This window comes from Gossypium hirsutum, chromosome A07 (assembly GCF_007990345.1).
Source record: "Gossypium hirsutum isolate 1008001.06 chromosome A07, Gossypium_hirsutum_v2.1, whole genome shotgun sequence".
NCBI classification, from domain to species: domain Eukaryota; kingdom Viridiplantae; phylum Streptophyta; class Magnoliopsida; order Malvales; family Malvaceae; genus Gossypium; species Gossypium hirsutum.
In genome coordinates, this window is record NC_053430.1 from 91486324 (window position 1) to 91558412 (window position 72089).

At 32.1% G+C, this 72089-nt stretch overlaps 5 protein-coding genes and 1 non-coding gene across 6 annotated transcripts; 3 read left to right on the plus strand and 3 right to left on the minus strand.

Annotated features, from left to right (window-relative positions):
* Nucleotides 1–16975: 16975 nt before the first annotated feature.
* Nucleotides 16976–17655, minus strand: LOC107902688 (plasma membrane ATPase 2-like). The gene is made up of 3 exons (XM_016828826.2): nucleotides 17554–17655; nucleotides 17336–17455; nucleotides 16976–17236 (listed from the first exon to the last, which is right to left on the minus strand). Exons 1-3 carry the CDS (start codon nucleotides 17653–17655, stop codon nucleotides 16976–16978), a joined length of 483 nt encoding a protein of 160 aa, XP_016684315.2.
* LOC107902687 (ATPase 11, plasma membrane-type) lies at nucleotides 17146–18867 on the minus strand. Its single transcript, XM_016828825.2, has 8 exons — nucleotides 18813–18867; nucleotides 18654–18760; nucleotides 18358–18456; nucleotides 18138–18275; nucleotides 17803–18053; nucleotides 17554–17673; nucleotides 17336–17455; nucleotides 17146–17236 (listed from the first exon to the last, which is right to left on the minus strand). Exons 1-5 carry the CDS (start codon nucleotides 18865–18867, stop codon nucleotides 17874–17876), a joined length of 579 nt encoding a protein of 192 aa, XP_016684314.2. The 3' UTR covers nucleotides 17146–17236; nucleotides 17336–17455; nucleotides 17554–17673; nucleotides 17803–17873.
* A 3461-nt stretch (nucleotides 18868–22328) lies between these two features.
* LOC107889975 (fasciclin-like arabinogalactan protein 2) lies at nucleotides 22329–24163 on the plus strand. The gene is made up of 2 exons (XM_041116606.1): nucleotides 22329–23084; nucleotides 23154–24163. The coding sequence occupies exons 1-2, from the start codon at nucleotides 22491–22493 to the stop codon at nucleotides 23847–23849; spliced, it is 1290 nt and encodes a 429-aa protein (XP_040972540.1). The 5' UTR covers nucleotides 22329–22490; the 3' UTR covers nucleotides 23850–24163.
* Nucleotides 24164–24335: 172 nt separating this feature from the next.
* LOC107888820 (nudix hydrolase 7) lies at nucleotides 24336–27139 on the minus strand. Its single transcript, XM_016813049.2, has 9 exons — nucleotides 26872–27139; nucleotides 26090–26319; nucleotides 25930–25995; nucleotides 25699–25836; nucleotides 25499–25576; nucleotides 25375–25425; nucleotides 25248–25282; nucleotides 25016–25124; nucleotides 24336–24726 (listed from the first exon to the last, which is right to left on the minus strand). Exons 1-9 carry the CDS (start codon nucleotides 27014–27016, stop codon nucleotides 24538–24540), a joined length of 1041 nt encoding a protein of 346 aa, XP_016668538.1. The 5' UTR covers nucleotides 27017–27139; the 3' UTR covers nucleotides 24336–24537.
* A 10537-nt stretch (nucleotides 27140–37676) lies between these two features.
* On the plus strand, nucleotides 37677–39522 carry LOC107889976 (isoleucine N-monooxygenase 2). The gene is made up of 2 exons (XM_016814509.2): nucleotides 37677–38663; nucleotides 38881–39522. The coding sequence occupies exons 1-2, from the start codon at nucleotides 37677–37679 to the stop codon at nucleotides 39520–39522; spliced, it is 1629 nt and encodes a 542-aa protein (XP_016669998.2).
* A 25286-nt stretch (nucleotides 39523–64808) lies between these two features.
* Nucleotides 64809–64915, plus strand: LOC121204183 (small nucleolar RNA R71). The gene has a single exon (XR_005899112.1). It is a non-coding gene; the product is annotated as a small nucleolar RNA R71 (small nucleolar RNA).
* Nucleotides 64916–72089: the final 7174 nt, after the last annotated feature.

Genomic DNA, 72089 nt, shown 5'->3' on the forward strand with positions numbered 1-72089 from the left:
TAAGGTATGCCACACTATGAATGTCACAAGTGAATAAATCCATAAATAGATTCAGGGTCTATTCTACTTGGGTCATATTCGATGTATTTCCAGTCCAATCAATCACATCTTTATTTCTATCTTCTAAAAGTCATTTGCTCTGATACTCAAGAAAAAGCATCACTTCAATTGGACTTGATAGATGACATATTAGTTTTTCAATCGATTTGCTCATTTCTAATTAGACTAAGGACACATTTAGGTTCATTTACTAATACAAGTTTTCTTTCTGCATTACGATCCTACCATGTAATACCACTTAGTATGAATTAAATATTAGATAAACAATGAGTTAATTTTTTTTTCCATTTTGTTTTGCATGCAAAAACCAATAAGGATAATATACAAAGGGTATTAATGTAATTAATGAATAATTGTATTAAACCAATCTGTTTGAAAAAATATATGTGTACATAGACGAAAATACTACACTTAAGACATCAGATCCAACAAAAACTAGGGTTAATATAGCATACAAAAGGTAATTCATTTGGCTCTAGCTGATGCCTTTAGGTCATCTCTAGATGTTTCAACACATATAAATCTAAAACATGCCTCAATTTATAGTTCCACGAATGATGTAAAATTCCAAACATGAGTATATACATCCACCCACACATCTATTCATAATATGATATAAAATTCAAGTATTTCAACTTAAAGTGACAACCTCTACTCTATTACATAATGTAACTAAATGAACTAACTAATCTAAACTCAAAAAAGAATAAAATTGCACTATCATTATGTTTAAAAAAAATCAAATACATCATCATACCAATACCAATAATCTTATAATCACCATGCTCAAGAACCATGCAACAATTCAAAATAGAAAAAAAAAGATTTTTAAAAATATATTTATTTGGCATTTTTTATAAATTTTTTTTAAATAGAAAAATAAACACACAAACATACCAAAGTAAAGAAAATAACAAATCAAAGCAAGTAAAATAGAAATTTCTATGTATACCCCCCACACTTAAATTACACACTGTCCCTAATGTGTTCCCAACTAAAATTAAGAGTTTATGACTCCCTTATTTTTTCGTGAAATGTTGTGAGGTAAAGTGAAGTAGTCCTCTTATCCGTTAAAGCTCAAATATGTAGTGCAATTCTCAAGTGGGTAGCCTACATAGAAAAAGAAAAGAAACACACGAAAACAAACATATGTAAAATAATTAAAACTAAAATAAATAAATAAATCAAGTTCAAAAGATAACGGAATCGATGAATTTAAAATCCAACCATATCCAAACATAATTCTTCAACATTATCGTCCTATTCAATAGCATGAACTTTAGTGTCAACTTTGTAAACAGTGCAATCCAAATATCAACTTTCTTGGAATGTATCGATAATTACCCCAATATAAGTTTATTTTCTTTGTTCGTTTACTAAAAATAGTTCTCTATCTTTTACTATAAGCTCAATAGCCCTATTAGCTAGCACAAGGTTAATTGTATATGGACTAAACCATTGCGATTTAAGTTTTCTCGGAAACAATTGAAGTTAAAAATTAAACAGTACACTTATCCTGATACAAAGCTTTTCTTCTCAATAATGGCATCATGATGCAGATTGCTTTTCTCTTTGTATAGTTTAGGATTCTCATAAGCCAAAAATCAAAAATCATCTACTTCATGTTGTTGAAACAACCTAACGTCTTTAGCCAAATTAGGATCAAGATTTAATTCCTTAATGCCTAATATGCTTGTTTCTCTAACATTATGGTAGATGATAGTTCTTCTTGTAAACAATGGAATATAAAGACATCCCTAACGGAATTTTGTAAGTTGTCCTATAGGCCTACAAGGCATCATTTAGTTAAACTGACTAGTCATTCTGATATGGGTTCACTGTCTTCTCAAGAATTTTTTTAATCTCACATTTGATACATTTGCTTAATCAGTAGCTTGTGGATGGTAAGCAGTTATGATTCGATGCTTAAAAATGTACTTTGATAAATTTCACATTTTATGTTATGTCTTTTGTATTTATGTCTTTCATATTTTGTATGCATAATGATATTGTGACAAACAAATATTAGCTCATTGATTGTCTAAGTTCAAAATGTTGATAAGTGGTACTTTAAGAACGTTTACATTACGAGAAAGACAACTTACTCCAATAGATAATCTAAATGAGTCTATAATCCCGTAAAAGAATCAAAGTGAGCATTTGATTCAAATACTTAAAAGGATTATTATGTTGTCTACAATCTAATTGAAGAGATAACTAGTCTTGGCTATCGAAGTAGTTGACTTGATGGGTAGAGACATAGATGTATCCATTGGCAGAATGATACATTGGACTGGACCCAAGATGAATTAATTCTTAAGCCATTTGTGAATTAATTCACTTGTGACATTCATGGTGTGATTTATCTAAATCCTGAGTTAGTCACTAACTATGCGTATGTAACTCATGTGCTTTGATATAAGTGGAGGCTTATGCTCTAAAGATAATCGAACCGATAGTCGGTATGTTGGGTACATAACTTGTGTATGGCATGAATTACTAGCAATAGTAGCTCAATTAAAGAGTTAACAATATCTTTTCATTGGTATTGTGTGGATTGATAAATATGGAACGTGGCCACGAGTTGCTTGATCTCGAACGAGAAACTTATCATAGTCATTTGTTGATAGTGATCAATGAGATAAAATAGGATTGTATTGAGTGAAAAAAATTTAACTGAAAGGAATCAAGGATATTATATGAAGGTAACACACACATGATGAAGTCATTGGACAAAACAGTTAGATGAATTGCTTTCGTAAAGAGTATCCAATAAGGAGTTTTCAACCATGATACTTCTTATGAATTGACTCTATGGTTAAGTAATGGCGAATTATTCGAACGATGCTTCTAGGCATAATTGCAATTATTGAAACCTAATTGTATATGGTCGATCTCAAAAAAAGCTCGATCATATTGCATTTGAATTAATAGTAAATTCTACAACTTTGGAAATAATTTAATTGAGTTGATTTATTCTATATGGAATTAAATTGTGCAGCCGTAAGAATTGTTCAACTAGAAAATTTGATTAAAGAATTTTCTTGAAAAAATAATTTGAAAAATCTAAGTGTTTTTTGAGAAAAATTAATTTTGATCGAGTAAAATTAAATTAATTAAATTAATTTAAATTAAAATAATATTTTTGAAAATTAATTTTCAAGTTAAACAATTGGTCCAATAGGTAATTGAACTTGAAAATTGGACCTGACATCGTAAATTAGGCCTGGGAGCCCAAAACCGAAACTTAGGCCCAAAAACTAGTCGAACTGTCAAACCGGGCCTAGTTTGTGAAATCGGACCTGGTATGTGAAACTGGGTCGATAGTCCAACTGGTGGCAAGATCAAATCGATCGAGCTATCACTGGCTCGCTCGGGTTGAACAGGCAAAAGTCGAACTAGCTCAGGGTGCCGAGAACTGTGACGGTGACATTTAATGGCTGGAAAATGGTTGGCGGCGCAGGTCTTCGGTGGTTGAGTAGTGGAAGAATTACATTCCTACTAGGACTTTACCAGAGAATTTGATTTCAAATTAACTATTCCAAAAATGATATTATTTTAGTAGATTTAATATTAAATTTAATTTAATATTTATCTTGTAGATAAATATTCTATTAGTTTAATAAGATTTAATATTAAATTTAATCTAATATTTTTCTTGATAAATATTATATTAATTTAATATTGAAATAATTAAGTTTAATTATAGTTGAACTTTCTAAACTCTCTCCCTATATAAAGAGAGACTTGGGCCATTATTTACACACACTTGAATTCAAGACAAAGTTGTAGAGAGAAAATTCTTTAAAGAAATTATTTCAGAAAATTTCTAGAAATATTTTTCTTATTTACAACATGGCCTAAAAGTTTGGAGAAATTACGAAATTATCTTACTAGTATTTTTGTGAATTTTTTTTATTCGAAGCGAGCTCATACTCAGCAGACGTGAGCTTAAGGACAGTGGAGAAGACTACTCGGTCGAAGCGTTCATCCTAGACAAATCGAAAATGTACAATTTTGATTAAGTATTTATTACTTTAGAAAACACAACTAAGTTCTTATTTTGGATTTTTTTAAACTCTGATTTTTTCCTAAATTTATTTTCCACTGCGTTTTCCAAACTCGGTTTTCCAACAGGCATAACATAGGACTGATATCTTTGATCTTAGCAATATTCCACCTAATGGCTTTCTTATGCTCTTCAACACACTAAGCAAAGTCGATTATCATTCTGAAGTGATGATCGATAAGGTATTTTTTGCTCCCAAATACTCATATTTTAAATTTTCTGGTAAAGGTTTCAATTCCAGACTCAGAGGCTTAACAACTAACGGGATCATCTTCTTCGATGTATCTTCCAATAGTCCCAACGGCTCTTTATAGTGTCTTCATCAATCCAATTGGATTACATGTGCTTACTCAACTATAATGTTTGAGTCATCCTTACTTTCGAAACCAACACCTTTTGAACAATGCATACCATCGTCTAGGAAAGCAATATTACTATGCTCAAACCCAAATGCATTTCCAACTGATTTCATGCTCTCTAAATTTGAGAAATGATTCATATCATGCTCATTCGGTTCCTTTACTAAATCATTCTTCATTGTTTCATACAACACTATACTTTTATTCAATTCACTAACAATACTCCTGGCATTAACCTTTTACATCGCTTTTCCTACCTATTGCGAAGCACTAATATGCCTATTCTTTCAAGCCATACCATTACTACTAGTGTTTTCAAGTAGTATAATTATCTGAGTAATCTTAGTCTAGATGTTCCTCTAGATATGACATCAAACTAAACCTTACTATAAACATCTAGCCTTTCATAAAAATTATGAAGTTGTATAGCTATATCAACACCAATTCCAATTAATCCTTGGAGTATGATATTGAACCTGCCCTAAGCTTGACCTAACATTCTAGTATATTTTTTTTGAACTCAAATAATCTATTAGATGTCGTGAGTTCAATCGTCATTAGAATATTTCTCCAAATAATAACTTGAGAAATTCTTCCTAAGTGGTAATAGTATCCAAAAGCAACATCTAGCCATTCTTTCACTTTTCCTCCTGAATAAAACGAAATTAGTAATAGATGTATTGCCTAATTTGAAACTCCTACATAGAATATAGTACTACATATATGTTCAAACTGATGAAGAAATTCTTCTAGGTCTTTTGCTTAAACATTACAAAATTACAGATTAGATGATACCCACATTATCAAAGCAATGTTTAATTATCAGAAGACTGTTGGCACTTCTTGGTCCACTAAAACGTAACTTTTAGAGCTTTGAAGAACATGAATCATCTGTTTGCCATCTCCAAGATGAAGTAGTTGAGTGTCAAAATACGACCGGTCAACTATTGAATTTCCTTATGTTTCTATAGAGGGTTCATCTCTAGAATGGTTTTATCTTTTCTAGATTAACTTTTATTCCTCTGTTGAAAATCATGAATCTAAGAATTTGTTGGCTCTAACCCCAAAAGTTCATTTGCTTAGATTGAGTTACATATTGTACTTTTGGAGAACTATGAACATCTATCAGAGATTATTGATGCGCTACTCTATTTATGGCAAAAAAGACCATTTTTAGTGATAAATATTGTCTTCTCCTGATCTTCTTCAGCCATGAAAATCTTATTATAATCTGGTAACGCATCCATTAAGCTCATAAATGGATGACTTATCGAGGCGTCTACTAGTTGATCGATAGAAGGCACAAGCAAGCTACTCTTAGGGTAAGCTTTATTTAAGTTTGTAAAATCCACACACATTCACCACCTGTTTTTGGATTTGGGTACTATAACCACATTGAAGACCTATTTAGGATAAGTAACTTATTGGATGAAATCCGTTGCTAGTAGCTTATTTACTTTTTCCTTAGTTGATGTTACCTTCTTATTAGAAAATTTTCTTTTCTTTTGATTAGCTGAGTGAGCACTGAATCTACTCGCAAAGAATGTTGAATAACGGACGAATAGATCTTAGGCATGCTGCAGCTGTCCACGTGAAGACATCTCAAAATTCTATTAACAAAGAACTTACTTTTTTTTCCTCAAGTGATAGGGTGGAAGCAACTTAGTGGTTTTCTCGGGGTCTTTTTGATACAGTCGAATGGGTTTTGTGGTTTCCTCTAGCTTTCTCTTTTAGAGGTGGGTATCTGGTCTTTCTTTCAAGCTTTTTACAGTTGTAATAGCCTAGTTTAGACCCTATTCGGAACAGTAGTTTTGGGACCACAAATTCGAGTCAAAAAAATATTTTAATATTATTTTTGGTGTCTCTAGCATGTTAATTTATATGTGTGAAATTTTCGTGATTTAATTTTATCGTTGAGTGTTTGATTTAATAAAAAAGACTTAATCGCGTAAAATGTATAAGTGACTTGCTATTTGTTAAAGTGCCACATTGCTATTGTTTTTATAATATGGAGTCCTTAAGATGTAATTTCACCCTTGGAAACATGCATGGACTGTAATGGGCTTATATTAATAGGTTTTATCATTATATTAATAAGGTTAAATTTGTAAATGTATAATATTATGTAATAAAAAATAAACAAAACAAATGGCCATGCACTTTCATTCATCTTTGGCCGAAATTTCAAAGGAAAAAGAAAGAAAAGAGAAAGTTAGGTTCGGCCCTTGTGTTCATCAATTTAGGCATGTGTTTAGCTCGATTTTTGATAATTTTTTCGTTTTTGATATCGTTGCTTCGTGTTTTAGCTAGCCCATGCTTGAATTTTTGAATTTGATGATGAATTTGAGATTTGCCATTGTTGATAGCTTGATGATTTTTGTGTTTGATGATGAAAAATAAATATATGTTGTTAGATTGTTAAGTTTAATTAAGTGATTTTTAGTAGAAATGCCTATTTAGGATTAAATTGTGAATTTTGTAAATTGAGGGGTAAAAATGTAAAATAAATGAAAGAAATAGGCTGTTAGGGGCCTTAGTGAAATTCGGCCGAGCATGGGTGTGGTGAAATTTTGAATATTTTGTGTTTTGTGAAATAGAGACTAAATTGTAAAAAATGTGAAATGTTAAGGAAAAAGTGTAATTGCCCATTTATGTGTTTTTGGATGAATTTGAATGAATTTATGAATAAACAAGTTAAATTTATATTGAATTAGATCAAGAAAAGAGGAAATCAGAATTGGATCGGGGGAAATCTAAAGTTGTCGAATAGTTGTCCCGGTTCGTTCGTCTTCATCTTAGGTAAGTTCATAAGTAAATAAATGTCGTTAAATTTGAATGTATATATATTATAAGTGTCAAATTTAATAATTAAAAATGTATGTTTATATGCTGAATTGAATTAAGCATGGGAGCATTACATACGAGCTTGAATTGATCGAATTACTACGAACCTTAGGAATAGTTAGGATACATATGTCATGACATAGGATTCCGATATATGATTTCGTGTAAGACCATGTCTGGGACGTTGACATCAATTTTTGATTTCGTGTAAGACCTCGTTTGGGACATTGGCATCGATTTGTGATTTACGGGTAAGACCTTGTCTAGGACAGTGGCATCAATAGTTGATTACATGTAAGACCACGTCTAAGACATTGGCATTGTACACGCTTTTTGAGTTATTCGAGTATCCTTATTGATTTCGAATGGTTCAACGGTCAATATTAAGCTTGAATTTTATAACATATGGAATGTATAGGCTAGTCTTTGATATGGTTGGTTTTGAAATTGTATATATGTAGCCATACGAAAATGGCGTGAAATGATGTTCATGTTTGTGTATTTTCGGTCGTGGTATAAGCTCATTTTGGGAAGTATGTATCATGGTGTATCTTGCGTGATGTATGGTTTTATGAAATCGGTTTGAGTGATACTAATGTGGTTGATGGATGTGTTTTTGGGTGCGGTCTTATTGTATTAGTTGGTTACATAAAATGAATTTATATTGTGAATTGATAAATGGTAAGCATGAGGTATAATTCGATTTTATGGTTAGTTCATTTTGGAAGTATGAAATGTAGTATAATTCGGGTGGTGGATGATTATATATTTTGGTTTGGTAATGAGGTAAAATGATGATTATTTATTGATTGTATATTGGCTTTATAGGTTCGGTTGTTAAATGACAATCAATGAATGTGTTATAGGTAAATTTTGTTAATCACACGTGTAGTTACAAAGTGACATGTAGATGTTGCATTAGGTTATGAATTGATATATATATTTAGCTTAATATTAAATGTTGGTAATGGTATAAATTTTGAGGTTAATATGCTAGCTAAATATATGAGAAACAAATTGGTTTTGTGTGTGACATTTTGGTATGATGCATAATATGTGAAAATAGCATGTCTTATTTTGGCATTTGTACTTATGAAATGACTATTATTAATCAAGTGAATAGTATTTAAATTAGCTATTTTTTTTACAATTGAAATTTGGTCATTTGGTAATGCTTATTTGTGCTTATATAATTTTGTCTATTAAGCCATATGGAATAGTACAACTTAAGCTGATATGCATATATATAATATGTAAATTAGTTAATGAATTGGGTTAGCCATGATTTGGTAATTGTATTTAGAAATGACTTTGTTTTTGGGTATTATGAGCATAAAATATTATGTTTGGCCATGTTGTAATATTATTAAGGTCTCATATGTGATTGTATATTAATTAGTGTAATATGGTTCGGATGGTTTTAATTATGCACTTGCGCAGAAGTTATGAAATGATAAGTTTGATATTCTGCTAATGATATAGATATATTGACATATATTTGATGACTAAAATGTAATGATAGATGTTGGAATATGTTTTAGGTATACAAGTGCCATTAATATTAGAGTCAAGTGGTTCGAACGTTATATTTGTTAAGTACATGTAATATGACTTTGGGTCATGTTAATTGGATTGAATATATGATTAAATTGATGTTGTTGGAATGGTCAAATTTTGAAGCATGACTTGTATACGAATTATAAATAATAAAGCATGTATGATTTTATTTGGTTTAATGTTTCTTATATGCAAATTTGACTACTTTGTATTAAGTGAATGATTGCTATTTGATTTTAATGTTTATTATAAATGAAAAGAAAATATATAATTGTGTTGAGCTGTATTATGACTAGCAATGCCTCGTAACTCTATTCCGGCGACGGATACAGGTTAGGGATGTTTCATCTAATGTGGTCCTTTCCATAACATTTACTCCTAGTGCAGAATGAAAATGTACAATAGGCCGAAGAGAAAGGCAAATAAGGTGAGCTCTTTTACATAAGCTATAAGGAAAAAAATATGATATTTCATATTGTCTTCTGATCCGAGTTCATATACCATTTTCCAAGTGAGGTGGGGAATTTGACTATCATACAAAATGTGGCCACCGCCATTTTTACCATTCTCATGATTAGCTTTCCAAAAATAGGGTTGTAGGCTATTGGATGGTCAACCATTAGGAACTTTGCTTGATGGTATGATTGTCATCACCTAGAATGACCGAGAGGACGATGGACCCTTTAACCATAATAGGTTGGTTGGAAAACCTATAGACTAAGCTTGTTGGATTTAGCTGTGAGTTTTTTAGGCCCATTTGATGGAATGATTTTACTGTCAGAATGTCCACTAAACTTCCTATATCTATCAAAGTTATTTTTACTTAGAATAAGGAAATGGTAGCAGAAACTATAAGAGGACCATCTCACTCGACATCAATGACATCTCGTTCATTGGACTCTAAAATTAAAGTTGCAACGAGGAGGTCTTGGGTTTTTTTCACTATAAGTGATACAAAAATGATGCTCCTCAGATGTGCCTTTTGCTTGAAGTTAGAAGCTACCCAATCTACATGTTTACCTCTAATCAGAACATCGATGATACCCTTGACAAGCTATTTGCCCTTATCGTCTTGATGTGGTTTGGATGGCTTTGCTTCTTTTTTATGATATCTGTTCAATTGATAATGTTCTTAGGCTAGATACTAATTTAAGTTCCCTTTCCAGTTTGTTGATTTTATATCATTCTTCAGATGCGCACATTGTTCAACATGGTGGCCCGGGGCATTGTGGTATCTATAGTGATGGTTTGAGTTGTTATGGTGTTGGTTGGGTGGTAGTTGGAGTGTCGCTTCCATGATCCCTTGGTATTCAAATTGGTTAAATATTTAGGTCGAGGAGAAGTTAAGTTTGTGGTATGTTTTTTATTAATTATAGGTGCGTTGGGCCTTTGATCCTAGCCTCCCCTATCTCCTCGGATGGGTCATGGACAGTTAGAGGCATATACGTTATTAACCCACACCTAGTCTCTTTAATTTGAAAGGTTGTATTGTGTAAGGCCCTATCTACCCCATAATTGGTCATTGGCTATTGACAACCTTGAAAACACCATAAAGAATGCCACAGGGGATTGGGTTATCAGTGGTGGTTGTAGAATAGTTGGTACGAGCTTTTTCTACTTCATTTCCTTTTGAAAACTTGTGCATCATTTCATATAGGGTGGATAGCTTGTTTTGTGGTTTCACGATTATGATGTACCTCAGATTCTAATGGGTGGTCTTAGCAATTAAGGTTTGGATAGCCCATTCATTCGTAACCCTTTCAATTATCATGGTGCTCATATTAAATGACAGAAATAATCTCAAAAGGATTCATTTACTCCTAGGTGGATAGTCATCAAGTAATCGAAGATTGTTGGAGTGTCCTTTTAGTTAAGAAGCGACTCATGAACTACCTTGCTAATTGCTTGAAGGAATGATTAGATTCTCGAGGTAATGATAAATACCACTGTAGGTCTGTTTGAAAGAGAGAGTCATGGAGAATATCCTACATTTAATAGCATCGAAGGCTTCAAGAATATTCATATGGTTGTTGCAGTTATCTAGGTAGTCTTTTGGATCTCTTGATTTATTGTACATGAATTTTAGGAACCTGAAAGAAGCTGAAATATGATTGGCTAATACTTCAGGAGCGGCTTATTAGAGTGGTTCCAAATAGATTTGTTTGCTTTTTTTCCCTTCAATTCTTGTAATATCTCATTTGAAAGCTGAGTTGCTCCTCCAAAGAAACATTATTATTGCCATAGGTATTTTAAGGCATATCGACTAGATATTGTTTCTAGGTGGATCATTCAAGTTGTGACGTTCATGATCTTTGCAGACCATGAATTAAGCTTAATCATTTGGGTGGATAGGATCTTCCTACCTAGGTACCTCTCAAGCTGCTCGTAATTCAACTATTAGTTGTTCATTTTGAGCGTTTCATTGGTCAATGAGATGTTGTTCTTGTTGTTTCTTAAAATGATGCTCCTATTGAAAAAGCTACTCTTTCAAGTGTCGCAGCTTTTCTTGTGCTTCAACATTATAGGGTTTGGACCTTGAATGCTATTGGTAGGAGCCTTGGTCTAATGGAATGAAAATGACAACTGATAGATATGGTATTGCAATAAGGTAGGGAATGGCCTGCTGCAAATAGAGAGTCACTTGTTCCATACGGCTTTTAGGAGATGTACCTGGGGAGAAATGAGCCTCTGCACTGGCCGGTTGGGTTAAAACTATAGGGAGAATGGATATAGTTGGTAGGGTTGAGATAATTGGACAAGAATTCAATGAGATATTGAGGGCTTTCATAAGCTGCACAAGAAGTGGTAAAAGAATAGATGCATACTAAAAGGGTTGGTTCATTAATTGAGAAGGTGGATTTAGGGTGACATTCAAGCTAGAAGAAGATCCAAGATTAACTGGGATGATAGTGTCGGTCGGAGCAAAAAAGCTAATTGGATTGGCAAAGTTGACTAGGATGGCATGAGCATCGATTTGAAACTGAGAAGTCATGTTGTCCACGCTCACTGCACCAATTGTTGATGTGTAGGATCAATAAGGAGGAGATACAGAAAAGAGACTAGAGGTGCTGACAGAGATCAGTTCACCTTGTATGGGAAAGAAGCCAGAGAGTGTCAAGAGTGGAAGCTAGGCAGTGAAAATTGAGACTAAAATGGTAGAGTTTATGCAAGAGTGCTAGAAAGTCTGATACAACCACCCCTCCTGAGTTGTCGGCTGCCAATGAAGATCCTCTCGAACTGCCCGTAGGACCGATCACCCGAGCTCGAGCAAAGAGATTCAAAGATGCAACAACAGCTTTAGTTGATAGAGTTTGGGGTGAAACCGTTGCTGGACTTCTTGAAAGCTCTTGGACCAGCAAGCCAAGCAAACCATGCATACTTCTTCAAGCTCAAATCAGCTCAAATCAGCTCAACTTCAACTCAACTTAGCTGAACGAGCTCGTTTCAGCTCATTTCATTATTGCATTTATTATGCTGGAATAAATCATTTAAGTTGCTGTTAGTTTTATTAGTTATTTGTTTTAATAATTAATTTGTCATAATCTGGACATGTTTTAATTATGTTCTAAATTAAGTACTTAATTAATTAGAACCAATTAAATATGTCTTAACTATTACAAAGATTAATTATGTCCAGCCTAATTTATGGTGCAAGATTTATTTGTCTATGTTGCCAAATTTAATGTGTCTAAAAGGGATTTATTTTGCTGAATTAAATGTTGTAGGTACATTACCCTTTGGACGGCATAGGTGCATGGATGACTTAAAATTGGTGTGCTGCTCTTTGGTGTTCCCTAAGTGACCATTCAGCCAAACCTTACAACTCTTCAAGAAGACCGATTGGCTGCCTAAGACAAATTAAGGCTGTTCACACCCACCCGATTATTCCTTTCACACCAAGGGCTGTTCGGTTTTGTTTGTTCACACATGTGTGGCTGTTCAAATCGGTTTGTTCACATTCTAAGACTATTGAAGTGCTCTAGACAGCTCCTTAATCACATGAACATTCGGCTGAATCAAGTAGCAGCATTAATTCCAAATTCAAGCATTTGGCCGAACCTATTGATGGCATTTCAGCTCCCAAACAATTCATTCAATTTTTCTATTGAATCAAGGCATCTAGAAGCTGCCCCTTACCGTTCTCCATGCACAAGAAACTTCAAGGAAGCTTCATAAAAAATTCTGGAATTTTCAGAAACCATTTAGCTACCTCAAAAGCCTATTTGGCTATCCCTTGCATTCACTATTTGTGGCTTGTGTTACTTTGTAAAGAACTTTTGAAACTTTTGTTAATGTTATGCTGCCAAAATCGTGAGGCAAACTTTTCTTATATTTCGTTCAAAGATTCGTTTGGCGTTCCTAGCGTTCTAGTTGTGTCAACCGTGTTCTTTGTCGTACCCGAACTTATCACTATTCGTAGTGTGGCGTTCAACATACCGAGGTTCCTATCTTGTTAGATAGTGGGTCGAGGTTTCCCTTACCAAACCTATAACCGAACTCAAAAGGCTAACTCAACGGGTCGATACCATTTCGGTAATTGGTTCTTGAAAGTCCCTTTAGTAGTTCAAACCCGTTCTTTCTTCTTTACCTAATCGAACCTAAACCGACCAATTTGTTCATACCATTTTTGATCCTTCCCTTTCGTTCCTACCATTCCATTCGTACCCCTCTTTCTACTCGACTATACCTATAACTCAACTAATCCTAACGTAACTTCTCGTAAACGATCGGGTAATCTACATACGACTCGACTCTTCCCGAGACGGTTCGTATCAAAGTCGATCTCTTATTCATTGTGTTGGAGACTATTTATAGGTGAGGTCACGTGTTAAATGGCATTAACGTGGCAAATTTGCTATCAAACCATAATTGTGGGACGCATAGGGCATATGCCCACGATAAGACGAGAATGTTTGTGATGGGACATATTTTGTCATTCTTTTCTAATTCATGGTATGGGGTTGTTGAACCCACGTGAGAATTTGGTGATAAAAAAAATCACATTTTTAATAGAAGATTTAGTGCTTCAAGGAACGAATAGTGGTATCCTTCCAGAGGAAATGGGTGGCTAACTTCCTTAAGATTAGAAGGCTGAAACTTTTGAAGTAATTGAGTTTTAGCTTGTGCACGATGTGTTTAAAAGAATAAAAAAGTTTAAAAAGAATACATCACCGATATAGCCAAAAATCGATCCATAAAATAAAATAATTGTCCTAGTATTAAACTAATGAGAAAAATGTGGACAAGTAAGTGGAAAGCTTGTGCACGATCAACATGGCATGAAAATTATAAACGACGTCGGTGGAGTCTACAACTTAGCTAGATGTATGAAAAGAAACCAAATATCAACAAAAAAGTTGAACATTAATTACCAATAATTGAAGGCAAAGAGGACCCACGTCGACTGCAATGTGCCGCCTGCTCCCTGGAAAATAAATATTTACTCAAAAGATTCCAAATATTTCATCAAAACATGCTACATGGGAATTTGGAATGAATTTCTTACGAAAACGTTTAATCGAAATTGAGAAGTGTTTTTCTTGGGTGTAACTCAAGCTATTGATTGCTAATTTGCAATAATAGATGTAACAGATAACCAAATGTTCACAGAATATGTATGTTTTTCTCCCTTTAACAAGAAATAAAGAGAAATATTGAACTTCACTCCCCATTTGCTCACTCTGGAATGTGTTGCCTTTTTTTTATATATGCTTTCATTCCATTTTTATACTAAACTTATGGTTAAAAAATATATGAATATATTTAATTTTTATATGATATAGAAATAAAATATTATAAACTCATGTGATGATCTGATGAGTTAAGAGTGTTCACCGTCTTAGGTATGTTTGAGTTCAAATCACGTTAATCGTGTTGGTTGTTCGAGTTTTACTTTATTAATATAATTCATTAAAAATAATATTCTCAAAAAATATAATATTATAAATTTTTAGGCTTGGGCCTTCAATTTTAAAGCTTAGGCGGTTTCCATAATTTAAAATATTGGTATAATTATTTTTATTAAAACTTATTTTTTTGTTAAATTTTCTTATAAAACTCATCTAAATTTTAATCGAACTTTTTGATTTGGACAAATAACTTTAATGATATAAATACTAGAACATGTTTTATTGCTTCTCACCTTTTAAAAAAATGAAATATTATAAATTTTAATATGTTTTATATGAGCTTTTTCTTAAATGATAAAAAAAAATCTTAAAATAAAAAAAAAGAAGCGCCTAATCAAAATAGCACTCAATTGATATCTTAATCGAAATTTCGCAATTAATTAAGCTTTTGAAATTGATTTCTCCATTCAAACCCTTGATGGTCCATTAAATAATTATGTCGCAATTAACATAGAAAATGACTATAAGTCAAATAAGTGTAGTTTTGGATTTGGGGCTGAATTTAATTTTTAAAATTATTTTATGAGAGCATTTCAGTATTTAAGTCAAAATATTTTCAAAATTTTAAAAAATTTTAAAATAACTTTAAAAGCGTTTTTGGAAGGAGAATTTTAAAATTTTTGAGATTTTTAAAATATTAAGATCACGTTTGGTTCGCTGTAGTGGATTAGAGATGTATTGGAATAGAGGTGTAATGGAATAGAGGTGTAATAGCAAATCAACTGTTTGGTTGAATGTAATGGAATAGAGGCGTAATAGTAATCTTGTGTTTGGTTGAATGGAATAGAGGTGTAATAGCATAATGGAAAAAACTAAAATGACTAGAATACCCTTAGCATAAATTTGTTTTGGTAAATGATTATTGTTATTGTTATTTAAATTTTAATAAGATTATTATTATCAATAATAAATAATTTAATCATATTTAAATATAATTATTATTAAATATATTTTAATTAAAATATATAATTTAATAAAATTCTTAATAATTAATATTCTGATATGAATTTACTCAAATAATAATATATGATACTATAAAATATAAATTAACATAATTATTATTAAATATATTAGAATTAAAATATATAATTTAATAAAATTCTTAATAATTAATATTCTTATATGAATTTACTCAAATCATAATATATGATACTATAAAAGATAATTTAACATAATTATTATTAAATATATCTTAATTAAAATATATAATTTAATAAAATTCTTAATAATTAATATTCTTATATGAATTTACTCAAATCATAATATATTATACTATAAAAGATAATTTGAAATAATTAATATTAAATATATTTTAATTAAAATATATGATTTAATAAAATTTAAAATAATTATAACTAATAAAATTTAATAAGTGAGTAAGAATTGAACTCTAAAAAAAAACATAACCATATAGAATTGAACTCTAAAAATAAAAAAAAACATAACCATATTGAATTATCATCAACAACTCGATTGAATTTACAACAATTCTGAATTAAATGGAAGTACTGCCTCAATATCTCACTTCAACTAAAAATATAAAGTAAGAATTCAATAGAAGAAATTCAAGCCAATACAATATCTCTTTCACCCTGCTCTCAACTCCAATTGGCCTTCCATGAAACCAATTCTTCACTTCAAACAAAATAGCTCATCAATCTAGCAGGAAAACGAATACTGTCCAAAGTTACCATTGAAAATAACCTCCAACTTCATGTGTCCATTCCACAAGTTAAGGGAAAAAGCAATCTCTGCCAATTTTGGATTTATATGATGCATTGATAAATCAGGAAAAACAATCTTTCTGACTCCTAATCACACCAAAAGGAGAAGGGGAGAGTAGCTACTTGAAATGGTACATTTTAAAGTTGCAGTAACAAGGAAATAAGATTTGTCACTTTAACTTACAAGGAAATTAACAAGTATGACAGATAATATTCCCAAGTAAACACATATAAAAGTGAACATGCTAGTGTGGCATAGGCAAACACGAAAAACCAGAGAGGAAGTCAATGATTATATACTTACAGTAGATAAAGATTGATTCAATCAATTCAGGAGAGAAAAAGAGTGCAGTGGCTTATGTATTAAGAGTTTTTCAAGCAACCAGATGAACCTGAAATTAGCATTTCTTTCAGGATACAGAGTGAAAAAATGAAGAGATGGTTAAGAAAATGTCAACCACATAGATTTGCATAAGCAAGCCGCAGTGTGCAATCCTCCCAATGGAGGACTGAGCTCCCCTTTGAAATTTCTTCCCGTGGGTTCTGATTGCAATTTAAAATGACAACAAAATCATCATCAATCACTATCCTAAATATCCTGGGACACAAAAATAAACCTTTGCAATTACCATCAGAGTCAATGTATGTAATTGCGGTACGTTTTTCGACTGGGTTGAATGGAAGAAAGTGAACCTCTTTGATGTTTGCACGAGCCTGAATATGCAAGGTTTCTTTCATTATTTGACATGAACATCTAAAAGAATCAAATGAAAAAGAGAACCTTGAAATTGAACATTTTTGTTGTTGTATTACCTCCTTCGGGTCTGCAAGCATGTTAATGATGGCTGCATCAATAGCATCCTGATTTTCTAGTCTGGAGGCTCTTGCTGCTAGCAGAACAACCAAGTCTTTGTCCATATTTTTGCTAAAAACCTTAAGAAAAAGGTGAACATGGCTATTTAACCTTTATCTGAAAATTGAGTCATTGCAAGAACTAGGAGTTTCAAATTTTTGAAGTCCAGCTATTGTACCTCAACAAGGTTCCGATCAACGGTTAGACGATTCAAGGTCAGAGTTCCAGTTTTGTCACTGCATAGAACATCCATTCCAGCCATTTCTTCAATTGCAGTCATCCTTTTAGTAATGGCACCCTAAAAAAACAAACCAAACAATAGATTTGTAAACAACGTAGAATAAGTATTTCAGTTTGTCATTGTGCTGTTTTGGATGTTTTAGCTTATTTTTACTGGAAAATGATGTGCATTGAATAAGAGTTGTACCTGTTGAGACAGTTGATGAGAACCGATTGCAAGAGTAACAGATAATACAGGAATTTTTACATGATATATCTTCAGTTATTTAATTGACTTTTATCACTATCAAGTAGAGCACTTGCCTGATCAATTTTAAGTGGATCGCCTTCAAGAAGGCGAGCATCTGCAGGGATGATATCTCCAAGTTTTATGCTAATTATATCTCCTGGTACTAAAATAGCAGCATCTGTCTCTTGCCACTGACCATCTCTGAGAACCTGCATAAAAGAAAAATGATTATGAAAATTTAGACATTATTGTATTTGCAAAGGCATTAAAGAAACTTGAAGAGAGTTGCAGACCTTTGTTTTAGGAGCCAGACGAGCCATGAGTGCGGCTGCAGCATTTCCAGCATTGTTTTCCTCAATGAAACTGATTGTTGAATTGATAATCAGAAGGCATATAATCCCTACAAAGTCCTGCCAGTCAGGACCCTCACCCTGAAACAAAACAAACCGCAGAAAGCTATCAGGGTGACCATTCAAGCTTTGAAAAGTATATGGGGAAAGATATATAACTTACTCCACCATTGGCAAGGACAATGGCCATCACTGTTGCAGCTTCCATAACCCATGATAATGGGTTCCACATAAAACTTAGAAACTTCAAAAACTTGTTTTCCTGGAGTATGATAAAAAAGCTAGCATTGTCACAGTGCTTCAAACCAAACCAGATAAACTACAGCTAGCTTAGCTAATAGGCTGCAAGGTCTTACTCTATTGCAATTTTATAACTAGAACTACAGATAAATAATGATGATTTAACTGAAAATTTGAAACTCTCTCTATATATATATATCCGAAATTACGGGTGCTTACGGGCTTCTCCTCGAGCTTATTCTGACCAAAAATATGGACTCGAACTTCAGCATCTTCAGATGTAAGTCCTGCACGGGATGTTCTCAGTAAAATAAATGATCGTAAAACTGAATTTAAATCACCAAAAACGTTAAATAAAATAATCGACATTTTTTTTACCTTCTGAATTTCCATTGAGCAGCAGAAGGAACTTCAACAGGAGGCAAACCTTCATGCTTCCAATCGGAAAAAGCATCTAATGCATTGAAACGAATATCGTTGCCGCTTGCGACGTCTTTAAGAGAATCAAACAACTTTCACCGAATATCATTTCCGGTAAAGTGGCGAAGTTTGGAGTCTTTGTTCCCATTGTTGGAGAGCCAATAAGTTGAGAATCAAGCGGTTACCACCATGAAACAGCAACAGGGTCGAGCGGATGAAGAAGAAGAAGCAGTCTGCTAATGAGTGATGAAGAAGAAGCAGATGTGGCGGCAGAAAGGAAAGAAAAAGTTATGGAATCAGAAAAATCAGAAGAAGCAATTAGGAGGGTAAAACAGGGTAGAAAAATGGGGAGAACTTAATACGCAGCAAAACAGAGCTTTTCATCCGGAATAGAAATCGGTGGATTTTGGGGATTAGGTCTGTAATGGATTAGACCTGTAATAACAATACACTGAACCAAACAATGGATTAAAGGAGTATTAAGTGGGGCCCACTGATTAGGGGTGCCAACCAAACATGCTCTAAGATTTGCAATTGCTTTTTTTGGATAAACAACTGATTCAGAAAAAAATAGGTTAACGAAATTATAAAAATTAAAAACTAATTATAAAAGAATAATAATTATATTAAAAATAAATAATATAAAAAAATTCAATATGGCTATCACTATATTTGTAAAAAATTATAAATAGTTTAATAAAATAAAATTTTAAAAATATATTATAATTAAATAAAAATGATTTTTGAAGCTTAAGTTTTTATCTTATAGTAGGATAATGTGTATTAAATTAAATAAAATTAAGAGAAATTTAAAAAAACCACCTATTTAGGTGAAATCTGAAAAAAAAGAATTTAAGCTATTAAAATTCCTTCTTGAAATTAACTAAAAATTTAACAAATTCTCTAATATATTTACCTAGGCAAGTAAATTCAATTTTAAAATTTTGGAAACTTTGATAAAATTAAAACCCCTTCTACAAATTCCTCACCAAAAACATCCTAAAAAAAGTATAAATTTCTAAAATAATTTGAAAAAATCTAAAACTCTTTTAAAGTTCATAAAAAATTATAAATGATATGAAAAATAATAAAAATTTTAAAATAAAAATAAAAATTTTAAAATTTTAAAATTTTAAAAATTAAAAATTAAAAATTAAAAATTAAAAATTAATAAAAAAATTAGTCCAAGTATATGATTGGCCTTGATTGATGCATTTAAGCTTTTTAAAAGCATAAATATTCAATAGATGTTGTCTTGTGTACTAAATTGATCCTAAATTATCTTCTTAAAGCTGCAACCAAACAAATTACTGCAGTGTTATGAAAACATGTTTTATGTTTGGATCTTAATTATATACATTAAAAAAATTACATTATTTTATGTAATAGTTAAATGACTGTTTTCTTTGATCAAATAATAGTTGAATGAATGAGTAAATGTAAGTTCAATTTTTTTTCTTAATATTTTTAAAAAATATTATTGATCTTGAATTTTTTTAATTCCTTCAAAAAATTTTAAAAATTTTCAATTTTTTTAGTTTTTTTTATAATTTGTTGGGCTTAATATTAAAAAAATTTACACTCATCTGTCATGTTATTATTTTTATGTCAATTGTCATGCGATTTGTTACATCTACTATCAGGCTACTTACTATCTCATTTAACGAATTATCAAGGCTTTTACCTAAAATTAAGATATCAAGCAAGAACGTATTTAATTTTTTTAATTATTTTAAGAGTTTCTTTAATATTTAAGTGGTTTTTTAAAAATATATTCGTATGTATACAGTTAGTCATCTCTATAACATTATTTTATTATAGCAATTAAGTTTATCATAAATTAAGGGAAGAGCCAAAAAAAAAATTGAATTGTGGGGTCAATTTTTTAAAATTAAAACATTTATAAAAATCATAAAAACCAATGCTTAATAATTTTCTTCTTCTTCTTCTTCTTCTTCTTCTTCTTCTTCTTCTTCTTCTTCTTCTTCTTCTTCTTCTTCTTCTTCATTAGAAACTTTCTTTTAAAATAATTTTTTTATATTTTTGTTAAACATTTAGAATAAATAAATCTAAGCCTTAAATATATAGAGGTTTTCTTGAAGCCAACACATGATTAATTTTCTTTTATAAAAATAAAGACTGCTTAAATGCTTTTTAGTGTCATGAGAATGGAATATACTAATTTTTTGAACACAATATTCATAATAATCACACTAGTAACAACATTTTCTAAATAAAAATGCTAAATTTCTAATCAGTATTCAAGAATTTCAATATTATAAATACAATAATTTTTAATTTCTTCAAGAGTTTGTACAAATCAAGCTTTAAAAATTATTACTCAATCACGATGTTAGGAGTCTCAGACAGAATCAATATCCCAAAATCATTACATAAATAAAAAACTAAGGTGTTGTTTGATAAACCATTAAAAAAAATTAAATTTAAAAAAATTAATATTTTCAATGATTTAATTTAATTTTTTAAACATGTTTTGATAATCCATAATGAAAAGTAAATGATAGGATTTTTAAATGAAAAAAAGAATGTGTAAAATGATAAGTGGATAAAGAGCTACTTAACATTTAAGGTAGAGATTTTTAATTATTTTTAATTTATTTCTTTTAGCATTACTTTTAAAAACTTTACCTTTAAATTTTCATAAATTACATTTATTAAACAATTTAATTATATTCTATACTTTATTCTTTTAAAAAATATGTCAAATATATTTTATAACTTAAATTCAATAATTAAAATTTTAATACTTAATTTTCAGTAATTGAATTTTTAGTTTATCAAACAATACCTAAATCTTATATAAAAATCTTAATCTATCATAACAAAAGTCACAATCCGAATTTTCTATAGATTAATTAATAAAACATGAAAAAAAAGAAGAGTTGTTATCAAATTATGGAGACCAATATGAAAGTATTAAAAGATTGAATACCTATCTTATAAAAATTCCAGAAAGAGTGAGAGACTAAAAGAAATTTGATAGTAAAGTGACTGAGTGTTGAAAGAAAATAAAAAGATTAGAGATTTATAGGTTTTAGTACGTGTAAAGAGATAGATTTATTTTTATATAAAATAATTTCTTTTTCAAAAATTTTGACAGATTCTTCTAAAATTTGTTATGGGTCATTTTTAATATTTTTTTTGAATTAATACTTAATTATATAAATGATTTAAAAAGTTAAAACTAAATTTTATTTAAATTTTCTTTATGGGTTGAATTGATCTCACAATCTTCTTAGTGGCTTCGCCATTGTCGTGGATTATATTTTATTTTTATTATTTATAATAACTTTTCATTTATATACTCTTTTATTAAATTAATTATCTATAATTTTAAATTTTTTAAAAAATAATTCTATTGCTAAGTGGAATAAAATAACAGATTTTCGTTAATATATTATTTCAATAAAATATTTTAAAATATAAAAATAATGTAAATGCAATTACGGATCTGAATTGTATCAACTTGCTCGGAGGTTCTTTGGTTGAAGTAAGGGGTTTCCTAATATTGACTTTTGGAGTAAAGCAAGAAAGGAATGGGTAGCCGTTAAAGGGTGGAGAAGGGACCCACTGTTATATGTGGGTCCAATCCCAGCCATTGATAAGCTGGCAGTCATGAGGCAACCCCACCTCACTCTCTACTTATACACAAACACCATCATATCTTCCCTAGATCCAACCCATTCCTATCTTCTCCATTCCCAACCCACCATGTCACCTGCAACCACCGCCCTCTTCTTCCTCCTCCTCCTCTTCTCCACCTCAAATGCACACAACATCACACGCATACTCGCCAAACACCCTGAGTTCTCCACCTTCAACCACTACCTCACACTCACTCACTTGGCTTCCGAGATCAACCGACGCGAAACCATTACTGTTCTGGCCCTCAACAATGCTGCCATGTCATCCCTCTTGTCTAAACAACTCTCCCTCTACACCCTCAAGAATGTCCTCTCTCTCCATGTCCTCGTCGACTACTTTGGTTCCAAGAAGCTTCACCAGATTACCAATGGAACTGCTTTGACTTCCACCATGTTCCAGGCTAGTGGCGCCGCTCCTGGTTCCTCTGGCTACATCAACATCACTGATCTTAAAGGCGGAAAAGTCGGCTTCGGGGCTGAAAACAACGATGGAAATATCGATGCTGTTTACGTTAAGTCCGTTGCAGAGATTCCTTACAACATCTCTGTCTTACAAATCAGTCAGGTATATTATATTTATCAATTGGTCTTAGTTCTTACATTGGTGATTAGCTAATGTTCAATTTTGATTCAGGTTTTGAATTCAGCTGAAGCTGAAGCCCCAACGGCGGAGCCAAGCAAGCTTAATCTAACAGAGATAATGTCAAAGCAAGGATGCAAAGCTTTTGCAGATTTGCTGATCGCTTCAGGAGCTGATGCAACATTTAACGAAAACATCGATGGGGGTTTAACGGTGTTTTGCCCCACCGACCCTGTTATTAAGGATTTCATGCCCAAATACAAGAACTTGACAGCATCCAAGAAAGTGTCCCTGCTGTTGTACCACGGCGTTCCCGTGTATCAGTCCATGCAAATGCTGAAATCCAACAATGGGATTATGAACACATTGGCAACTGATGGAGCAAACAAGTATGATTTCACCATTCAAAACGACGGCGAGGTGGTGACATTGGAGACTAAAGTTATGACTGCAAAGATTACAGGGACTTTGAAGGATGAAGAGCCTTTGATTGTTTACAAAATTAACAAGGTATTGTTGCCCAGGGAGTTGTACAAGCCAGTGGAAGCACCGGCTGAGTCACCCAAGCCATCCAAATCCAAATCCAAATCCAAACACAAGATAGCCGATGCACCGGAATCCGATGCACCAGCGGAGAGTGATCCAGCTGATGATCAGACGGCAGACAATGACAATGGGGTTGCAGGACTGGACGGTAGGAGATTGGTGATGGGGATGCTGAGCCTGTGCATTGGGGTATTGCTGATTTGAATACACTGATATAGAAATATTTATCAGATTGATACAAATGGTATGGGAGACAATACTTTTTAGGCCATTGGATAACGAGAAATGGGGTCCTTATTTCATGTGAGAGATTTGAAATTTTCTTTTTCTTTTAATTTCTTTGGTGGTTTGTGAGCAAAAGAGCAATAAGTGATGAGTCCCACTTGCATGGGGTCATTTTCTTTATTCTTTTTTATTTATTCCCGTTTGTCATTATTAGCTTGTAATGTATAGAATAGGTTACATTGCATCTTGTTTGAGCTGTAAATGCAATATTCTTTTTGTTTCTTTTTTCTAAATCTCTTATATAATTATGATTCACATCTATTTAGATCTGGAAACAAAATCTGATAGTTGCTATGCTGGAACTTCGTTCTTCCCATGTTCTAATGTCCTGTTATTTTCAATTTTTAATGTACTACTAGCCTCATGTTATATATATTTATATATATATCACAACCTGATTCAGCATTTCAAGCATTCAATTAACCTTGAAATTAAATAATACGAATGGAATATATAATATCTTAATCACAATCATAACATGACAATGACAAGATATACATAGGTAGCTTTATTAAACTATATTACCAAGCTTGAGTTTCTATTGGATCAGCTTGTGCATGAAAACAATTTGAATTTTATTCATTTTCAGTGACCTTGACACTGCTGCTTACAGCTTGCTCAGATCTCTGCTGTTGAAGTATACGTAACTAGTTTTCCCCGAAGCTGTGGTTGTCGGAATCCGGGAAAATCCGGCGTAGTCCTTCTCTAACTTTGCTAAGCATACGTTGGCAACACTACTAAAGCCATTATGTTTCTGGATAAAAGGTTGTGCTGCATATTCGTTGATCGACATCCACTGGAAAAAAAAAACAAAAGAGGGAAAGATCAATTCTGGTTTGTTATCTCAGCATTGCAATGTTAAAGTAGGGCCATCTTTCTTGGCAACTTAAACAATCCAAGCCAGCAAGATCGGTGTAATGGGTCAGGCCTTCACCTTGGGTACCAGGATTTCAGGGACATTCATCTATAAGTTGTGCCATAGTCAAATTATGTTTTTTTTTTTTTTTTGCATTAAAGAACCATTTCCATCGACAAATAAGCTCCTAGAATTAGCAGTCTTTTCATGCATGTTTATGAGAATGTACCTGAGCAGCTTCAATCTCTGTCTCTTGCTTCTGGATGTCGAACGAGAGTGGACGTAACATGCAAACGAAAAACAAATCCGATTTCGTGAAGAACGACTTGTGGCTTTGCCTGTATAGAGGGAAAGATCAGAGAGACATAGGTTAGAAAACCAACTTTCTCCCAGTATGTAAATCACCTGAAGAACTACATGTTCATTTCAAAAAACAATCAATATGAAGGGAAAAGCCATACCTAAATGCTAAAATTTCCACAAATTCAGTGTCGATCTGAAAGAAAATAAACACTATGGTTAGACTCATGTAGCAAGAGAGAACCTTAAGAATTATTCATATAGGAAAAATCCATTTGCTTGACTTACCCCTGTCTCTTCTTTAACTTCCCTGATTGCAGCCATGCAAATATCCTCACCCTGTGAACAGGAAATTTCAGTTAAAGGCAAAAAGATTAAAGAACAAAAACACCATGTTGCTAGCTTGACTCACCTCGTTAACGACTCCAGTAGGGAATTTCCACACACCTTTGCCTTTGAACGTGCCATTATTCTCTTGAACTACAAGCACCTAAAAATTAGAATGTCAGGGTCAATGTTAGATTTTTCTGTTCTTTTCATTTTTTTCACAAAGAAAACCCAAACATGGCGACATAGAGAAAAGGTCTATCTTCCATTAATAAAAGGGATTACCTCTCTTTGGTCATTGGTGACAAGAGCACCAATCCCCACACGGTGTGATGCATTTTCAGGTATGGTATTGGTAGAGTTACCGATCCAATTCACAAGCATTATATAATCTGGTTCCGCATGGTGGTACCTAAACCCTTCCTGACAAATTCCAAAATATTGAATTACACCACAATTGCAATGTTCAAACCAGAAAACCCCAATCTTGAACTATCGAAATTCCAATGCATTTACCTTAACCGACGGTTCAACCAGATTAACAAGTTGAATAGGCAATTTAATCCAGACGCCCCTCTTCCCCTGCAAAATGGTTTGTGGTTTGCTGATTTAAAAATCACTTAAATTCTTTATCAAAGCTATTAAGATGTAGAGACAAACAGATGGGATCACTGACCTGTTGCTTCCATTGTGATATTGCAGCTCTGAGTGAATAGACGAATGCCTCGGATTCCATAGGTTCCTCCATGTTTAGGATGATCCCACCATATGAATCCTCCACCCCATTAAGTAATTCAACCTGTTGAACCCCATTTTCAAGGACCATTTGCTTTTCAATTGCTAATGCAATTGTTGAAGTCGACATATTTCTCGCAGAGGAGCTTATCGAGTTACTCTTATATTGACCTGAAGGAATTAAAAGACAAAAAAAGAAAAGAAAAGAAAAGAAACAGGTTTTGATTAAGTTTTCAATGAGACCGGTTCCAAGTTCCAAGTTCCAAGTTCCAATTTCTAACCAACACACGACCCTTTAAATATTGAAGACCAGAATCTCTACTCTGTCTTATATTCTTCTTATATATATATATTCAGAAAACAGAGCTGGCTGAAATGGACCCATTCTAAAACCAAACTTTAAAAATGGTAAAATCCCAGTTTTGAATAAGTGCATATACATGCATATATATACATATATATGTTAATATGTATATTTACCGGGTAAAACAACACTTTTAAAAGATTGGGATTTAAAATAGGACAAGAATTTGTGATCATTGTCCGTTTCACCATCTCTCTTTACTCTTAAAATCTTAAAAAAAGGTCAAAAAGTTTCTTAGTCAAAAAAAAAGTTTCATTTTGAAACATATAATTTTTTGGGGGTCAAAATAATGCTACTGGCTGCGCCTCTGCTTTCGAATTGGATAATCCGCAGACTCTGTGTAAAAAAAAGGTGCATACCTTTAGGGAGAAAAATCCAAGAAACAGGGTGAAGAGTTGGGAGGCAAAGATATTTGGGAATCAAAGAAAGCAGTGTAGAGGAAGACGATGGAAAGGACTTCCTCGTAAGAAAGCAACAATGGTAAAGTTGCCTCAGATTCTGCATTTAAATTAGCAAACCTTATAGAGAGGAAATGAAATGGTTGGCAGAAGTACATATATTTATAGTGCTTTCAGCTTTGCTTTTGTTGACTTTCTCAATACAGGAAACCACCATGCAAGAAACTGGGAGACGACTCGGGTCTATCATATTAAACCATCAAAAGGAAGGAAAACGTTGAGAAAGAGAGGAGCGGAAATATAAATTTTTTTTGGGTATAATTCACATTTAGTCCTTAATATTCACATCTTTTATCAATTTAATTTTTATTTTTTTAAGCAAATTGCTTGCTTTTAACCGTAAAACTAACTAAAAAGACAATTTTATTAACGATATTGGTGTGACAACATGTATGACAATCAACGTATATTTTATGTTAATGTGACATGATTTATCAAATATACTATATTAAAAAATAATTTAAAATTTATAAAAATATTCAAAATATATTAAAAATATATAGAAAAAACTCATAAAAATCCAAAAAAGGTATGAAGGCAGGGGCATAGCCAGGGGGGCTGGCATGGGCCCCGGCCCCCCTAAAATGAAAAATTTCATTTTAGGCCTTTGAAATTTTTTAAAAATTTTAAATTAGTAAAGGTAAAATTGCACTTTGGCTCCCCCTAAAATTATAAAAATTTAATTTAATCCTTTACAAATTATAAAAATATAAACTATAAAAACTTAAAATTTCATCCGGCTAGCCTAAAAAAATTTTCTGGCTTCGCCCCTGTATGAAAGTTATGGCGATGCTTAAAAAATTAACGTTTTAGTCCGTATTTTCATTATAAAAAGTAGGGGCCTATCCCTAAAATGGAAAATTTTTTATTTAGGCTCTTTAATTTTTTTAAAATTTTAAATTAATAAAGGTAAAATTACACTTTGGTCCTCCTTAAAAATGATAAAATTTTGATTTAATCCTTTAAAAATTATAAAAATATAAACTATTAAAATGATGAAATTATATTTTTACTATCATAAATATTAAAATTTAATTCTAACCCTAATTTCGTAGTTGATGATGAAATTCAAATGAAGAAAAATAAAAAGGTAAATTGATAAGTTTTCAATTTTTTAAAACGCGATGTTGGAATCCACGTATAGTATGACCAAAAAAGAAGTCCACGAATAGAGTAACGTATAGAATAGAAAGAGTGCAAGCCGGAGTCTTCGTATATGAATTTAAGCAGAATTTGTGGTAAGTTTCGTACGTAATTATGATTCCATGACAATGTAATTTCCATCCAACATTTTGTTATAATATATATCTCTAATTTATCCATCTATAATCTATTTTATATATAAAAAAGTAAAAATATTTTAGAAATTTTCTTTAACTCCTAGTGTTTAAGATCTGATTTTCAGATAACTCACTATCCTTCCGTTCAAATTTAATTTCGACTCTAAGAACCTTAAGCTATCCAAAAACATGTTTAAGCCTCTAGTTTTTTCTTTTTTCCTTTTTCTCATAAGCTCTCCAAGCATCCAACAATGGTGTCATGAGCATCCTTTATCAAAATCTTAAGTCTAACTTCATCCCTAGTTTATTTACACCACTTTAAACTCATTTTTACCAAAAACCAAGTCTAAAAACCATTAATCATACTTGATCAAGCTTTATATCTCTAGGTTTCTAAGTGTTCAACCATGTTCATCCTTGCATTTTCCTTTTAAATTCAATAATCAAGTGAATGGGTTCATACTTAACTATCACTTCACGCTGTCAATTAAACCAAAATTCAAAGAAAAATTGCTTACCACTTGAGTTGAGCTCACGGCTTGGAGAAGAACTTGGAATTTTCTTTCTTTTCTTCCTTGTTTAATAGCCGTGGGGAAAAGATGAGAATCCCACATTCATTCTTTCTTTTTTATATTGGTGTGGGAGAGAAAGAATTAAGCTAATTTTAATTAAATTTAATTCTTAATTTTCCTTTCATCTTATGGTGACAAGTAGTTTTACATCAAATTAGTGGCCATTAATGGCCATGATTAAGTTACCCACTAACATGTATTTTGAGTTTGATCTAATTACATGCTAGGGTCTTAGCAACTCACATCTTTAGTCACTTTAAATTTACATTTTGTTCATTACCTTCACCATGGCTGTGACACACCGATTTGCTATCTCTATAATTAAGTCCTTCACTATTTCATCATTTTCTTTCCCCTTAAATTGAACATGTCAATTCTCTTTCTCTTGCAATTTAGTCCATAAGTTATTTTTACCATTAGTATATGAATTTAATTTTCGATGTGTTTCCCAGTGTGGTATTTAATTAATAAATGATCAACATTTAACCAACACACAGAATTTTTATTTACTTTATCATTGGTATGATATGAGTTTCAACATAAAAATTTTTAGAGTGTTATAGACTTGCGATAACACACTTAAATAATAGTAAAATAAAAGAATGGACATACAAACAATGTGGGTGAAAAAAATTATGTAATAACATTGAAATGTATAAAAAAAACATAAATAATGTTTTCATTGTAGTGGTAAAGAAAATATTTATACATTCTGGTTGTATGAGTTCAAATATCTATATTTACAAATTTCTTATTGTTTTTTAAATAAGAAAAAAGATAAAAGTGTCATTGTAATAATATAATTTATTTAAAATAAGTAAGATTATTTTACTAATTTCATTAACTGAATTGATATCGAATTGACTTGTGACACCAATTCAATCACATACTTAAATAATAGTATAAATAATAATTTTAGGCCTCGAGTTTGGTTAGATATTATTGACGGAGGATTGATTCTTTTTAGAGAAGTCTTTGAAGTGGTCAATTTAGACCCTCAACAATCGAAGAGATTGTCCCCATGTCGACGTTTTGTCTCTAGCCTCCATGGAAAGCCGTGTACAGTTCACCTTGGGGGGAAGTTTCGATTAGAGGAGATAGGTACCTGCAAGACTCGAGAAAGGAGTTAGTATGGGTCGTGTGAATCTCATGACTCAAACCATCAACCAAGGTTTAAAGGTGGTTTGAGCTGTGGGACACCAAGTACCCCCATTATTATTCACAAGCCTCATACTGACACATTTTCCAAGTTTTGCAAGTACTTATCTCCACCAATTGAGACGCCCCCTTCGTGAATTGTACATTACTCTCCGTGAAAGCTATAGACAAAACTCCGATGTGAGGACAATACCTTCCATTGTTAAAGGTCAGGGTTGATTGACCTGAGGATGACACATTAAAGACTTCTCCAAAAGGAATCGATCCTCTCTCAATAGGTATAAAATTAAAGTTGAACTTTTAAAAGAAAAATTGAAGCGAAATTATAAGGTTGTCTATAATTTATTTCTCCCCTAATATCATCATTGACATGGCCTTTGACTGTTGACGGTTGATGTGCCGTTGATTGTGTTGTTCATTCATTTATCTCTATTGATACGATGACATTTAATTTTGTATTTCTATTTTTAAGTATATGAATTTTTAGAGATTAAATATGTTTTATTTATTTACTTATTTATATTTTTATTGAAAAATATATTTTTAATTTTGAGTTTTTTTATATTCTAAAAGTTTAACTAACTTTTTTAACTTTTAATATATATTTTAAATTTTTAGAATTTTTTTTTGTTTTTTCTTTGAATTATTTATATTTCATATAATGTTTTATAATTCTTTTATTTTATATAATTGATAAATTATAAAAAAATTAACTTAATAAATTTTTATATATTTTTTGATTATATATTTGAATTTTATATTTTATATAATTGATATATTATGAAATATTGAATTGTTTTGAATTTAATAAAATTTTATAATTTATATATATAATTTTTGAATTTTTATATTAGTAGATATTATTTTAAATGGATGTTACATTATCAAGTGCCATATATAAAGACATACCATGTGGCGTGTTCTTATTAGTGGGATGTGTAGCTTGCTTTATAATACTGTTAATTTTTTTTTGGAGTAAAATACATAATGGAAAAATAATTTAGATATTAAAATAGAATAAAAAAATTAAATACCAAAATAAAAAAATGGGTGACCAAATTGTCACCTAACCTTCATATTTATACATATAAATTTTATGCCTTTTTAAAATATTTTATTATTGCTAAATTTTAAACACTAAAAATTCCTTATTAATTACTATATTATTAATTAAAATTTAAATAGACAAATTTATTGATTATATTTAACATAAAAAAATAAATACAATTCAATAAATTTATATTTGAGTAAATAAAGTCTAATGAATATTGAATTGCACTTTATATTAATCTTGAATTATACTTTAATTGCAATTTAGTCTTTTCAATTTATAAGTAAGCAATACATGATTGTTTTAAAGTATTTGATAGTTTAAATATTATTATATAATAATTAATAAACAAATTGATTAGATGAAATCTGATAAAAAATTAAATAACATTTTATATTCATTTTGAATTTCACTTCATTATTTTTATTGTTAACTTGAAATCAAATACAAAAAAGTTAAATAAATAAAATCCGATGAATATATTCATCTTGAATTAATTTTTATTATCACTTACACTTCTCAAATTTATAAATAAGTAATATCATATTATTTTAAATTATTTCTTACTTAAACATAAGAAAATATTATTATATTAAAATTAATAAAAAATTTGACTAAATAAAATCTCTTTAAATTTTGAATTACACTCTCACTATAGTTGAAACTATTTAAGTTTATGAATCCCATATGTCGGCCTAATAGTTAGGGTGTTCACTGTCCTAAATGTGGCCTGAGTTCAAATCGAGTTGTTGTTAGTACTTTGTCCTCCTCTTGTAATGCACCAAAAAAAAAAACTATTCAAGTTTATAAATATTTTATTGGTGTAATGACTTATTTGACCTTCCAACTTTACAAAAAAAAATCATTTTTGCTCTTCATTTAATTTATTTTTTTTACGTTTTCTAGCATTTAAACTTGCATTATTTGTCAACCCAGCCCAAAATAGATGAAAAAGTTACCGTTTATTAACTTTGTTAACATGACGTACATATGGATTGCCACGTGAATGCCACATAAGCAATTAATTATTTTTAAATATACAAAAATTAAAGTTATTTAAAAAGTATAAAAATATGATTTTTTTAAAATTATTAAAATTATTAAAAATTAATTAATTGCTAATGTGGCATACACATAGCAATTCATGTATATGCTATGTCAGAAAAGTTAGCAAACATTAACTTTTTATCTATTTTAAGGTGATTTAACAAATAATACAAGTTCAATGATTAAAAAAAGACAAAAAATTAAATGAAAGACAAAAATAATTTTTTTTTATAAATTAAAGGACCAAAAAATCATTATGTCTATCTTATTATTTAAATTACTTTTAACTAAAAAGATAAAAAAAAGATTATTATACTAATAGTTTAAGTATTGGATTACACTTCATATTCAAATTTACATATAAACATCTTATTATTTTAATTTATCTAGAAAATCAAGCCATAAATTCTATTTATGACAATAACATGACTTTAACAAATAATCTAACAAACTATAACACAATATTCATGTCATTTTCATATTATTAACAATATTAAGCCTCATCATCACTGTTTCACAAATTTCACAGAATAACATTATCATTAATTAATTATATCTAATTTCTTACTTAGCTAATTAATTATTTAAAGCATTGTTAATAGAAATATCCATTTTAAGGTAAAGAGATTTCCATAAGAATTTACCCTCTAAAATGAACAAAATGGAAGAAAACTTTTCACGTTCTTTTTTACTCAACTATTTTCTCTTTCCCTTTGTTTGAAGCATCCTTCTCCAACTCTTTCTCTTTAACTTCACATTGAATACACATAATAAATACTCAATTATCTAATAAACATAAATATCTTTAATGAATATGATGGAATGAAGAGTACCAACTTTCTTACCTTCCATTCAGTTTTCTCTCATTATCCAAGTGAAACCCGAGGTTTTAATGGAGAAGATGATGTTGGAAATAAGTTCAAGAGAGAGTTTTTAAGTAGGTTTTAGTGAAAGGATCAAATCGAAAGGGTGAAATTTTAGTTGGATTGAAGAGAATGGATCGAGTTAGCAAGCAGAAAGATTCTGTTCTTTGGGTGGCCAAATGATACAAGGAAGTTGGGAAAATCCCATCCTTTTCTTCCTTTTTTTCATTTTAAAAAGGGTTGGTCAAAGTCAACATAAGTTTGTGTAGTCCAAGATTATTCCTTGATTTTAAAACTCAATCTAACAGGTAAAAATTCTTTTCATGAATTCCTATTTTATAAAATTCTAAATATAAACTCTTGTGGAAAGTTTAAAATACCGTTTTTAATATTAATAATATTCACATTCATCTTTATCTTTTTTTTTTTGGAAAAATTATTTTTAATCCTTTTCTTCTTATTGTTTTTCAATTTAATTCATACATTTCTTTTCAGAAAACTTATTGTACTCCACTTTAACTAATTAAATGAAATTTCAGTTCTCATGAATTTTTCATACACTTCCTAGAAATGTGCCAAATTATGGCATCAGAAATTTGGAGTTGCTACAACTCTCTCATTTTTACAAAAGTTTTGTTCTCAAAACTTTACTTGAATAAAAAAATTGTGGATGCTGTTGTCTCATTATCCTCTTGCTTTCCCAAGATTAGTCTTCAACTTTATTTTGGAGTTCCTTAATCTCCTGAACAGAATCTTGACTGGTTTCTCCTCATAAGTCAAATCAGGTTAAATTTTCACTCCCTCATGAGTTATGATGCGAGACGAGTCAGATTTATGTTTTTTTAACATGGAGACATGAAAAACATTGTGAATTCTATCTAACTCTAGCAATAAGGTCTCATGAATCTCGACCTCAATTTGTCTTTTCTTTCAAATTAGAGAACTTTCTTCCAAGGATATACTTTTAAAAATTCCTTGTTGCCTACATTAAACTCAATGTATTTTCTTTTCAAATCAGCATAAGATTTTTGTTGATTAAACGTGACTTTCAATCGGTCTTGGAATATCTTCACATTGTCTTCAGTCTTTTGTATCAAATCTGGGTCCACTAACTTATTTTCACTCAACTTTGTTTGGCAAAAATGTGTTCTACATCTTCTACTATACAATCCTTCATAAGGCTCCATCTTACTTGACTAATAAATGTTGTTGTAAGTGACTTTAACTAAAGGAAGGTACGTTGAAGCTCTTCTCAAACTTGATAACACAACTCCTCAACATATATTCTATAATTTAGATCACTCATTTGATTGTTCATCCGTTTGAGGGTGAAATGTTATATTGAAGTTTAATCGAGTGCCCAAGCTTCATGTAAATTCCTGCAAAATCTTGATATAAATCGTGGTTCTCTATTGAATGATGGAAGTAGGCATACCATGTAACCTCACTATCTCTGAAATGTGAAGCTCAACATATTTATCCAAAGAACAATCCGTTTTAATAGGAACAAAATGCGTCGAATTAGTCAATATATCCACAGTTACCTAAACACCATCCTTTTTTTCTTAGGGTGAGAGGCAATCTAATTACAAAATCCATGACAATTCACTCCCATTTCCACTTAGGAATTATAATAGATTGCAACAAGCTAAGGGAACTTGGCGTGTCGCCTTCACTTGCTAGAAAGTTAAACACTTTGTTACAAATTTAGTTTTTCCATGCCCAACCACTAGGAATAAGGCTTCAAATCAATTTACATTATAGTTCTTTTGAGATGCATGACTTACAAGTTGCTATGCGCTTCTTTACGAATATCTTATCTCAACTCTGTTGGATCTAGTGCCTTGAGTGTAGTATATTCTTTTGTATACTTGTAATTTTTTCGAACAGATTGGTTTAATAAAATTATTTATGAATTACATTAATACCCTTTGTATATTGGCCTTAATGGTTTTTGCATGCAAAGCAAAATGGAAGCAAATATTAGCCCACTGGTTATCTAATGTTTAACTAATATTAAGCGGTATTACGTAGGAGTGAGCAAAACTCGATTTGATTCAAAAAATTGAAAAAAATTCTAATTTCAAGTTAATAAAATAGAGTTATTTGAGTAAATTCGAATAATTAATTCGAATTTCGAATTTCGAGTTTTGAGTTTTGAGTTCAAGTTGAGTTGAATTTTAAAATTTGAATATTAAAATTTGGATAACTCAAATAATTCAAATAACAAATTCATGTAAATACCTTTTTAGTCCCTTTCAAATATATATGGTCAAATTTATGTGCTCTAATATGAAATTAGTTATACTATAATAAGAATTTAATTTGACATGTTTAATTTTTAATTTAACTCGAACAATTTCACTCAATTTGACTCGACTCAAATTTCATTTCACTCAAATCAATTCGAAAAATTTTCAAATCGAGTTAGGATGATAAAATAGGACTCATCAACTCAATTAACGCAAAAAACTTTCATTCGATTCGACTTGATTCGGTCAAATGCTCACTCCTAGTATTACGTGGCTGGATTGTAATACGGAAAGACAGCTTATATTAGTATATGAACCTAAACATGTCCTTAGTCTAATTGGAAATGAGTAAACCGATCGAAAGACTAAGATGTTGTCTATCAAGTCCAATTGGGGAAATGCTTTGTCTTGGGCATCAAAGTGAATGACTTCTAAAGATAGAGACATAGATGTAATGGTCACCATGAGATAAAATAAGATCATATTGGGAGAACGAATTTGTTAAGGATATCCTATGAAGGTAACACACTTATGACAAGGTTATTGGACGAGTACTGATCGAGTAGTTTCATAACAGTATGTAATTAGGGACAGCTCAATCACGATACTATGGTGGAACGACTTCGTGACTAAATGAGTTTGTAATTAATAGGCAGAAAGTTGAAACTTAATTATAAATCATTTGAGCTCTAATTACATATGTCCAATCGCTCTCTCCCTTTGCTCATTGAAACCAGAAATGAATTGCATGTTGAATTAAATGAATAAAAATAGATAGAAATGACAAAGTTAGAGAAATGAGTTACATTCGGAAATGAATGTGGTTTCTAACTAAGTATGAAAATGACTTAAGAATTAATTTAAGTTTTTTGAATTATTATTTAATTAAATAATTGAAATTCGAAAATGAAATTAAATTAATTGGTTATTGTGAATCCGTTATTTTCTCAAATATTCTTTTGCGGTAAAGTTGCCATGATTTTAAAGGAACTAGAATTAGGTTGAGAAAATTATTTAATTGAAAAATTAATTTAACAAATAATATTTATTTTAGAAAATAGAAAAACATGTATTTAGTTGGATTAAATTATAAAGTATTAAGTTAAAAGTACTTACATTAATTAAATGAAATAAAAACATATAATTAATAAAAATAATCAAACATGTAAATACATGTGCAACACAAGTGATTTAAAAAACTAGTATATATAAAAACATTAGTTAAAATTTTTTTTGAACTAATCAATATATCCTTTATTGTTTATTATATTGTTGATTTACATGATAACACATAAAAATGTTAAAATTATATTGAATTATTTTATATTTAAAATATTACCTTTTTCTCTAATCAGTAAAGTAAAAAGATATTATTTTAGTTTTAAATATTAAATTTCAATTATTTATATAATAGCTTTATATATAATTTTATATAAACTAATATCTTATACTGTCTTTATATCAAATATACAATATATGAATTATTATGGTAATTTATTGATTATTAAGAAAGAAATAAAAATTGAAGAGCAGAAAGTATTAATTTACAATGTATCATTTTTATTACACAACTTTATTAATGATTAATGATTATTTTATTATTATAATATTTAAATTACCAAAATAATCGTATATTTTAAGTATACTTGTTATTTTAAATAATATTATTTTAAATTAATTACTTAAAATAAAATTATATTATCAATAACTTATTTAAACATAGTAGCAATAACATTTCCACATCCCAAAATTTACACTAATAGCACAATCAAAGTAGAAACAAAAATATTAATTTCGAATAGTAAAATTGAATTATTATAACATAATTAGATATAAATATACATATATCTGAATAAATAAAATTAACTTATTACAAACACAAATAAATTAAAAAAATAGAAAAACTCCCAACTAAAATTAAAATTTAGTAAAGTGAGGCAAATATATAATAAGTAGAAAGGGTTAATATGTGCCATATTGCCGAACAAACCCACTATGGTATGATGATCTCATATTAAAATTAATTTTTATGTTAAATGCTTAAGTCTTTTCTTGGAAGGGAGATGCTTAAACTTGTGTTATACAAGGGTTTAATTTTATCGTGCTAACTACCGTTTATAGAATAAAAAAACATTCATGCTTACCTGTTTCTCATCACTTATTCGTTCAAGTCACGCTAAATAACTTTCATAAAAAGAAGTGACAAATAAAAAAATTGCTCCTTTAATTTAAGACCAGGTTGACTCAAAGTCTTTAATATTTTATATTTTTATAATTTTTAATAATTTTTATAAGTTTATATCAACTCTCATTTTCTCAATATTTTTATATTTTATGATTTTTATTTTTTTATTTTTTCTGATTTTTTAATAATTTTTAATCATGAAAACGGTTATGAGAGTAGCTTAATTGGATCTGAATCTTTTAAGTGCCTTTTTGATGTATTAAACTTTTATATATAGCGAGAGAAATCTGATATTGCCATGCAAATCTATTACTTCATGTTCATCGCTCCTTCTACCATGCTAAGCTTCTCCATCCTACTTGTTTTCATCACTTTTGCTTTGCGGTACATCTTCAAGCTCCAATGGCAAGGCAAGGTCCAAAAGCCTAAGCAACCTACTCTTCCGCCAGGCCCTAAACCTTGGCCTATTGTGGGAAACCTCCCTGAATTCATCATAAACAAGAAGAAAACATCGGTATCTCATTGGATACACTCGTTCATGGAAGAAATGAACACCGAAATTGCTTGTATTCGTCTAGGAAATGTTCATGTGATTCCCGTCACTTGTCCTGAAATCAGTCTCGAATTCTTTAAAAAACAGGATGCTGTTTTTGCTTCTAGACCCCTTACCATGGCCACTGATGTCCTAACAAAAGGCTACTTAGGCACAGGTTTTGGACCCTTGGGAGATCAGTGGAAGAAAATGAAGAGAGTTATGGCTAACGAGGTGCTTTCACAGGCAACACATCGATGGCTTCATGAGAAAAGAGGTGAAGAAGCTGATAACCTCCTGCGTTACGTGCTTAACCAATGCAAAAATGGTGATGAAGGCGGCCTTGTGAACTTAAGATTGGCTGCCCGACACTATTGTGGCAATGTAATAAGGAAGATGATGTTTAATAGGAGATACTTGGGAAAAGGGAAAGCAGATGGTGGACCTGGTTTTGAGGAAGAAGAGTACGTCGACACCATTTTCACCATTCTTGCTCATATTAATTCCTTTTGTATATCCGATTACTTACCGTTCTTGAGAGGCCTCGACCTGGAGGGGCATGAAAAAGTTATGGAAGAGGCAACTAAAGTTTTGGAGAAGTATCATGATCCCATAATTGAAGATAGGATTCAACAATGGAGAGATGGCAGAAAACATGAACCCCAAGACTTGCTTGATGTTTTGGTTTCTTTGACTGATGAAAATGGTAACATCCCGCTACTTTCAACGGACGAGATCAAAGCTCAAATTAACGTACGCTTCTCCTCCTCTCTAAACTGTTTTTAAGACCACATGATCTACAAATATAGGATGTGTAAAATTATAATAAAACTATATTATTAGGAGTTAAAAATTACAAAATTATATACTTTAAACCCAATCAAAACATATATAAATATACGGATTATCGTCCTAATTGAGAATCATATCTCGACCCTAGCAAATCATCAAGTATTTTACTAATTTTCAGGAAACTATGATTGCAACATTGGATAATCCATCAAACGCCCTAGAATGGGCACTTGCGGAGATGTTAAACAAACCAGAGATGCTACAAAAGGCAGTAGATGAGTTGGATGATGTGGTTGGAAAAGATAGGTTAGTACAAGAGTATGATCTCCCACGACTCAACTACATCAAATCATGCGCAAGAGAAGCCTTTAGACTCCATCCCATCGCCCCATTTAACGTTCCTCACATGTCATTGACCGATACAACAGTGGCCGACTACTTCATCCCTACGGGTAGCCATGTCATCCTTAGCCGGGTAGGACTCGGTCGGAACTCTAAAGTTTGGGACGAGCCATGCAAGTTCAAGCCAGAACGTCACCTCCAGGATTGTAATACAGGCGAAGAAGTGGTGCTTGCGGAGCCAGAATTGCGGTTCTTATCGTTCAGTAGAGGAAGGAGAGGATGCCCCGGCGTGGTCCTTGGAAGTTCAATGACTACCATGTTGTTTGCAAGGCTTTTGCAAGGTTTCCATTGGAGTATCCCGGCAAATCAGGGAACTATTGATCTTTGTCAAGGAAAGAAAGATTCCTTTCTGGCAAAACCGCTGCTTGCTGTTGCAAAGCCAAGGTTGCCACTTCATGTTTACTCTGTTTCAAGGTAAATGAAGAGAAAGAGAACTTCAATGATAAACTAGAGGTAAAGGGAAAAGGGAATAAAATGATGGTTTAGTTTGGAATTTGTAACATGGTATGTCTTCCTTATAATTATATTTATAATTAATATCGTAACTAAATCAACAAGGTGTAGCTTTAAATTGAACAGAGTTGTCTTTTGTTGGCATGTATATATATATTTAGAATTTTAAAGTATTTCGATAAACAATGAGGAAGATGAGAAAGTTATAATTAAATTTTAGTCATATTTAAATAAAAATTTTAATATATATTTATAAGTCTTTCATTATTTTTTATTTTACACAGTAATGAGGTGTCTTAATATTATTAATTGATTGTGCATGAAACTCATATACTAATATACTAACAGTGCATCAAATATTATCTCTAAATATTTCATCTTGGAACTTGGTCATTTGTATTTAACTTGTACTTAAACTTCAATTCCGTCACTTTGGTACCTTTATAATAATGACATTAAAATGTGTTGATGTGGTATTAACAATCAATAACATGACAATAGAAGATAGTGTAACACCCTATACTCGATTTGATCGTTGGGTCCTAAATACGAGATGTCACATTTATTACCGAAGCAATTATGATCTTATTTCCAATTCAATTAAATAGTCTACACATGCTATTATGCTCAATACATAATTACAGTATGCTATATAATCAAATCCCAGATTTAAATGAGCTTACAAAAGCTCTTTCGAAAAATCGAGTTTGGTTTAGGACTAAAATGTAAAATTTTATAAAGTATCGAGTTGGCATTGTGGCCATGAAGGAATCATGTCATGACATCGAAGATAGAAGCTTGACGTCACAATTTTGATATAGTGGTGTCGTGACGTTGAGGGCGAATGACTACGGTCTCACAATTTAAACAGATGAGAGTCATGACTTTACGAACAGGAGCTTGGTGTCGAGACATCAAAGGGTGGTGTCGCAACTCTGAAGGTAGAATCACTTGTATTTTTACATCATTTAACTCAAACCTTCCAAGTACACAATTCAATTGGTTTACATGGCTCAAAAGTAATTCAATTCGTTTTAATATATCCAATACATTCTAAATCATAATTTCATACATGTATAATTATACTTTCAATCATTTGCTCACATTCAAGATAACATTTCCCATTCAAGTACCAAAATGACAATTCGTATTATAAAATCGACTCAACCTTAGATACATGTCATATATTGAAAACATAAAGAACTATACAAACATTGTTGAGTCGAGAACTACAAATTGGATGTTGAATCACTCCTTGGGACTTCGAAATCTATCAATACTTGTACACAAAAATAAACAAAATCGTATGCTGAGCGATAAAGCTTAATGGTACTTTAATAATTCAAGACAATAGTACTTTCAACATCATCAACCAATATGTATGTCTTATGTATCAATTTTTATACCAATCTCATGTAACATACCACGTTTATATATATATATTATACATTCTATCATCATATCATATTCTCATATGTGACACAAGTTCATTTCTTTTCTGAATCCATTGATTCGTTTCACTACCATATCGAACCTCAGAGCTCATTTTAACCGGTTCTCAATGATCTTTCGCATGTTGTCGTTTGTTACCTTTCATATATATACACATGTTATATCATTTCTCAACATCGTTTCATTTCAAATATCATTTATCAACTTCATGTTTTATAATCCCCATTAACTGGACACAAACTTAAGATGGATACACGGATCATTCAACCATCACACCAATCCAGTACCTAGTGTCTCATCGGAATGTCCAAATAAAAAATTGCACTCTGCACCTCATTGATCTAACCGAAGTAAAATGTGCTCCACACATCTTCGGACCTCTGAAGTATAATATGTGCTCCATGTCTCATCGATATAAATCGAAGTATAATCCCATACCTAAATCTAATCATATGAGATGCCAACTATATCCGACTCTGCTCAAGCAGGTAATAAGTTAATCAATGTTCCAATTTTACATCATTTTCATGTTCACATATCATAGTTTCATACCATTTTCATCATCATTTCATATCACATATCATTTAGCAAGTTCATATCATACTCATTTTTATTATGCTCAAATCAATTCAAGTATTGACATTCAATATTGTCATATACAAACCAAGTCACGGGACAAGTAATAAGCTTACATCTATAGCCAAATTTGAAGCAATCATATATGTATAACAATATATATATTGAACTCGGATCATTAAAGTATAGAGCGAATTTTTGTCACTTGACTACCACTCTCGTCTTTCCCTTCTCTCAAGATGGCCTAACGTCATCTTTAGCTACGCTCAATAATACAATTATAAGTCCAGTTCACACTCAACCACATTAAAGCACAATATCAACAATTTTTTTCATTTTTGTCCCCATATCCGCAATACTCATATTTTTCCGTATCTAACATCGGATTAAAATTTGATTTTACATTCTTTCATTAGGGACCTTATGTTTTCTATCTATAGCATAATTTCATGACAATTTTTAATTTATTCAATTTATTTCCTAATGTCACAAAGTTCTCTAACAAATTTTAATATAATTTTGTATTTAGTCATTATCATAATCTAAGCTTACTAACTAACAATTTCTTCAAATCAAGCCCAAAACCATCAATTAGGCTTTAATGGTAACTCGCTAGTTATCTAATAATTGGAGAAATTTATATATGGGCTAAATCAAGTTTCCATGAATCAAATTCTATAAAAAGATTGAAGATTTAGCTTAAATACCTTAATTGGTGGCCGAATGCTAGCTAAGAAACTTGAAGTTTCTCTTTTCTTTAATGACTTGGATGACATAAACGAATGAAAACGATGATGTTTCTCTTACCTTCCACACTAATTTCTTATATATATATATATATATATATACTGTTTTAATTAATTAATTAATTAATTAATGACTATACACTTTTAATTATAAATCCAGTTAAGTGGAAATCATCTTCATCTTCACTGTTAATATGAACAACAATGGTTTAATAATGATTTAGCTCTTTTGAATAATTATTATCAAGGTCTTTCAGTATTTTCTAAATCAAAACTCAATAGTAATTGAATTTTTATAATTTTATAACATTTTAAGTTTTTATATTATTATTTTGAAATTAAAAATATATAAATATATAAATAATTTTACAATTTACCTTTTATATAATTTTCTAACAATTTTCTCAGTTAAATTCCTTAACTTATTTTTAATATATTTTCATACTCACTCTGTATATTTTCCTATTTCATCCTTACGGACTTAGCTTACGGAAATAAGTTTTTAAAATTGCATTTTAGACACTAATAAAAGCCGAGTCATTACAGATGACCTCTCATTATGGAACATGGAAAAATAATTATTTAAAAAAATAAAAATATATAAAATTGATGAAAAGCATGTTTGGAATGAATCCAGGCAGATGATTGTCCAAATTCATTTAAATTGGACAATAACTTGTCCAGGTTCATTTCATCGTGAAATATTATTTATAATTTTTATATAAATTTATAAATTTTTATATTTATATATTTTTTATTTCAAAATAATAATATAAAAAACCTAATATGTTATAAAAGAATTAGAAAAAGTATGTTTAGAATGAACTTGAACAAATGGTTGTCCAAATTTAATCTAGACAACTATAAGTTCATTCCTGCAAAAATTGTTATAATATTTTTTAATAAATTTAAATTATATATATTTTTATTTTAGCCATGTGTCATACCGAGAGCTTCCACATGTCTTAATGTTATTGTTTGTTATTAGTGCCATGCTAACATATTTTTACGATGTTTTTGTAGAGATACCAAAGTTAGTGGTAGAATTGAAGTTTAAGTGTCAATTAGGTCCAAAAAATTAGGTATCAATTAGGTACATTTCCCATGTTTGCGGGGTAAATTATATATTAATCCTTTTTATAATATATATTACTTTTTTACCCACCCAATGAATTAATTAGTTGTAATTTTCTTAAATTTTTTAAAATTTTATAACATTTCAAAAATATTGTAGAATTATCTCATATGTTGTTTTCATTAATGAAATAATTAACATTATTTCTATTTTTAAGTTAAACGTTATATTAATAATAATGAGAAATAAATGTGGACGTAGAAATAGATGTATTAAGAAATTATAATCAAATATATTTTTTTTCATAAAAAATGAGATTGAATTTTTTATTTTTAAAATTATGGAATTATACTTACTTTATTTTTTATTTTAAAATATATTTAATGATTTTATGTATTTAAAATTTTAATAATTAATAAATGATGGTAAAATATTTCAAAAAGTTATAAAATTTATATGATAATAATTTAACAATCGGTTCATCACTTATAGTTTTTGATAAAATATAATTCCTATTTTATCCAAGAGATTTTTATTGTTTTAATTTATGTAATTATATTTAATGAATTAATTGTGAATTAATAATACTTTTCTTATTATCATATTTTAATTAGTAATATATTAATCAATTATTAGTTTAATGTCAATTTAATAACATAATTAACAATAATAAATATTCAAAAAAAATTTCAAACTCATACTTGTATAAATAAATAGGTAAACGTAGATATTACAATAATAGATATATAACTAAAGTGAATGGGCCATAAATCTAAATATCAAAAGGCCCAAAACAATCAATTAAATAAGCTTTTCAAAATTTGAAAGCTTAACATGTTTTAAATTTATAAAAGGCTTAATTATAAATTTGGCTACTAACGTTTACATGTTTTGTTAAAATAACATAAATTGTATTTTTGAGTCTTTTTTGGCCATCAACCTTTATTTTTTTTAATCCACTTTTTCTAACAGATTTAATGAATAAATTTAATGTTTTAAATTTTCTTTTCTTTTCAAAAGGTTTTAATCTTTCATACGCTTGTTTACTGATGAGTTTTTCTACTGAGTTAATTTTTTTTAGATAATTACGTTTATTTTTTTATAATTAAGAGTTTTTTTTAATTTAATGTATTATTTATTTATTTTATTATTTTCCACATGTAATTATCTTATTGGGTTATCTAAGTAATAAAATATATCTCATTAAAATTATTTCACATATGAAATTCCACATCATCTTGGTTAACTTTTTAAACGGTACTTTCATCAAATCTGTTAAAATAAGCAATTTGAAAAAAAAAAACAAAGGTTGATGGCTAAAAAAAGTTCAAATATACAATTAGGACCATTTTGACAAAACATGTAAACGTTAGTGGCCAAATTTGTCATTAAGCCTTTATAAAATAGGCTTAACAAATAAGTGGGCCTAAATCACATAGTAGCCCAGTAATTCAATTCAATTCATTCAACGAATAATTTCATGGGCTTTGAAGCCCACTAAATTGAGTTAAATGGACCTTGGACTTCGTCGATTTAAAATCAAATCGTGTTCCTATTGCATTCAAATTAGTGATTTATACTAAGACGAAATTAGGGCTCCGTTTATTTCACTGAAAATGGTTCTCGGAAAATAATTTTTGGAAAAATTAATATTTTCTGATTATTGAATAAATCTATGTAAATTTTTTTTATTTGGTAGATTTCCTAAAAAGTTTCATAAAAGTTTTTTCAATGAAACAAACATACATTTGATATTTATGATAAAAAGTTTAAATGAAGTAGTGAATTGATTACAAAGTGATGTTAAGGTGAAATTATAAGTAAATAATAAATCTTCATGATGTTAATGATTAAATTGTAAACTTTTAAAATTTATAATTGAAATAAGAGAAGTGATATGCATAAAATTTTATTATGTGAAATAAGATATTATAAGGAGTTATTTGACTAAAGTGTTTATATAGTGAAAAATAAATTTTTAATTTTTAATTGAAAACATTTTCAATTTTAAATTGAAAAATTAAAAGATCTTAATCACAAACTCAGAGCTCTACCATTTTTCTAAAGCAAATTCGATTCTAAATTGAAAAATGGAAAACACCTCATCAACAATCCTATTTAGAAAATGGAACAAAAAGGCCTAAGCAACAATCTTAGGCACAACTTATTTTTAGAAAACAAATTTGATTTTCTAACAGAAAAGTGGAATGACCTTGGGAGGCTCGACATTTTTTTCTAGAAAACATATTCAATTCTAATTGGAAAACGAAAAAAGCAAATCGGAATATCTTATAAAAATTGTAGAGATTGATCCATTTTTAGAAAACTAATTTAATTTTAAACTAGACTTGGATGATAATTATAAAACTTGACTTAATTTTAGAAAAGAAATTTGACTTTAATTGCACAAAGTTTGACTTATCATATTTGATGTTGACAATTTATTGAAACAAAATCTTTAGGCTATGCTAATATTTTGGAATGATTCAAGCCCATCAATGAAGATCAATCCATTTGGAAGGACATCTATTAAGGATTGAATCGAATCATATTAATCATACCGAATCCCTTAGATCAATGATGTTGGATCAAGACAAAATTTGGAGACTTATCTTCCAACATTCCACATTACTTTCATTGTTATTATGATATTGTATTTAGCTATTTTAGTTGTTATTTAGAAGGAAAAGTGAAGATTCTATATTAGGGAGTGATAGAACTAAGTTCACTTATTGTATGGAGTCGGAGCTAGTGGATTCATGTATTTGAGGTAGGCTTTGCAAACATAAAGAAGCCGAACTACGCAAAAAATTTTTTGTCCCTTTTCTGTTGTTTCCCACAATGTCATCAAAAGTGCCCACACCCACTCTTACTTCTACTAATACTTGATTTCTTAGCATATTAACTATTTGTTCAAGTTAATAATAGGTGTAAGAGCTTCCTACTTAATATAACTAGTAGTGATTCTTGGTATTGTTAATTGCTAAGATATAGAAGGATCTTTAACCACTCATCGACCAATGCTCGATTGTGGAAACTATGCATACTGAAAGGCTAGAATAAAGGCCTACATCAAGTTTATTGATGAAAAGGCTTGGAGATCCATACTTACAGAATAACAACCTACCATGGTTGAAACTGAAGTTGGTAGAGTTCCATAATCTGAGTTAGTATGGACAATTGACAAGGAATGTCTTGCTAAAGGCAACTTCAAAACATTGCATCCCATTTTCTGTGAAGCTAAATAGCAAGAGTTAAGAGGATCTCAGAGTGCACTTTTGTGAATGAGGCTTGGGATATTCTATAGGCAGCACATGAAGGAACTAATACTACCAAGTAATCCAAGATGTAAATGCTGATCACTAGATTTAAGACTCTAAGAATGCAAGACTCAAACACCATGGGTGAATTTTATGCTAAACTCTATGATCTATTGAATTAGGCATTTACTCTTAGAAAGGAATATTCCAACACTAAACTAGTCAGAAAAGTTCTAAGGTCTTTACTTGAGAGATTTTCCATCAAATTCATAGCCATCGAGGAGGCTAAAGATCTTGAAAGCCTAAAAATTGAAGAACTCTTAAGGTCTCTACAAACTTTTGAAATGAATTTGGATGAAGTTAAACAAAGCAAAATCAAAGGTGAGAAAAATATTGCTCTTCAAGTGGAAAATGAAGTGCCAACTTCCAACTCCACTACAATTGAGAAGCTTCAAAAACAAATCAATTTCTTACTTGGAAATTCAACAAATCTTTTAAGAAGCAGTCAGGAGGTTTAAGAAGTTTGCGGCCACTAGAAATATGCCCAAGAAAAAATCTAAGGGAATGGTTAATAAAGAAGAGACTGAGAGATAAAAATAAAAGGGATTAAGTGTCATAAGTGTCCTAGTTATAGACATATCCAACATTAGTGTGCTAATGCATTGAATAAGAAGTTATTATGTATGATGACTATGTGACTTTGACAACAAGTGTCTTCTTAGGATCTGAAGTAGACACTATTGAAGAGTCTGATAGAGGATCTGAAATGAGAGCAAGTGTGTGATGTGAATACCTATTTGTTGGATCTAGTGCCGTAAGTGTAATATATTCGTTCAAACACTGACTGCTGCCAGACGGGCGAAAGTCTGGACTAGAAATACTACAACAAAAAGATCTAAAATTAAGCAGCGGTGTGTGCAAGTATATGGGTCAAATTTTAATATAGTAAAGTGTTACAACAAAACACTCCAGGAAGTATTTTAAGGATCGTACCCAAGGGAGGTTGAATTAAACTAAAATTCATTTTCTACACTAACAGGGCTAAATAGTAACAACCTAAAACTATAGTATGAAAAAGCAAATTAAAATTAAATAACCTAAATAACATAAATTAGACAAAGCTAAAGAAAAAAAATTAATAATCGAAGTTAATCCAATTAAACAAGTAGAAGATTAACTTCAGAATTCGGGTTTTTATCGAATTGGCTATTAACTAACCAATTATTACATTTCGGCCTCTAACTAATTAACTAATCGACCAATACTCACTTATCTTTCGACCTCACTTTCTTGACCAGGATAAATCATGATTTACTCAGTAAACTTATCTTTTGATCTCGTTTATCCTAAATTACTTTCTAAGGTCGTCAATCCTAAGGTTTAATCACACATAATTTAAACCAACTAACTCAGAAACGAACTCTAATTCTTATGTTAATTACTCCCACATTCGGTCGTTAATCTCCCTAAGGAAATTAGCCACTCATGGATCTAGATGCAATTTTCTCTAATTTCATATTCAACATGCAAGGCAAATAATTAAATAGAAAAAGGGAATAAAGAAATTAATTCGTTTCAATATTGATTTGAGCGCAAAAGCCAAAATTCTTGTGACAATTGCAAAGATAATCTAAATTGCAATTGGAAACCAAAAAGAAATTAATATAAACTAAGTAAACAAAATATTGAATCCAAATCGAATCCAAGTCAGAACAAAAGAAAATTTCTGTTTAGTAAAATAAATGACTAAATTGACAGAAAATTAAAACTAAAACTAAATCCTAAAACAAATCTAAACGACTCACTCGGCCAAGCTCCCTAAACTGAGACTAAACATCCATATTTATAGCCAAAATGTTATACCCTAACTAGGTCAATTAGCAGCCCTAAAATTGAATAATATGTGTTATGCAGACGAAAACACCCTTGACTTGAAATTTCTTTTCATCGCGACACTACCTTTCGAGGGGGACTTATTTGGCTTCGAAGTATGGTGTTGTGACACCACATGTCGATGTTGCGATGCTACTATCGTCCTTTGTGTTCTCAACCCTAAAATAGTGCCCCACACACTCAATTAACTTATTAGTTATTCCGTAGGCACATATTGGCCCGTTAGGTCATCATATTTCTAAAAGTCGTGTAAAAATGCTTATTTGAATAAAATTAAACATAAGATAATAAAACAGAAAACATAATAAAATTATATAAAACAACTAGAAAACAAGCTTGTTAACTGCTGAAAAGACTCTAATTTTCCACAATGAATTGTGGCAGATCATGTAACACCCTTTACCCGCATCCGAAGAAGGAAAAGGGTTCGAGGCATTACCGAACTTACAACATAACATGTAAACACATTTCAATTTGTAAACTTGCATACAATTTAAAACTTTTAACATTCAATCACAATGTCCCTTATAAGGCTCTAAGAGACCTTAGAACGTGCTTAGAAAAGGTTCGGGACTAAACCGATAACTTAGGAATTATTAAGGAAAACTGGAAAATTTTCATCACTGCAGGGGTCACACGCCCGTGTGCCCAGGGCGTGTCACTCACACGGCCAAGAGACACACCTGTGTGTCCAGCCCATGTGCCTTGCACACGCCCATGTCCAGTCCATGTGCTCGGTCGTGCCAAAACTAGCTTGCATTTTGTTTGTGACGTCAGTAACCAAATTAAGGTCACACGGCCAAGGCACACGTCCGTGTCCTTAGCCCGTGTGGCGAATTAAATTCCAAAATTAATGTACAGACTTTACACGACCAGGGCACACACCTATGTCCTTGAGCCGTGTCTCCCACATGGCCATGTCTTAGCCCGTGTGACCAATTCGAACCTAAAATACAAGATGCAAGGGACACATGGCCGGATCACACGCCCAAGGGTCAGGCCGTGTGTGACACACGCCCTAGACACACGCCCGTGTGTCTACCCGTGTGGACAATTTAAGGCTATTTTCCAAGCCAACTTGTCACCCTCAATTCATACACACAAGCACACAACCCCTAGTCATTAACATGGCACAGTTTAAAGCATTTAAAAGACTATCAAACAACCTCATTCGAGACTAACTATATCAATTTTAACATCATCAAAAGCATGCTTCATGATATACCAATTCAACAACTAACCATATACCAAAATATGCCATCACAAGGCATTATATACACATCACATAACATGAGCCAAAACCACAATTTAAGCCAATCAAAATGGCCATAAACACACTTCAATTACAAAAAAAAATACACCATTATGACACTAGACTATACATGCCATATACCATATATAGACACTCAATTTTGCTCGGGCCCAGAAACAAGTCCAAAAACAAAAAAAATAAACCCCCCCAAAAAAAGTCCAAGTTCAGTCCAGAATTACAAATATAATTTGGTCCGATCGGAATGACCAATTACTTGAAAAGATTTAAGGCCCATCTACAAGTTTGACTCATATGGAAATATAATCTTCAAGGATATGCAATCTTAGATGTGATATGCCATCTTAGATATGATACAATCTTAGATATGATTGCAATCTTCGATATGATCCAATCTTAGATATGATTGCAATCTTAGATATGATACAATCTTAGACATGATTGCAATCTTAGATATGATATACAATCTTAGAAGATATGATTTTGTAATCTTGGAGATTTAATTTGTAGATATCCTTTAATCTTAACCGTTGATGTAATTGATCTGTACCGTTGGATTTGGGGAGGCTCAACTATAAATAGAGGTCTCTCCCCTCATTGTAAAACAACTGGACTTTACTTGAGTTTTGGGGAAGCAATAAGAATTCTTAAGAGCATTCACTCAAATTTCTCTCCCTCTTGCGTTCTTATTTTCTACGGTTTGTTCTTATTTATTCTTTGTTCATTTTCGTTTTCAACCTTTTTTTTATTTTGATTTAATCCCTATTTCTTTGATTTTTAATTCTCTTTTATATTTTATTTTTTTAATAATTTTAGTATTATATCAAACTATTTTTTATTAAATTCTATATTATTCATTGTTTTAAAAAATATATTTCGTTTAATTGAAAAAGTTTTTCTTAAATAAGGCAATGTTTGGTGTTTAGAAATTCGGGAAATAGTGCCCTAACATGCTGGGTTGCGATTTTTCGTTTGACTAAATAACCAAATATCCTTTTAATAAATTTTCAAAATCATGAGATAATTTTAGTTACGAGGATTTAAAACATCGTGTCCTAACATGCTGGATATAATGTTTGTATACTTTCGAAACAAAGGAATCTCAAGTTTTAATTTTAAATTGTTCAAGTTTTAAAATCTTTTCAAATTTTTGACATTAGGACAATAAATAATCAATTCGGTACCAATTTTGGGCGTTACGAGGGTGCTAATCATTCCTTGTGCGTAACCGACTCCTGAACCTATTTTCTTGAATTTCATAGACCAAAATGTTTTATAAAGGTGATCCAATCACACCTAAAAAGGTTGGTGGCGACTCCCATTTTCATTTTTCAAAAAGTCGAACCCCGTTTTTCAAACCCCTTTAAAAAATGGTTTCGACACCATATATACATAACTTCAAAAGTACCAAAATATCTGATTGATAGTGTGATGACGCTTCCAGACGATCCCCAAATCCGAGTTAGCTTCGATGATCTATAAAACAGTGTAAAATAAACATAGTAAGCTTTAAAAGCTTAGTAAGTCATATACAAGTAAATTATCTCATGCATCAATATCATTACTACCAATTTAGCAAGTTATGAATAAGCACATATAATGTACATTCAAATTCACAAACCCATCTCATAATACACATTTTCAATAGGATAATTGAATTCATCAATTACTTCTCTTTCAACACTCATATGAGTTTCGCACGTACCTGTGTCACTTAATTCACTTACACTTTCTTTCTTGTCTTAACTTTGCCCATTGAACTATTCGAAATCGTGAAGGATACTCAGTAATCACTTATAGCTCGTACAATGCCGTATCCTTGATATGGTCTTACATGTTATCACTTATCGATGTCACTGTCTCACACAGGGTCTTACATGAAATCGATTAACGATGCTGATGTCTCACACATGGTCTTACACGTAATTGTAACACAATGCCACTGTCCCACACAGGGTTTTACATGTAATCACATTTCAATAACCTAATGTCATGGCATTTATATCCTATACTATTCCTAACGTTCGTACGGGGCTTTCGAATGTCACAACTTTGTTGATCCTTACTCGTACTAGATCATTCGACATTCATAGAAATTCTATGAAAATATATTATAAATATTTTAATGTAATGATATTTATTTGCATATGAACTTACCTCGGACAGAATGAACGGAAACGAACGGCTATTTAACTATTTTCAATTTCCCCCGATCTAATTCCGTTTTCTTTGGTTCTTGATCTAATTACAATCAAAGTTAACTTATTTAATCACTTATTCATTCAAATTCACTCAAGAACACATAAATGGGTATTTTTTACTTTATCCCCTAAAGTTTCACATTTCTTACAAATTAGTCCTTATTACAAAACAACACAAAATACACAAAATTCAATATAATACATGTTTAGCCTAATTTTCCTTAGCTCTCTAGCAGCCCATTAATCAAATTTATTTCACATTTCAAACACACATTTTCAACATTTTTCAATTTAATCCATAATAGATATTTTTACCATAATTCACTTAACAAAACTTGTATATCTATCATTAAACCTTCATAATCTATCATTTAACATCACCAAGCTCATAATTTATCAATGGAAAATTTCATAAACAGCAACACTTTCAAAAATTAAAGCATGGGCTAGCTAGGTTACTAAGCAACGATCTCAAAAACACAAAAATCATCAAAAACCAAACTCAAATCATACCTCAATTTAGCTACCAAAGTGCCAAATGCATGAAAGCTTCAAGCCCTATTTCTTTTTCTGATTTTCGACTATGCATGGTAATAATTTGGCTTCTTTTTTTTCTTTTGTTTTATTTTATCATCATTTATTAGTATAATTACTATGTTAACCTTAGTAAATTCATTATGAATTTACCTAACACATGCCTATTTACATCCATTCCTATTACTAATGGTCAATTTGACATGCAAGGACCTCTATTTTAAAAACCAAGGTCAAATAACACCATTAACAAGTAGCATGCAAATTTTGTATTTTATGCGATTAGGTCCTTTTTCTCAAATCAAGCTATTAAACGATAAAATTTCTTCATGAAACTTTCACATATATATAATCACATACTATAAACACCAAAAATAATATTAAAATAATTTTACAACCTCGGATTTGTGGTTCTAAAACCACTATTCTGACATAGCTAAAACCGGGCTGTTACAGATCAAACTCCCCCACACTTAACTCATTGCTTATCCTCAAGCAGCAAAAACACACACACACACACACACACACACACACACACAAAAATATGAAAGTAAAACAACTAAATGGTGCTTGAGCATCCTTAATACACGAGATTGATTTGTTACATTGTAAACAAGACAATGTGACTAAATTTATTAATATGCTTAGCATATTATTCCATCTAAACAAATACACAAGTACACATTTATGTTCGAAGAATATAAGTGGTCAGAAATGTTAAGATTCAGTCTAATTTTCATCTATGAGTCATATCACTTAGGTCACATAGGACTTTTCGGTTTGTAACGTTCAGCGACTTAGGTTGGTTCAGAATTGAAGAATTGACATTACAAAATAGGTTAAGCATGAAAATAGTTTGAAACATTATATTGACCCCAATGTTACCCCAATTATATCCCTTAACTCACCACCTTATATTCACTTCTCTTGCTTTCCTTTTCTCTCCATTTCCTAAGGTACAATATAGTATTCATGAGTATAATCATCTTAGCGTGTCTTTTTTGCAAAGCTTGGATTTTATTCATGATAATTAATTTATGGTTTTCTCACCAAGTATGGAAATGGGTTACATTCGGAAGTGAATGTGGTTTTCTCACTAAGTATGGAAATGACCTGAGAATTAATTTATGGTTTTTCTAATTATTAATTAATTAATTACATAATTGAAGTCTGAAAAATGGATTTAAATTATTTGGTCAGTGTGAATCCATTAAATGTAAAAAATATATATTTTCTCATAGTCTTTTATAGTAAAGTTGTCATGATTTTAACGAAATTAGATTTGAGTTGAAACAATTATTTTAATTGAGAAATTAATTTAGAAAATGATATTTATTTATTGAAATAGGAAAAAAAACATGTAGTGAGTTGGTTTAAATTATAAAATGCTGGTTAAAAGTCTAGTAAACACATATAATTGAACCTAGTATAGGAGAGGCCCAATTCCCTCTTGATGAAAACAATGAGACAACAAACCCTAGCATTTTTACCTAGGGTTGCCGCCCCTCTTTCCTAAATATTAGGGACTTACATTTTTTCTATTAAATAAATATTATTTGGTTTCTTCCAGTTCAGCCAGGATTCTCCCAACTTTCAATATAAATAGATGACACTAGTAGTCTTCAAAGTACACCTTAGATAAGAGAGAAACATAAGTCTCTCATAAGTTTTCAATATTGCTATTCTGCCAAAAAGTAATAGAAATTTATTTTCTAGAATAAATTCTATTTTATGAAAATAACGATTCTACCAGTTTTTATTTAAGAGAAAGTTTTACTTTCCCACTGAAAGTAAAGAAAATAGTTTGTGGTTTTGTGTTTAATCCGATAATGTTCGAGCCCACACTTAAAGTGATTTGTGGTATGAGGATGGTGGATAAGGCCGTTGGGTTGAAAGTGAAGAACGTCTAGGACCCGTCTAGCCTAAAACACATGTGTGATTTTGGGGAAAAAGTATATTACTATAAATATCATAAATTGAATCAATTTTCAAATTTTTTTATTTTTCCACTGTGCAAGAAAACCATTCTCGAACCAGATTTTTTCAAACACCAATTGTTACAAAAAAGGAATTTGAAAGAGGAAAGTTTAAGTTGATCACATAGGTAAAAGCAAAAGAATCCTTGCTTGTTAAAGAGTTAGACAACCTGGTTAACTTAGAAGCAACTAGTTGCAAAGCTCAAAAACTTCTATAGATTTAAGAGGCTTGTATTGGTTTATGGCCCGATTATTGAGAGCAATTATTAGTTTATTATGGAACGTTTTTGTAAGTGTGCATTTGAGAGAGTAAAATATTTTATTGTTTGGTTTTAATGCCTAAGTATTCAGGGAGGGAGAATTTAAAGGTGAGAAGTTTAGTCTTTGAGTACAAAAGTGACGATTCTACACTGGAGAGTGATAAAACTAATAGCCTGTTTGGTTGAATGGAATGAGCCATTCAATTAGGCCTTATTCAATCGGCCCACTACAATACAATGTTTGGTTCATTGTAATAGGCTTTCTGTTCCCCCAAAACGTTGAATATCATTTCTTTCTTCCACTACCGAATTGCAATTACAGCTATTGCCAAATAAAGAACAAAAGCCATACCTTCCAAGCACCTCAAACCACCACACCTCAGTCCTGTATCCTCATTCTCGCTCGATTTCAGGTATTTTTTCTTCTTCTTTTTTTTCCCTTTTTATATCTTCCATTTTTCTTCTTTATTTTTCCCTATCAGATTTGATCTTTTCCATTTTTTCATTTTTATATCTTTCCGTTCAATTTTTTTCCTTTTTTTTTCCCATTTTCTCATTCCCATTCAATTCGATTTTAGGTATCTTTCAATTTGTGATTTAGGGTTTGATTTTCACTTTCTTTTGATTCTGGGTATCTTTCTTTTTCCATCTTTCGGTTCAATTATTTTTTTATGTTTCCTCATTCCCATTCGATTTCAGGTATGCATTTGATTTTCACTTTATTTTGATTTTGGATATTGTTTTGTAGTCATTTTTGTTGTATTTGAATTTGTTTTGAAGAAAAAATTTTAGTTTTTGAGTGACTTTAAGTTGAATGGAATTTTTATCCATTTCAAATATCTCCAACTATTATTACCCAAGCAGTGGTACTGGAATTTTTATCTGCACATTTAACAAAACAAAATTTCTTAGGAAATAACTGAAACTAAACAACAAATAACAAGTTCCCAAGAAACATGCCTGTAGAAACATATACCAAAATACATGTATCTCTACAAGGTATGGATATAGATGAAATTACCTTTTTTTTGTTTGGTTTTAAGAGAAAATAGCTAGCAATAGTATCCAACAGAGGTATTGAAAAAAGAACTCTGGAGGAGTGCTTTTGCTTGTATTGAGATTAGTGAAGTGAAGAAAGTGGGTTTAGAGGAGCGGAAGCGAGTGTGGATTGATGTTTGATGTGGGAATGTGAGAGGGTATTTGTAGGAGGGTACAAAGGCTTGGGAATCAGGTTCAATGGACCCCTCTCCCACACTACCCATCAACAGACTTCTCCATTCCTTTCCAAGTTTTTCCTTTTGTAGGAGTGTTTTTTTCTCAATTGTAGGAGTGTTTTTTTCTCAGTTGATTGTGGAGATTTATGGAGTGTTTTAGGGGCTTGTTTTGAGGTTTATGCCTTGTATTAATTTTCATTTTCTATTATTAAGAAACACTTATTTTGGAGTGCTGGTATTGGTGGTGGTTATAGAGTTATATGAAGTTGATGTTTTGCGATTCAATGAGTGATTTGGGTACTGTTACTGATGCTTTTTTAAGGGAATTTTCTTTAAAAATGAATTTTGGTGACTTTGAAAGTTCGTTGTTGCAATTTTGAACTAATGGCTAGTATGTCATTAGTGCTTGGTTGGTGTTTCTTTTATTATTCTTATTGTAAGTTTAGGTGTGTGTCTTTGCTGCAAGTTGTTAGCTATTTTGATCAAGCGTGATTGTATTGTTGTAGTAGTACTGTTGTTGATGTTTTCAAAGGTTTTTGTTCTCTGCTACTCATATTGTTTTTCCTTTTATCACAAAAGTAGCTGATTAAAGAAACAAAATCAAAAGTTTAAAGTGGTGCTATCCTCTATTAAATTCTCAACTATTATTTGGTTAACATAGTCAAAGTTTTTTATTTTTGAGTTTATCATGTCACAAAAATACATGTTCAGTATTTCACATCATTATTTCACAAAAATACACGCTTTTATAAGGTTTTTCATATATTTGGAGGAATCTTGGAGATCGTATTCCCATATTCGCGGTACGATTTTACTTCTCTAGTTATTTTTGTATGGAGAATTTGCTCGGTTCCACTATCCCCTTGATTCCCTCCAATTACTTGTTCTTAGACCATGCTTCTCGGTTTATGAATCATCGAAGCATTGCTAAAAGTTTCTTAAGTAATTCATTGGTTATTACTTTTTTAAGTTTCTTGTATGATTATCTTAAGAAATTGGTTATGATAGATGAGGTTTATATTTGATAAATTGATTATACAAATCAGATGATGACACATCATCAAAATTTTTTAAAAATAAACACGAGTGGCTTTATTTTTAATTATTTGATGACTCACGGGTAGTTATACACTATGAGTGCATCATGTTAGATTTCAACACTACAATATATTAAGTTTTATATTAAGTCAAAATTTAATAAATAATAATTGAATCAAAACAAAATCATATACAAAAATAAACAAAAACCAAAAAGACCTAACTAAGTCATATTAAATGTACAATGACTTGATATGCAATTATCTTGATGCTTATAATAACTAAAAAAAACTCTTCAATAAACAAAGACAAAATCATGATAATCACAATGAAATTATTGCCCTTTAACTACTTCAGTTCTATAAGTTTTTAAATGCATTTTTTAAATATTTTTTAAAACTATTTTTATTTTTGATATGTTTCATTTATGTTATATTTAATTTTAGTCTTTAAACAATGTTTTATATCACTTATATTGTTTGATTAAAAATTATAATTAACACTATGAACATATTTCATTTTTTAAAAAAAACTGGACATATTTGTTATTTCATAATTTGCAAGTCATTCTACAATATATATGTACAAATCATTTTATCCATTTTTATCCACTTTTGGATTGCATACTTCAAGTTACCAAGTCAATGAAATCCTATACTTCTTGATTAATATAAATTCTAGAAGCAAAAATTTTATCTATAATTGTTTAGATGTTCATCATTAAATTTTATTTTAAAACAACTATAATTTTTATTCAAGACATTATTATTTGCTAAACAAAGAGCCAGTTTTGTTGAATGAAATTTGATAAAGAAATGAATTTCAAGTTTTTTACTTGCAAAGATAGTTGTAATTTCTATTTTGTCCTTTGTAAATATTATTAATATGTATTGTTCAATTTTCTTTGACAGTGTGTTATTACTTCCTATTTTTCTCTGGCTTGCTTGATTGCTTCCTCCACCCATAGTTGAGCCTCTTGTATTCACTGAATCGCTGTAAGTTTTTTGACAATTAAATTCTTTGATTTTTTTTACTGTTATTGGAATTAGTATTGAAGAAATGTGACCCTTTTCCTATGATTTGAAGATATGTAACACTTTAATATCTTGCAGTAATGACTCGTCTGCCTTTAATAATACAAAGTGAGAGGCATAAAAGAGTTAAACTTGCATTGACAATATGGTTGCAAATGTGTACAATTGCGAGTTGGTTCTTAGTTATATTAGGTGTCATCCATAGCCTACATACTTATAGACCAAGGATTAGATCATATATTTTAGATTTTTTTGCAAAACGAGATTATGTGAAAAGACTTTGTATATGCTAGTGACAAGACTTGTATTGAACAAGTTAGGATGAATAGAATTACCTTTTTAAAACTATGTGAGATGTTACAAACTTTAGGAGGATTGAAATCATCAAGGAACATGCTTGTTGACGAGCAAGTGGCCATGTTTTACATATAATTTCTCATCACCTTAAAAACTGAGTTATCAAGCATCACTAATAGGTCCGGGGAAACCATTAGTAGATCATTTCACAATGTTTTAAATGTTGTCATACACTTACAAGATTTTTTATTTAAAAAGGCAGAGCCAATTATATCTAATTCTACAGACCTAAGGTGGAAATGGTTCAAGGTATTGGAGTGAGTTCCATATATAGCTCATACATAATTTAGTTGATTTAGATTTAAATATAGTAACCTAACCTGAGGTTTTATACATGTGATGTAGAATCTCTTAGGTGCTTTAGATGGAACCCACATAAAGATTAGGGTTCCAACAATTGATAAACCTAGATATCAAACGCGAAAAGGTGACATAGCAACAAATATGTTAAGTGTTTGTACACATGATATGCATTTTGTTTATGTTCTTCTTATTTGGGAAGGTTCTGTTGCTTATGGACAAGTTCTTCGAGATGCTATTAGTAGGAGACATGGACTAAAAGTTCCTCATGGTAAAATGCAGAATTGGAGAAATTTGAATTAATTTTTAGGATCGAACTTTTTTAGGAAAGTTAGCCGTGATAAATAGTTTTTTCTTTCTCTTTTATAGGTTACTATTATCTAGTTGATGTTGATTACACAAACTGTGAGGGATTTCTCGCACCTTTTAGAGGACAAAGATATCATTTGAATGAGTGGCTTTAGGGTTACAAACCAAGTACTTTAGAAGAATTTTTCAATATGAAACATGCTTCAACGTGCAATGTTATTGAAAGATGCTTTGGGTTATTAAAACTAAGTTGGGGAATTGGAACGACAGAAATGTGCAAGTGAACACAATTGCAACAAGTAATAAAGTGACAAGTAAATGTCGAGTTATTGTATCCATAGGGGCTATGAAAAAATTTATTTATGAATACTATTTAAAACACTTTGGTGAAGAAAAATATTTTGTTTGGAGAGGGTGATTAAAAACTAAGATTCTAAACTAAGTAAACTAAATAAATAAATCTCAAATGCACGATTTCAAAATACGATTTTAATCAAGATGACATAATTGTGTTAGATCAATTACATTTCTTAAATTAGAATTATTAAACTTAGTCATGATTTTACTTAATCAAGCATCTTACCGAGGCCTATAACAACATAAACACAATTTTAACAATTTTAGCAAACAAAATGCAATCAACCTAACACGAATTAAATTCAAGCTAAATTGATTAAATTAACCATTCCAACAACATAAATATTCATAGATATGCTCATCATAACAACAACAAAAATTAAAGAGATAGGGAACAAGAATCAAATCAGGTCTTTTTTGGTGGCTTGACTAGTTTGCTCTGTTCTTCCTTCTCCGTTGTCCTCGTCGACCAAGACTGCTATGAACACTAAACTGCTACTCCAAATAGCTGATGAATGCCCTTTTTCCAAGAGGAGAAATTGGCAAGAGAGCAAGGGAATTTGGAATGGAAAAGAAGACAGAAAGTGGAGAGAAGAGAGAAAAGATGTGAATGCTTGAGATGTGTTTCAAATGACTAGCCTAAGGGGGTTTCTATAGCTGAAGAGGGCTACTAAAAATAGCTAAAATTATCAGCCAAAGAGCCATCCCTTGGTTGGCAACACATGTGGCAAGGTTGATGGTTTCAACTTTGCTAGTTTAGGCTTAGGGCAAATCTATAAAACCACCAATTGTGGAGGGGTTTGTTTGCAACTTGAACAAGTCTTCAAGGGCCTCTTTGCAAGCTAAATAATCAGCCAATAAGCTTATTTGGGTCAGAATATGGACGGTTTTGGGCTGTCTACTTCTTGGTCGGTTCAGTTCACTCGGTTCGGCTCAATTGGGCCACTTTTCATAATTAATTAATAATAATTTATTTAACCCAAATTAAATTGGATTAAAATTAAAAATAATTATATTATGAATTAATACACATAATTTTGACCGTCTTTAGCTGAAAAATTCATTCGTCTCGATGCCTCAAAAATCGCTTCTTAGTTTTACGCTTCTAGTAGTGTTTGCCGAGCCAATTTTCGCCCTTTGTGCAATTCTATCGAAAATAATCAAAATTAATTAAAATTTATTATAAAATTAATTAAAATTCATTATGTTAATAATTTAAGTAAAAAATAATTATTTTATAATATTTATATATTTTTTGACAATAATTTTACCGAAACTGCATGAAATTGAGTTAAAAAGGGCATGAAAAAGTGTGTATATTTTCGTGTTTCCACAGCCCCAAACTTAATTTATTGCTCATCCCGAGTAATGTACAAATTGAAAAGAATTTCTCAGAAACACCTTTGAAAAACTCATTCAGAACAACATTTCCCTTAAAATTATGAATTAAGTACACTTATGCTTAAGAACAAGAATTTTGATATTTATGCTATTTATGTATACATATCTTTCAAATTAATATCAGTAACTATTATGATAGCAAAAATATACTAAATGCTTTCTTAACTAAAACATGTAAATCCCTACCAATTTGATCTTATTCCTTTATTCAAGATTAAGCTGCAATAATTAAGTTTAGCTTATGTCTTCATATGCTGAACTTAGCAATTTCTCTTCACTAATGTAGGCAGCATAGAAACTTGAATCAATAGGTCTTTAACAAAGTTATAACGTGGCTAGGCTAGGGGTAGGTAAAAGATAAATTTTAGGCTAAAAACCCTAGGCTCAGCTTCAATCGGACCTTTGAAAGATTTACCTTCAATATACCAACTTACTTTGCTTTCACATGCTCTTTTGTACATTTTCTTTCAAGTACACATGCTCTTTTTTTTACGAGCATTTTGTTGTATGTACTACAATTTTTTTGAGCATTCGATACTTCTTTTTAACTCCCCCAAACTTATTTTCAAAGAATGTTTTGAATAGTACTGAGTCTAGTGTTTGAGATAATTTAAAGATAATTAAGAGAGAAGTGATGGCTAAATATTGCAAGGGTTCAAATAAAATTAGGCCATTTAGTCTCAAAGTTGGATCTCAAAGGATAAAATTTCATCAAGGTTGGCTTGAAAGGCTCAAATGGTCCAAACAAAAGTTGCCTAAATCATTTTCAACATTCCATGCTTCCTAGGATTTCACCTCAAGAAACTATTAAGTCAATTCTAGAGACTTAAACTTTCATGCATGCCTAACTTTCCTAAGGAACTAAAAATTTTATGGTACGATTTGCATGCTTTATTAAAAATACACTTATGTCATTATTAAGCTAACATAACAATTATTGAAATAATCGAACTTTATTTATACTGAAGTTTAGCATACTTAACAAAATTTCAAATTATTGAACAAGATATATCCTAATCATAACTGAAAGAAAAATTTATTCTGAGTGGAAATAATTTCAATTTTTTGGTCTCCCTACTTAAGATGAACACCTCATTGTTAAAAGTGAATAGATACTATACACCAGGTAGGATTCTAGAAAAGAGGAGGCGAGTCAATTTTACTGCTTAAGTACCAAGCTCTTTCTAGATCCAATCCTAGACATGTATATATCTATTGCCACATTTTGTACTTTGCAACTTGTTCATTTTTATTTATGATTTCCACATCTTGTTTTATTATACGAAAAAAAAATCATAATAGAATCTAATCCTAAAACATTAAATAACCTAGGAAAGAAAATAAAGTAAAGATCCTCTATTTTTATTTATTTGCAGATCCCTGAAAACCGACTCATCTTTTTCCTTCCTTGACATTGGAGCCTATGGTTCAAGTATAAAGTCTGGAAATTCAAGCAAAAAAAATAAACGGATTATGAAATATATATTTTAAATGCATATCTGATTGAGTCATCCTGTATTTTTTAGTATCTCCAGTAATCTTGTTACTGCAACTACATGTGTTGCATCATAGCCATTATACCAAATTGTTCACTTTGTGGAATGGTGCTAGATAAAGGGACTCTTGGCGTCAAACTTAGGAAATTTGTTAAGGGTGGTTTCAGTTTTGGGCAGGTGGGTAAGTAGCTGAGGGTAAGGTTTGAGTTGAAAAGGGTGGCGATTTTAAGGATAGTTTAGGTGTGGTAGTTGGTGACTTCGAATGAAGTTTTTTGAGGTGGTGATTCAGGGAGTTATGCAACATTAAGGGGTTAAGTGAGATGCACTATTGGGCTACTTGGGAGTGGTGGTGGAGTAAGGTAAGGGCTGTAGGTTTGTGTGAAAAATGGTTGAATATTTCCTTTCTTAGTAGTGTCTTAAGCCCAATGACAGCTCCTGTTTGGATCCTAGGCTCCTATACTGAAAAAAAAAACTAAGAAAAACTCAAAGAACTTAGTGCTTGGGTTAAAAGTTGACCCTTTATTTAAGAAAACAAATACTTAAATTCTTTGGGCTACTTAGAAAAATATTTTTTTTGAAAAATTACATTAAATTAAACTCCCAAGAAAGACTGAAGGGGTCACAGATGGTCTCACTTAAGTCTCAATCTCCTAGACAGAGTTTTAATTAATGTAATGTGCTAAAGAAAATTTTATCTAAGTCTACCATTTTATTCAAATGAGAAAAAAAACTAAAAATATAAAATAACGATAGAGAAAGTGAAGAAAACTCCCTTCATTTTATTTAGGGTCGTCATTGACCATGGTTGTGCCAAATGGCCATTTCCATAATCATCTAGGATGTAATCATATTTTTTCCCATCAAATCTGCCCAACATCTTATTAGGAAAGAAAACCCGTAATGATCTTTCCTAGTGGCCTTGTTTAACTTCGTATAATTCCTACAAATCCTCCAACTCGTGACTCGAATATGTGAAATAATCCATCCAGTGCCCTTCTTGTGCCTTTCCAAAGCTACAAATGGCTCTTGTTCTTGATCTTTGGTGAACTCAACTGAAATAATGACAGGAAAATTTGAAGACAGACCCAAATATTCATATTTCAAATGAGGAGACAAAATCTTCAGTTCCAATTTAACTGACTCTTCAATCAACAAATTTGGTTGCGTATACTCCTGAGGTGATAACTTTAACGATTCGAGTGGAACTTCTTAAGTGAATTCCTTTGAATTAGCTTCTAACCAAGCTAAACATTCATTGTCTTCATCATCACTTGGTGAATCTTCCAATAGAATATGTTCTAATAGACTGTCTAAAGAATTGAGTTCTAATTCTGTAGAAACCAGCGATTCCATCTTCGAAATAGCAGAGCAGTCTTCAACTATATATTGGGATTTAGCAGCATCGAAGTCATTAAAAGTCACCTCATCATCAAAGATTTCTTTCAACTAAGTATCATTTTGTTGCTTCTAGAATCGTTGAGGATATGGCAGTGGTGGAATCTTAGCTTTAACCGGACAGGTCTTTTGTGGAAATTTTTCTGTATCCGAAAGGGTGTTAGGTAATTAGAACTAATTAGTTTAGAGTTTACCTCATCAAGGATCATTGTATCTGACTTTTGTGGAACAAGAGTTTTAACACTCAGTTGACCTTCCTCTTTGCCTTGAGCTACAATAGGCTTATCTTCAACCTTGATAGCTTTGGGTTCCCATGTCTTTCTACTTTGTAAAGTGACAGTTTTGCAATGCTCTTTGCCCGTGCTTCTCAGATTTTTTGTATCACTCGGCCAAATACCTTGGGGTCTGTTTTTGACCTCATTGGCTAGCTGTCCCACTTGGTTTCCTAAATTCTTCAATGTTGCTGCCTGGCTTTGGATTAGTTCATCATTTTTCGCTATGTACGCCTTCAACAAATTCTCAAGATTACTTGAAGATTCAGTTAGTGTAGGTTGTTGCACTTGTTGAGAATATTCTAGCAGATAATTTGGTCGAAATGACATAGAAGAGTCGCTATGGTCCGCCCATTGATTACTCTATGGAGAAATTTGATGATTCTCCCATGAAAAGTTGTAATAATTTGACTATAGAAAATTCTAATTTTGATTTACCATGTAATATTTTGACTCTTGATTCAATGGGTAATTTTCAAAGCAATGGCCATCTCCACAGTATTCACAAGAAATATCCTTGAACTAGTTCAATTGTTGACCTATCAGATTACCATTGAAATCATTAACAATTATGTTCTTAAGCATAGAAGACATAGAGGATACCTGGGCTACCAAAGAAGTAAGTGTGTCTGCTTTATGTACTCTTGCTGCTCTTCTTTCTGAGGTTACTCAGTTGGTTGGCCACTGATACTTATTGCTGGAAATTCTTTCAATAATCTCGTAAGCATCGTTATAAGACTTAGAAAGAAGGGCTCCATTTGTTGAAGCATCCACCATCATTCTAGTATGAATATTGAGACCAAAATAGAAAGTCTCCATTTGAATGCAACAAGGAATGCTGTGATGAGGGAACTTTCGTAATAACTCATTGAATCACTCTCATGCCTCATATAAAGATTGTTCATCAAGTTACTGAAATGAAGTGATTTCATTTCGGATCTTGGCGGTTAAAGATAGAGGAAAATATTTCATTAAGAAACGTTCAACCAAATCTTGCCATGTAGTTATGGAACCAGACGGTAAGGAGTTCAACCACACTCGTGCTCTATCACTTAAGGAGTATGGAAATAATCTTAGTCTCAAGACGTTTCAGTCACCCTGACTAGTTTAAATGAGTCACTTCCATGAATAGCCGAAAATGAAGATGCGGATCTTCAATAGGAATCCTACTAAATTGACCCATATTTTGCAACATTTGGAACATGATCGACTTCAGCTCGAATTGTTGTACCTTGATTTTGGGTCTTCTAATACTCGAATTAAGCTCGTTGAATAGAGGAAAGGCATGTAACGCCCCAAAATTTACATTTTTGACTCGGCTTGAATATGAGACAACTGTGCATCTACTTCAATGGTTAAGTGTTCTGAGTGTGTGTGTGTGTGAGGTCCCAAGTTCAAGCCTCAGCTTGGGAAAATTTGGGTTTTTGATGAATAAAGCCTTACTCTTGTTCAGTGGGCTTAGGTTTAAATGTTAATAAGACTATATCAGAATGGGCTTGCTGGTCTAGTGGTTAAGTGAAGTGTTAAGTGCCTGGAGGTCTAAAGTTCAAATCACCGTGGTAACAAGGGAATTAATTTTATCGCGAGTTTCGACTAAGTGTTTGAGTTTCATAGGAAATATGAGTAGTGGGTGGTTGAGATAGAGTGGGCAGAGGAATTAGGTGATTAGTTTCCCAAATTCTCTCTAAAGAGAAAAACTATTCATCTCCTCTCCGTTTTCCCCTTTTTCTTTGTTACTTTCTGCCCAAATTTCCCTTGTCTTCCCCTTTATTGAATTTTCTTTTACTTACTTTCCACTGAAGTCATATCATTCTTCTTCGTTGGCTTTCTTTGTGAAATGTCAGTAAGTGAAGTTGTTGTATTTTGTAAGATGGATTTTATAGAATGCTAACTTGGGTTATATTGACGTTTTGACAGCGGTATGTAACGAGTATTAGGGCTCTCTTCGTATCGTTTCGTTGTGAATCGATTCAAAGTCTGACAGTAAGTGTTCATCATTTTAAGGATAAGTACCTTGGTTTTGGGATTTTGATTTATCACGAAGTAAGACTGATTGTGCTGTTGAATTATCAAATATAGGTTTTGGAGTGCTCGAGAGTGATTACGTGTTGAAATCGAACCAGGTGTGTACTTTGATTGCACAGAAAATAAGGTTCAGGGAAAGCTAAAACCAAAACTGTCGATGCCACATGAGCTTGTGGTCTGCCTATGTGGAGGCCGTGTGGAAATACATGACCGTGCGATCAAAAAGCTAAGCCGTACGCATGCTACACGAGCACGACGGACACGGGTATGTGTTGGCTTGTAGGTCTTGTGCGAGGCACAGGTTCAGGCAAATGGACCGTGTGGGCCACACGGGCATGCGGGCCCACACGGGTAATCCACACGAGTGTGTGAGAATATGGGCAAGGCTGTGTGATCCACATGGGCAAGGCCAATTTGGGCCTTGTGACCCACAGGGGCGGGCACATGGGCGTATAAGCCCTTTTAATCTGAAATGTTCTGTAAGGTTGCAAGGGTCGACTGTGACCTGTAGTAGGGTCGGTAAGCTTTATCTAGACTCTTAATTCTGTGATGTATGTGTTAGCATGTTATACCTAGCATGATTATCTGATCTGTTCTGAAAATAAATGTATGATCCGTTTGTCTGCATTATAGCATGACATACTTGTATGATGCATTGCATCGGGGTGGATTTGATGAAGTGAAGGGAGTATTTGACGGGCTTCATAAGCCCGTTATCTAGAAGCTAAGCTACATACTTATGATATGTGCTGCAATGCAGTACCTTACGGTATGTAGGGATGGATGGGTCAATTTTATCCCTATATATGGTGTGTAGGGATGGGTGGGTCGATTTTATCCCCACATGGTGTGTTGGGTTGGACGGAGTTGGTGTGCATGGCTGGTTGGCTTATTCTGTTAATCTGGTTTGTTATGCATACTATATCAGAGATGGGCTGAAGCCCTAAGACTGTATCTGATAATGAATATGTAATGGCCCAGGCTCAAATTATGACTGTATTCTGTTATTTGTTTGTATGCATGCTATACTATGGGGATGTATACACTGAGTTGCAAAAACTCACCCCTTTATTTATTTATCTACTCAGGTAATCCCCAGCAGTAGGCGGATCGGTACAGTGGAGGACTCGACGGTTACCACGTTCGCATACATTTTGGTTATGACTTTTACTTTACTTTATTCATTATTTGTTTGGGGGTTGTGACGTGACTTTGGATTTGGATTTTCGAATTTTAATTTGGGTTTTAAACTGTGAATATGGATTATAAATTACAACATCAATATTATTGTTTTCCTGAAATAAATTAAGAATTATCGTATTTAAAAATGGGTTCTTAAAATAATAACCAACTAATGGGTTTCAAAAGCTTCCGCGATAAAAAAACGTTTTCAAAACAATTTGACTATTATTCATTTTCTGACTAAGTAAAAGATAACAACTGGAACAATTTTTGAATCGATACGGGTTAGTTAAGAACACTCTCATGTGACATCGTCAGATTAAACCATAACATCCAGACCGGGTTTGGAGTGTTACATTTAGTGGTATCAGAGCTAGGTTGAAAACTCGGCTGTGAATTTTGGGTTCCAAAATTGATTTTAAAGAAACACTTTTAAATATTTTCAAATACTCTGATTAAGTATGTGGTTCACCGAGTCTCCAGCGCCGATCCTCTAAAGTTTCTGAAACTTTGTGTAGAATTATCTGAAAGCATGCTTAGAATATACTGAATTTCTGATTAAAAATATTAATGTTGCTATGAAACTACTGTAGGTAGTATACTTATTGAAACACTCTAGGTAGTGTAAACAGAAAACTGTAGTAAACTACGAGTTGCGATAATAAACTTTGAATACTCTGATAACTTTACTGCATAAAATACCTGTTAACAAATATCGAAACTGTATACTGATTTGCATAAAAGTTTCAATACAAATTAATTTGAAATTACGTTGAACACACGTGGTACTCATGGACGGGGTACTAGAGGCCGAGGTAGAGGCCGTAGAGGGGTTCAAGCTGAGTCCTTCGCATTTGATACGATTCTGAATCTTGAAACTAGCGAGACGTCGATTTCACCTATTACTAATACCGGGTTAAAGTTTCATGATTGTGCAACTGGGGACGACACACTGTCCCAAGCTATGCTGCGGATTTTGGAGAGGGCTGCTGGATCCAACACTGGTTCTGGAGGCCATGGGTCGGTTACGGAATGACTCCAATCCAATGGGGCTGAGGTATTTAGGGGTATCAATGGAGTTGCTCCTAATGTGGTTGAGTAATGGATGGAGGCCACGGAGCGTATTATGGATGATTTGGATTTTACTGCTGAGCAGAAGCTCAAGGGGGCTGTTTCATTGCTTTGCGATGAATCATATCAGTGGTGGCTGATGGCTAGGGATGACACTCAACCTGACAGCCTGACGTGGGATTTGTTTAAGGCGACTTTCCAGAGCAAGTATGTGAGGGCCAGTTATATCGACGCTAAGAGGCGTGAGTTCTTAAATCTTACTTAGAGAGATCGTTCGATGGCTGAGTATGAAGCCGACTTTCTGAGGCTGAGCCGTTATGCGCGAGGTATGGTGGTGACTGTGTATGAGCACTGTGTCCGTTTTGAGGATGGTCTAAGGGATAACTTGAGGGTCCTGATAGCTCTGCAGAGGAAGCGTGAGTTTGTTGTGTTGGTCAAGAAGGCCAAAATTGCGGAGGAGGTTAGGCACGCTGAGCGCCAGAACCGTGATAGAGGAAAGGTTAAGAGGGATACAAAGCCTTCGAATGCTGGGATGAGGCTTAGGAAAAAGGTCAGATCTGATGGGCCCATAAGAGTGGGGCCTACTGTTACATCTACTGGGGTGGCGATTTGTCAGCTCTGTAATAGACGATATTCGGGCGAGTGTTGGAGGTCTATTGGAGCTTGCCTTAGATGTGGGTCTATTGAGTATCGTCTTAAGGACTGTTCATTGAGGACTAATCAGATGCAAGCTCCGGCTACTGATACTGCACAGCCGCCGAGGGTATTTTAGCAGTCACCTAGGGGCCGAGTTCAGGTTAGGGGTGGTAACGGTATGGGTCGAGGACAGAGAGCACTGGGCAGAGGTACTGGACTGAGTAAGGCGAGGCAGCTTGCATTGGTTTATGCTACTCTTCGTCGAGAGGATAGAGATGCTCCGGACGTCATCATGGGTACGTTCTTAATTTTTAATGTACCTTACTTAACATTGATAGATATAGGCTCTACACATTCTTACGTAGCTAGTGCGGTGTCTGAGACATTGGGGTTATTGTTTAAGAGCAATTCTAGTGAGATAACAGTGGTGAGTCCGTTGGGGCAGTCTGTAGATGTTAATAAACTATTTAGAGATGTATTGTTAGAGGTTCAAGGAACGGTGTTTCTGGCTGATTTGATGGAGCTTCTTTTTGGGGAGTACGATTTGATTTTGGGTATGGACTGGCTGGTTAAGCACTGGGTGAGTTTCGATTATGCTGAAAAGAGGATTGTTCTGAGAACCGAGGAGGATATCAAGGTAGTCGTGATTGGGTAATGACGAGATTATCTGACCAATGTGATATCTACTTTAGTGGAAGAAAAGTCAGTAAGGAAGGGGTGCGAGGCGTACTTAGCGTATATTAGTGTTGCTAATTCTGAAGACTCTTCGGTTAAGGACATCCGAACGGTGAGGGACTTTCCAGATGTTTTTTAGAGGAACTACTGGGATTACTTGTGAATTGTGAGGTAGAATTTGGGATTGAGTTGTTTCCGAGCACAGCTCCGTTGTCATCGCTCCTTACCGAAGGGAATCGAAGGAGTTGACGGAATTAAGGCCCAGATTCAGGAGCTGTTGGATCGTGGGTTTATTCATCCTAGTGTGTCTCCGTGGAGAGCACCTGTTTTGTTCGTGAAGAAGAAGAATGATACATTGGGGATGTGTATCGACTACCGTCAATTGAACAAGTTGATGATTAAGAATAAGTACCCACTTCCGAGGATAGAGGATTTATTCGATCAGTTTATTGGGGCTTTAGTGTTTTTTAAAATCAATCTACGGTCAGGTTATCATCAGTTGAGGGTAAAGGAGGCCGATGTGCACAAGACGACATTTAGGACTTGTTATGGACATTACAAGTTCCTGGTTATGCCCTTTGGGTTGACTACTACACTAGAGGCATTTGTGGACTTGATAAATCGTGTGTTCCAGTCCTACTTGGATCAGTTTGTGGTGGTGTTTATCGATGAAATTTTGGTGTATTCTAAGTCTGAGGACGAGCACGATCAACATTTAATAGTGGTTTTACATATTCTTCATGAGAAACAGTTGTATGCGAAGTTCACAAAGTGTGAGTTCTGGCTTAAAGAGGTAACCTTTTTGGGGCATGTGGTTTCTCCTGAGGGGATTCGAGTGGACCCTCTAAAGATTGAGGCTGTGTTGGATTGGAAATAGCCGAAGAATGTGTCAAAAATTCGTAGTTTTCTGGGGCTGGCAGGATATTATCATCCATTCGTAGAGGGGTTCTCTTTGATTGCTGCTCCGATGACTAAGTTACTACGTAAGGAAGTTCCTTTCGTGTGGACTGATGCAAAGGAAGAGAGCTTTGAGAAGCTCAAGATTGTGTTAACTTAGGCACCTGTTCTGATTCAGCCTGAATCCGGTAAATACTTCGTGGTTTACAGTGATGCGTCCCATGTGGGTCTGGGTTGTGTGCTGATGCAGGACGGTAAGGTTGTTGCGTATGCGTCTCGGTAGCATAAGATTTACGAGGCCAATTATTCGACGTACGATTTGGAACTGGCTGCAGTTGTCTTTGCTTTTAAAATCTTGAGGTATTATCTGTACGGTGAGAAGTGTACCATCTACACTAATCACAAGAGCCTCAAGTATCTCCTCACCCAGAAAGAGTTAAACCTTAGGCAACGTCGATGGGTTGAACTGCTTAAGGATTATGACTTCAGTATTGAGTATCATCCTGGTAAGACCAATGTAGTGGCCAATGCATTAAGCCATAGGGCTGTGACCGATCTGAGAGCGATGTTCGCTTGACTGAGTCTCTTTGAGGATGGGAGTCTGTTGGCAGAATTTCAAGTTAAACCGACCTGGGTTGGTCAGATCAGGGATAAGTAGATAGGGAATAAATCTTTGGAGTTGCGTTTCCGTCAGATAGAGGACGGTGCTATGATTGATTTTGAGATTAACAGTGATGGGGTATTGTGTTTCCGTAACCGGATATGTGTGCCGAATGATGAAGATTTGAGACTGTCGATTTTGAGGGAGACGCATAATAGCCCTTATTCTATGCATCTCGGTAGGAACAAGATATGTCGAGATCTCCGAGAGTTGTACTGGTGGCCAAGATTGAAATGTGAGGTTACCAACTTTGTTGCTCGCTGTTTGACTTGTCAGCAGGTTAAGGCTGAGCATCAGTTACCTTCAAGTTTGCTACAGCCGGTTAAGATACGGATGTGGAAATGGGAGCGAGTAACGATAGATTTCGTTAGTGGGTTGCCCCTAACACCTACTAAGAAGAATTTTGTTTGGGTCATCGTGGATTGATTGACCAAGACTGCACATTTCATTCCTGTGAGGACAGACTTCTCTCTACAGAAGTTGGCCAAGCTTTACATTTCTGAGATTGTGACGCTGCATGGGGTACCTGTCTTGATCATCTCTGATAGGGATCCTCGTTTCAAGTACCGGTTCTGGAGAAAGTTTCATGAGGCTCTGGGTTCAAGATTGGACTTCAGTACTGCTTTCCATCATCAGACAGATGGTTAGTCAGAGAGGGTGATATAGATACTGGAGGACAGATTGAGGGGATGTATTATCGACTTTCGAGGCAGTTGGGAGGAGTACTTGCCTTTAGCAGAGTTCGCTAACAACAACAACTACCAGTCTAGTATATAGATGGCACCTTACGAGGCACTGTATGGTTGTAAGTGTCGTACTCCCTTATGCTGGACTAAGTTGGGTAAGCGATGAGTTCTGGGTCCGGAGTTGGTATAAAAAACTGAGGATAAATTCCGCCTGATTCGAGATCGTCTGAAAGCGGCTTCTGATATACAGAAGTCCTATGCTAATCTGAATAGAGAGGACATA

Excerpts from the sequence above, each read along its gene's own strand:
- LOC107902688 (XM_016828826.2), bottom strand. The coding sequence starts at position 17,655 with ATGACTGCAATTGAAGAAATGGCTGGAATGGATGTTCTATGCAGTGAC. Across the intron at positions 17,456-17,553 it reads TTGATCGGAACCTTGTTGAG|GTTTTTAGCAAAAATATGGA; the intron begins GTACAATAGCTG and ends CTTTTTCTTAAG. Across the intron at positions 17,237-17,335 it reads TGCTTGCAGACCCGAAGGAG|GCTCGTGCAAACATCAAAGA; the intron begins GTAATACAACAA and ends TTGCATATTCAG.
- LOC107902687 (XM_016828825.2), bottom strand. The coding sequence starts at position 18,867 with ATGAAGGTTTGCCTCCTGTTGAAGTTCCTTCTGCTGCTCAATGGAAAT. Across the intron at positions 18,761-18,812 it reads GCTCAATGGAAATTCAGAAG|TTTTACGATCATTTATTTTA; the intron begins GTAAAAAAAATG and ends ATTTAAATTCAG. Across the intron at positions 18,054-18,137 it reads GTCTGGCTCCTAAAACAAAG|GTTCTCAGAGATGGTCAGTG; the intron begins GTCTGCAACTCT and ends TCTTTTATGCAG.
- LOC107889975 (XM_041116606.1), top strand. The coding sequence starts at position 22,491 with ATGAGGCAACCCCACCTCACTCTCTACTTATACACAAACACCATCATA. Across the intron at positions 23,085-23,153 it reads CTGTCTTACAAATCAGTCAG|GTTTTGAATTCAGCTGAAGC; the intron begins GTATATTATATT and ends ATTTTGATTCAG.
- LOC107888820 (XM_016813049.2), bottom strand. The coding sequence starts at position 27,016 with ATGCAGAATCTGAGGCAACTTTACCATTGTTGCTTTCTTACGAGGAAG. Across the intron at positions 25,283-25,374 it reads AAGTTAAAGAAGAGACAGGG|ATCGACACTGAATTTGTGGA; the intron begins GTAAGTCAAGCA and ends ATTTTCTTTCAG. Across the intron at positions 25,125-25,247 it reads GTGGAAATTTTAGCATTTAG|GCAAAGCCACAAGTCGTTCT; the intron begins GTATGGCTTTTC and ends CCCTCTATACAG.
- LOC107889976 (XM_016814509.2), top strand. The coding sequence starts at position 37,677 with ATGCAAATCTATTACTTCATGTTCATCGCTCCTTCTACCATGCTAAGC. Across the intron at positions 38,664-38,880 it reads AGATCAAAGCTCAAATTAAC|GAAACTATGATTGCAACATT; the intron begins GTACGCTTCTCC and ends ACTAATTTTCAG.